General features: G+C 29.9%; 2 protein-coding genes across 22 annotated transcripts; one reads left to right on the plus strand and one right to left on the minus strand.

Annotated features, from left to right (window-relative positions):
• The first annotated feature begins 28,022 nt into the window (after positions 1 to 28,022).
• Positions 28,023 to 40,102, plus strand: LOC111291766 (uncharacterized). Of its 20 annotated transcripts, none has more exons than XM_022883749.2 (8): positions 28,023 to 28,262; positions 29,066 to 29,111; positions 29,458 to 29,632; positions 30,108 to 30,762; positions 30,838 to 30,951; positions 31,504 to 31,524; positions 39,416 to 39,594; positions 39,694 to 40,102. In XM_022883749.2, the coding sequence occupies exons 3-8, from the start codon at positions 29,546 to 29,548 to the stop codon at positions 39,892 to 39,894; spliced, it is 1,257 nt and encodes a 418-aa protein (XP_022739484.2). In that variant the 5' UTR covers positions 28,023 to 28,262; positions 29,066 to 29,111; positions 29,458 to 29,545; the 3' UTR covers positions 39,895 to 40,102. The 20 variants fall into 20 exon arrangements, with proteins under 20 accessions (XP_022739484.2, XP_022739486.2, XP_022739482.2 ...); XM_022883751.2 differs by having other exon boundaries at positions 28,023 to 28,215; XM_089766834.1 differs by having other exon boundaries at positions 28,024 to 28,262; positions 30,847 to 30,951.
• A 16,374-nt stretch (positions 40,103 to 56,476) lies between these two features.
• Positions 56,477 to 58,743, minus strand: LOC111292721 (protein trichome birefringence-like 42). Of its 2 annotated transcripts, none has more exons than XM_089767291.1 (4): positions 57,809 to 58,743; positions 57,554 to 57,716; positions 57,177 to 57,352; positions 56,477 to 57,101 (listed from the first exon to the last, which is right to left on the minus strand). In XM_089767291.1, exons 1-4 carry the CDS (start codon positions 58,528 to 58,530, stop codon positions 56,603 to 56,605), a joined length of 1,560 nt encoding a protein of 519 aa, XP_089623417.1. In that variant the 5' UTR covers positions 58,531 to 58,743; the 3' UTR covers positions 56,477 to 56,602. The 2 variants fall into 2 exon arrangements, with proteins under 2 accessions (XP_089623417.1, XP_022740971.2); XM_022885236.2 differs by having other exon boundaries at positions 56,477 to 57,074; positions 57,809 to 58,736.
• Between the last annotated feature and the right edge of the window lie 13,346 nt (positions 58,744 to 72,089).

Below are 72,089 nucleotides of genomic sequence, written 5' to 3' on the forward strand. Positions count from 1 at the left end.
AACCTTAAGTACCCCAACTTTTAAACTAGGATGTGTATGCTTATGCTATGAAAAATGTAAAAAAAAATTATAAAATATCTAAATATGTAACCACCAAACTTCACAAGTTGGCGCAAAATGACATGAACGAAATGCATAAATTAGATGGATGTAAAAAATTCTTGCACCTTAATAAAGCTAAAAGATGAAATTAAATTAGCACACATTTCATGAAAATTCATTATTTGTTTCATGTAATATGATATGTTAAGAAAAGGCTAATTAACACATAATATCAAAAGAAATCAATCAATTTACAACATATGTAAAAATGTGTAACTTAAATTTTGGGTTACTTTTATAAAAGGGAAGACAAGGTTCTACATACATGTTAGGTCCCTTAGGGATCATCATATGTGGTTTGGATTTTCAATTTAAAGGTTCCTAGATTGTTCTTCATGTCATTGTCCATTATAGACTAGTAAGATACTCTAATTATCACTTATCATAGGTTACAAGTAAAAAAAGTTCAATTTGAGTTGGAGAACTTCACTCACCCATGCGAAAACATGAAATCTCACAAAAATATAGATACTCTACTTCCTCCTAAGGGATGGAGTCCGACTATAAAGCTCATGTTATGAAATGCACATGTATGACAGAATATTACATGCTTGAAAATAAATAAAAATCTTTAAAAAACCTTAAATTTATTAAGTTAGGCTTGGATAACATAAATTTATTTACTAGCTTAACTTTTGATTATCCCTAGTGGATATGCCAAACTATCATAACGTATAAGTCCGAAAACCAATTAGTAGACATAAAAAAATGAGTTGCCACCAATCTTTTTTTCTTAGTGTGATTTGTCACCTAACTAAATTTGTCTCCTTTTTAAAAACAAAAAAAGAAATCATAAGCTTGACTCAAGTTTTTAAAAGTGTAGATTCTAATCTACGAAACTAGATAAGGTCCAAAAGTATGATTACGTGTAGAGAAAGTTATAGCACTCATACAATGCCCATCCAAAAGATTAGACTAATTGATTTCATGTTATCCAAAGCCTTAAAAAACTTTAGAAAATCTTATTGACTATTTTAATATAAAAAATTGTTCTTAAATTATTCTAAAATATTGATAATAATTTGAGAATATTTTTTCACCTTAGGAGCATCCAAGGAGACTATTTGTCACGCTTAAAGTAGCTCCATCATTGGATTCATTTAATTTTTATATAAAAGAATTTTACAAGTGAAATATTAGAATCTTGGTACTAAAAATCACAAAATCCTCCAATACATTGGCAAGGTTTTATTTTTGTCTTTGTTAAATTTTTTTTTGAAATTTAAAACCCTCAAATATGTTGATAAGGTTTTACTTTTTCTAAATTTTTTTTTCAAATTCAAAACCTTCCTATATATTAGCAAAGTTTTCATATTTATTGAAAAAATTAAAAGTTTTTCAATAAAATCCTTTAATATGTTGTAAGATTTATCTCAAAATTAATTTCCAAAAATTAAATTTCAAACCATTTTTAATTTTATTTATTTTTAAATAATCAAACTTCTTTAAAATATTTCTAATCTAAAAAGGAATTAAAAATAACCAAATCAAACAAATAAAAAAGGAAAAAAAAAACAAAATCTAAAAAGTCAATAGTAAGTGAAAGGCTAGTCAACTTTGGTCAACATGGTCAACAACTCCTAGCAATTCATCTAGAGTTAGTTGAATCGATTTGGTTTTTAGGCTATTTAGGCTATTCAATTCGATTTAACCCTTTTATCAAAATGACATAGTTGTGATCGATCTATATATGGGTAGAAATCAAAATTTTTCTTTTTTTAATCTTTTTTCTCTCTCTTTTTTCTCTTCTTCCATAGCTTCTCTTTCTTCTATAATTTTTGTTCACCACTATTGGTTAATGTGCCACCATTGACCTTCGTACTATGCTATCATTTAACCATCATTGAAGCCCAAAATTCACCTAAAATCCCCTTGTAACTTCTTTTTTAATGTAGTGCCACTAGCTTTCTATAAAAACATCTCTAACTCTATAGATTGGGTTTTGAAAGCCATAGATTTAATCTCCAAGGTCATTTCCTCTACTGTTCTTATGGCTAGCGCTCCAAGGTATGTGGCTATTCTTTCTCTTGGTTATTTTCTCACTTAATTTAAATATCCAAAACCCGTAGATGAGGACTAAACCAAAACCCAATAAAATATTTTTTTGTTTCTAGTTTTCTTTTTTTGTTTCTTATTATTTCTTTCTTTCTTTCTTGGACTTATGATGGTCATGATGACAACGGTTCTGATTTAGGTTATGCTATAATGGTTATAAAAGATTAAGGAAGGCTCTACTGGTGAGGATTGGTCTCAGCTAGTGGTGTTTTAGGTTTCATTTTAAAGCTACCTAGCTTTATCTGAGGCTTTTTCTACCATTTAATTTTTGGTCTAGATTTACTTGATATTGTATATGATTGTTTGGTTGATGATAAAGCAACTGTAATGGTGTGTGAGGTTATTAAAGAGATTTAGGTGGTGAGAGTTCAGATACTAGTCATTTAGGTAGAAATGGTCTGTATGGAGAGGTCTTAGTAGTTGAGTTTGAGGGGTAATGCTTATCGAGTCTTAATCTAGCTTCTCTGTGTTAGTCTCTATTTGGTGATTATGGCCTAAAAGGTGAACTGTTTGGTGGTGTAATGGTAGCTTAAGGGGCTGGGGTAGAACTTATGATTGTGGTGGTAGGTTTTTGTTAATGGTGGTCATTTTAATGTAGTGATTGGGGATTTCTACAAGTGTACAAGCTATACAAGTAATAATAGTAATCTTTTGGTCAAGATATCGTTTTTTCAAGGATTAAGTAAAGAACTCCTTGGCCTAAGTATCTATTATCACCTCACACTTACTAAAGTTGGCTCAGTCACTAATTGAACATGAAATCAAACTAGTTACGAAAATAAAATCAAATAAAGCATCAATATGTAAACTAAGCAAAATAAGAGAACGAACAAAAACAATAGGTAAAATAAATGCTATGAACTAAAATTGAATTGACATATAATACTTATCTAAGAATGAAAAATAGCAAGTATTATGAACAAGGAAAATAGTAGCTAAAACAAACACAACTGAATTAACTAATTGTAACTAACTTTAATTACCTTCTCACTAACTTCAACTAACAAATTAAAAATTGCTAAAAACATTGTAAAAGATGAATCAAATATGTTGTAATTTGTAAAATACAGTGACTAAATCAAAGTAAAAACAAGTTTGAATTAAGAATGAAGTGTCGAAAATGCAAAATGCAACTAAACTTGCAAAACTGCAAATACAAAGCTATTATAGACTAAATGTGACTTCAAGAATGTAACCTAGATCCAAATGACAACAAAATACATGAAATCAAACATAGATTTGCAAAATCAAGTAAAGAACTAAAGTCAAAACAAGTTTGAACTACAAATGTGAAGTAAAAAATGCAAAAACTCAAAGTGCTAGTTGAAATTGAAAGTGAAAAGAAAATTCAAAAATTGAATTTGAAGCTACTAATCTAGATCTAAATGATGCAAAATTAATGGAGCATGAGCTGGAAATTAAAAGAGCATGTAATGAACTATAATAGAAACTACTTTGAAGATAAAAAACTAAAGAGAAATCATAAGAATTACTAAAACAAATCAAAATAGAAACTAAGTTGCATTAGAATTTTAATAATTTAAGAAGAGAAAAAGCTAGATCTAGAAACTGCTAAATAGAATGAATTAGAACTAAGATAAGGCAAGATTCATCAACAAGTTTACCATAAAATTCAACAAGGAAATTGCATCAAATATGAAGAAATCCAGTTTATTGAACTAGCAACTCTAACATACACAAATCTAGAAAAAATAGAGCATGTTCAAAGAATCCAAACAGCAGGTAAATTCATGAAAATAAATGCAATCAATTGAAAACTAACAAGTAAACATGTAAATCAAAGAGTGTGAAGTGAAAAAGAAGCAAACAAAATGCCAAGGAGAGTAGATCCTTGCTATGCTATCACTCGTGTAAAGAACGAATCCGTCAACTAAGTTTAGATGTGACTGTGGAGAATTTTCTGTACCTATGTTGATGGAATTTGACGCCAATATTTTTTAGAACTAAAGATCTATGAGTTAGAATCTAAGAAAAAATTTTGGCTCAAAACAAGCTAGAATTCATCAAGAATAGGTCTAAAACCACAAAGAGGTCAAAACCACAAATTTCAAATAGATTTGAAGAACACATGAATTCAATTGAAATTGAATACAAAAACATGAGAAACTTGAAATTTCATTAAGAAAATCTGAAAGAACATTGAAAATTGATGTAAGAAATGTAAATTTGGATGGAAAATAAAAGAAAATTAGCTACCAACAACTTTATTTTGAAGAATAAGAAAATAAAAATGCAGAGAAAAGTAAATGCAAAAATTTAAACCTAAAATCTAAAAATCTATCTAAATCTAAAAATTTAAACCTTTGGGCTGGCCACTCTCCCCTTTTATAAAAAAATGGGAGATCCTTCAACCCCTAAAATATCTTGCAAAATATCTAGATATGATTGTTTTCTAGATCCTTCTTCCTCCCTTCCTTCATGGCTTGTGCATACTTATTTGGCTTTTTGTGCTCCTTATTATTTTCAAGCCTTCATTTCATGCACCTTTGCACTCGAATAAGTCAAAATAATGAACAATAAGAAGCTTTCATTTAGCTAACTCAGCAGCTCCTAACGGCCTTCTTTGAATTGCCAAAAATGGTGCCAAAGCATGTGAGCACATGAACCTTACTTTTAATGTGCAAGCTTAGATTTTCTCCCTTCTCTTTTAACGCTAAGTACACACACTTCCTTTTCAATTTTCTACCATAATTTCAAGCCATAAAATGAACCAATTTGACATTATAGTGGTTAAAAAAATTCTGGAAATTAATCAACTAAAAATTTACTTCCAACTACAAAATGCATACATTACATTTCAACCATGTATAAAGATACTATAAAGGTAATAATACAAAATTGAGCTAAGGAAAATATTCCAAATGAAAATTATAAGATTTGGGACTTAAAATAAGATTTCATAAAGTTCATTTGAGCTCAAGAAATCATAGAAACAGAGGGTAAGAAGAACTCCTTTAATAGGCAATGAAACACAATTACTCTATTTGTGACCTTTGCTAGCTTTCACCACCATAATCCTCTAAATTAAGCTGTCCAAAATTCCTCATTTTTTTATATTTTTACCTACACATTTAATATTTATGCATTTAAGAGTATTTTTGCTAAAATTCTCAAAGATCATGTTAAGATTCAAGGGAAATTGTAATAAAAATGAGTAAAAAAATACTAAAATTTTAGTGAAATAAAGTAGTAAAGGAGGTTATGGTCAATGAAGGTTATGAAGTGTGTTTTCGGTTGGGGTTCAAATTATGGTCTCACTATATTGCAATGGTGGCAATGGTTGGAGTATTGGTGGTAGAGATAGCTAGCAATGGTGTGAAAAAGGTTAGTTTCGCCCCAATGTTTTCTATGTTACTGACTTAAGCTTTTCTATGAATGTGGCTAATTGTCAGTTAATTGCTACTACTCATTTTTGTGTGTAATGTGATGGATTTTAAAAGGAATTGGTCCTAATTATGCAACTATTCTAAATCAAAGATGACTTTCGGTTCTTGGAAATTTTGGCTTAATCTAATCCCTCTAGAATTCAATCTAAAGAAACTTAATCCTCAAAAACAATTTCATCCAAATCATTTGTTGGTTTTTAGAAATAATGTAACATAAATACAAAAATAAAATATATAAAAGATAAATGATAAAACAAAATAAATAAATACATAGAAATTAAAGAAAGTCAAATTCATTAAAGAAAAGAAAAGGAAATAAATAAAACAAAACAAAAAATAAGAAAAAAAAAACGTAATTTAGACAAAGCCCAATTAATAAATTCAGGCTTAAAGCATTTGTGGCCTAAAGTTAAATACCAACTCAAATCAAATGGGCTATATTTCAAACTCAATGAATTTTGAAGTTTGAAAGATCCTGGGCAAAATATGATTTCTACATATACAATAGAAAATTTCAATAAAATCAATAGTACAGTGACCAATTTTAATAAAATTAAAAGTAAACAGAAAAATTCAATAAATTTAAAGTTTAATGACAAAATTCAATACTAACTCATCGTATGTTAACAAAATTTCCATTGTCCCATATTTATTTAACTAAGTGAAAAAGAATTTAAACCCAACTCCTGTAATGAAAATATATATTATATATATCGTTAAACCTAGATTTGTATGAGGGTTGGACTATTTATTTAGCATGATTCGAGTTAGGTTTTGATAAGATATTTGAGCTTGAGTTTGGCTAACTTAATATATTATTTAATTAATAAAAAATAATTTTTATTTAATTTTAATTCAAAAATATATTTAAATTGTTAAAATATTGATATTTTAATATTTTAATTATTTTAAAGAAAAATTCAGTCCTCGTAAACCCATTGTACCAAGTGGGTCAGTGCCTTGAACAAAAATTTTGGAAGGCCAATTGGACGGGATAGATAATTTAGCCAAATGCTTAATCAACTTATTAAATAAAAAGATAAATTTTCACCTTAATAGGCAACGATAATAATTGTTTTGATTAGATTTGATTTTCAAATAATATATAATATTATGAATTTTTAAAATTCGATTTCAATTTGAATCAATCTTCTCTTGAAATCAATTCAATCGAATTGAATTTTATCGATTTAGTTCGGTTCATCAGTTTTTAAATTTTAATTTTTTTATTATTTTTAATAGTATTTTAATATAATTTTTAATATATCTAAATACATTTTTATATAAATTATTTTTATTTTATAAAAATTTAAATATATATAAAAACTAATAAAAATTTATAATTCTTTAACTTATTTTTTTTATTTTTTGATTTAAAATTTAATCTGAACCTAATAAAAATATTTAATATCTAAACTTAAACTAAAACAAAAAAAAAAAAAATCGATTTGAATTAAACATAAAAATTTCAAATCAATTTTTTTTTTCATCTCTATCAGTGAGAGAGTTTTCTAGTATTAATTTGCATTTGTATGTGTCCATAAATTTGTCAACATTGATATTTAAAAGTCTGAAATATACTGTATTAATTTCACCTTTTTTTTTCTTTTTCAAAATTATATTCATGGAAGTGATGCGCAGGTAACCAAAATGAATTGCTTTAAAAAAAAAGTAGAGGGAAATTGCAAAAAGTTATGAGGAAAGCATATTTATTGCTTTATTGCTGGAAGATGACATGAAAATGAAGTAATGCACGAAGAAACGCTGGCGTTTTGATGCTATCAAGTTTCAATGGAGCAAATAATAAAAAATTAGTCCATTAATGCAGCAATTGCATTTCAATGTCATGAAATTAATTAAGTTGAAAGTAGCATTAAATTAAAGGGTATTTTAATTTAAATTTTTAATTCTGGAATTGAGCAAAACGGATAGCTGTTCCTCCATACCTACACATCTCTTGTCTAATCAATCAAAAATAAAAATGATAACAATTTGGATCGAATTTGATTTATTTTTTTAGATAATATATATAATTATAAATTTTTAAAATTTAATTTTAATTCAAATCGAATTTTCATATGATTTAATCTTAACCAAATTCTATTAATTTAGTTCAGTTCATCTATTTTTAAATTTTATTTATTTTATTTTTATATATTTTTTAATATATTTAAATAGATTTAGGTATAAATAATTATTTTTATTTTATAAAAATTTAAAATATACATAAAAATTAATAAAAATATATAATTTAGTTTGGTTCAATTTTTTTTTATTATTCAATTCTCGATCCACAATTCAATTTGAACCTAATATATACATTTAATATCTAAATTTAATCTAAATCAAATAAAAAAAATGATCCAAATCAAACCAAATGTTATAGTTATTTTTAGGATTTTTTTTCTTACCCTTAATTGAAGAATAGTTGTTTGTGGCCCCCTTTACTCCTTTGTTTCAAGTTGTTTATGAAATTTTTTCTTCTTTATGTTTATAATAATATATTTGTATAACTCAATTTATACCTTTTTCCCATGGTTAAAAAAAAAAACTCGAGAAAATTTTGATTTGAAGTTGTGATGTTCGATTTGCTTTGGATCAAATTTTTTTTGTTTAGTTCGATTTAAATTCAAATGTTACATGTTTTTGTTTAGATTAGTTCAATTTTCATATCGAGAAGTGAAAAAATATTTAAACCGAACTAAATTATATATTTTTATTAGTTTTTATATATTTTTTAAATTTTATAAAATAAAATAATTATTTTATATCAAATATATTTAATTATTGTTACCTTGAATTGATAATTATTTTGAAATGACAAAACATTAAAGTTAAAATTTTGAATAAATTGCTTTGAACTTAACAAGAAAATTTTGCTAATAATTTTTTTTGTGAAAAATGACTTGAGACCAAAATAAATTTCTTTCTTTATTAAAAACATTCTTATACAAAATTAAGAAAGAGGGATCGATCCCCTTATGGACAAGATCAATCATCCCTGCATAGAAATTGAAAATTTTGTTTAAAACCCCCTAAGTAATCAATCCATTTAAAAGGTCTCGAACTTGAAAATTGTAAAACTGGATCAATCCAATATAAAATGGATTGATCAGTTTTTCTTACAAAAAGAGTCCTAATTTTGAAATTAGACTAGATCATCAGTTTTTCTTATAGAAACTTTACTAATTCAAAATTGGCTAAAATGGATTAATCCACTTCTAAAATGGATCGATCGGTTATTCTTTTGTATAAACATGATTTGGCTCGAAAGGCCAAAACTAATCAATCTCTCCTAAAAATGGATCAATTGGTTTGGCCTTAACAGCTAGAAATTGTCATATTTTCTTGTTTTTTGTAGAGCATTTAAGGCATTAAATGAAGGTAACAACTATTTTCTCCTTTATATATATATATATATATATAAAGAGGTCGTCCATCATATCATGAACTATTAAGAGTTCAGAGAATTTATTGTTTTCTATTCTTCATATTCTTCAAGCACTAAAGAACAAATTGAAGTATGAAATAGCATAATTATCCATCTTGTATTCAAATTTTCTTGTTATTTTCATAACTTTTATTTGTACTTTAAATTAGCAAACACTTAGTCTTAGAGAGGTTTTTAAGTTTGCAAAAGCAATTGTTTCTAGCATTGAAATTGTATGCTTAAAGGGGAGTATAACCCTTAAATGGTTCTTTGAGAAACTTGGAAAACCCATTGAGAGGTTTATTGGTTGATTGTATTAATAGCTTTGGAATGGCTTGTTATAACATTCAACATATATAGTGGATTGAGCTACTTGGCAAGTGAGGTTAAGGGAGAAGATGTAGGTATCCTGTGGAAAGACCAAACCTCTATAATTTTTGTTGTTTGACTCTCTATGTCAACTTTTTTATTTTTCAAGTTATTTTGCTATACATATAGATTGTATTTATTTGCTTAGAAATTTTTATTTGTAATTACTATTGAATTTGATATTCAAATTGTCAAAATTTCTAATTAACCAATTCACCCCCTCTTGGTTTATTCAATTCTTTGAGGTAATAATTAGTATTAGAGCTAGTACTCTATTTTGTAAGTCTATAAGAATGATCCAAATGGCTCAAAGCAATGTTGTAATGAATTGAAAGAAATCATCAACCAACTTCAATCAAAATCAATAAGAAGTATGTCTCATGACAATTGAAACGGTTGCCACATCTTTCGGTAAGGAAAGACATTATATTGTGAGACCTCTTTTTTTGGTTAGTGAAAACTATTCATATTGAAAATCTAGGATGAGACTATTCATTCAAGTTAATGACTATGAAGTATAGAGGGTAATTATAAATATCCTTCTCAATCCAAAGAAAAAGGTGGAAAATAGAAAAGTCATCAAAAAAGAAAGTGAATAGAATGCAAATGATTTCAAGATAGCTTACCTCAACGCTAAAGCAATATATACACTCTTTTATGCATTAGGTCCTAATGAATATAATAGAGTTTACTTGAGAGACAATGTAAAAAAAAAAATTGGGACAAATTGGCTATCATTCATGAAAGTACAAATCAAATGAAAGAAATCAAGATTGGCATATGTACTTATGACTATGAACTCTTTAAGATAAGATCAAAAGAGACTATTGGTGAAATGTCAAATTGCTTTATCGATATCATAAATGGATTGAAAGCTCTTAGAAAGACATATTCCAATTTGTAAATGGTGAAAAAAAATCCTAAATAGTCTACTAAAAAGTGATAACCATGGAAGAGTAAAAATATCCTTATACATTCTCATTGGATGAACTCTTTAGTTTTCTTCTAATCTATGAGATGAAGATCAAACATGGATAAGAATCAGCTAAGAATGTTAGAATAGCCCTCAAATCAACCATTCAAGAAGAAGAAAAAAAAGAGATCGAATAAGATGAAGTTGATAAGGATAAAGAAATGGCCATGTTTGCAAAAAGGTTCAAGAAATTCATGAAGATAAACAAGTCTCAAATAAAAGAAAACCACAAAGGGAAATGATTAAGGAAGAATCTAGTAAAAGGGAAAATGATCAAATTGCTAGCTATGAGCATAAGAAACCAGGTCATATCAAGCCAAAAAAGCAAGCAATGATTGTAATATGAAGTGATGGTAACCTTTTGGTGATCAATCAAATGAAGAAAAGGTGGCCAACCTATGTCTTTTGGCTCTTAATAAGCCCAAGGTAACTTCAAATTTCAATAATTTAAATTAATAGACATGTTTATGAATTGCAAGATGTTTTTTTATAACTTAGCCATGTAATTTGAAACTAAGAATATGAATTATAGGAAAATGATTTTCAAATTGAAAGTAGAAAATAAGTTATTAACTAAGGCAAAGAATGAATTCAAAAAGGAAATTGAGGTTTTGAAATTCAATGTTAATGATTTGACTAAGAAAAATGTGAATTTACGAAACTCTTTTTCTTTGAAAAGTGACATGTTTGAAACTTAAAAAGCCATTTCTTGAAAAAGATGGATTAGGATATAATGGTAGTGATAAAGAAACTCACTTAAAGAATATTTTTGTTAAATTAAATGATTCAATTGAAGTATCTAGTGCATGTACATATTTTCATAAATTAGCTTATTTTATGCAGTATTATTCCTTGAAAAAAGTCATTCATTGAGTTAAACTAATTAAAAGTGTGTGGATTTCAAAAGAAGTTAGCACTTCTCAAGATGAGATTACCAAAATGAAGTAGATTCCAAAAGGTGCAAGAATTGTGAGTATTAATATTCAAGGACCCAAGAAAATTTGGATACCTAAAATAAAGGTTTAATTGTGTATTTATAGGTGGATGAGCATTGCTATAAGGCAAACTCAAGCAAGAACAATCCATAATATCTGTTAGCCTTGAATTGATCCTTATTTTGAAATGAAAAAACATTAAAACTAAATAAACTTGATCAAGATTTTGAAAAAGATTTATTTAGTACATGTTCTTAAGTTTTATAGTTTGGTACTAAATAAATAATATGATTTTCAAAGCTTAAACAAACCTTTCTTTGTTTTCATATTTCTCAAACCAAATCTACCTTTAAAGATTATTTATTTAAGCTTAAATTAAAGTCCAATTGTTGTTTTTAAAGTGAACTTATTCATTTTAGACTTCATATAATTTTGACAATATTGGTTTTCAAAAATAGATTAACTTAAGAAAGTTGTTTTACAAGAACAAAGTTTTCCAACATTGAATTTATTTTATTTTTTTGTATTAATTCACAAAGTCTTAATATTTGAATTTTATATGGTTGGACATTTCTTTGAGTTTATTTTCTAATGGATTAAACAAAATCAAAATCTAAATTTTCTAAGAAAAGTTTTTGAAGTTATACTAGACACGCTGCAATTGTCAGAAAAATTGCACAAGGCCTAAGTTTGAAAATTCACTATAATTCATACACAGTGAATTAAGTGATTAATTTGATAGAAATCCCTTTAAGTCTAGTTTCTAAATCTTCAAACGTGATTTGGATTTGTATAACTCAAGTTATGATCAAATTAGTAAGTAGAGTGCAAAACGTGAAACTACCACCCAGCATGGATAGGATCGATCCCTTCTAGAAGGGATAGATTGGTTTTCAAACAGAATGCTCCCATGATCGAAAATCTAGAAAAGGGATCAATACCCTACAAAAGGGATCGATCAGTTAGGCTATTTTCAAAGGGAAATTGGTTCAAAACATGAACCAATCAATCTCCTAAGAGAGGGGATCGATCCTCTAAAGGCCAAAATCACTCCAACAGCTATTTTATCAAGGATTCAATGGCTACTTTAACTTCCCAAACACTTCCAATGGAAACTTCTTCAATTTCTCTATAAATTGGGCACTCTAACACACTAAAAAGATTAATGAATCAAGAGAGTAAGAGCCAATAAGTAATATTTTCATTCTCTTAAATAATCAAGACTTTTTAGAGCTTCAAAGTCTATATCTTTGCATTTATTGTATCCAAATTATTTTTGTTGTTCATTCATCATTTTCTTGTCTATACCATTGTATAGTTCAAATTAGAAAACACCCAACCTTTGAGAGGTTCTTAGAGTTTGCAAAACACTTCAAAAAATTTGTATTGTGTGCTTGTAAGCTTAAAGGGGAGGATAACCCTTAAGAGTGTGTAGTGTTGAGTTTGCAAAGCTTTGAGAAGTTTGTTTGTAATCTTCAACACATAGTTGATTAGAGCCTTGGTGTGGACAACCAAGAGAGAGGATGTAAGTGCCTTGTAGAAAAGGACCAAACCTCTATAAATCTTTGTGTTTGATTTCTCTATCCCTATCTTCTTATAATTTATTATTGTTCATATTTGATTTTAAGTTCATTAATTGTTATTGTTTTCATTATATTTTCATCAAAAGGGCTTATTGTCTTAATTTCCATTCAACTATATTAAAATCATTATTTGGGAAGAATTTGGAGAGATCCAATTCACCCCCTATTGGATCACCATTTAACCTATAAAGCTAACAATTGGTATCAAATCTTTGGTCTCTTTTTGTAGGTTTAACCACCTTGAGAAAAGATCCTATGGCTCAATTTGGTTCCAAGATGGTGAGAAAGTCCTCAAAGCTCCTATGGTTGTTAAATTTGAATTTTGTGAACGGAGAAGAAGGATGAAGGTGTTCATTATGGCCCAAGATTTTAGAGCTTGGAATGTGATTGAAAAAGGGCTTGAAACTCCTTCAAATGATGAAAAATACATGAGGCAAGCAATGAATGATGCTAAAGCCAAGTGCTTACTATATGGAGCTCTTGGCTCCCACAAATTCAACTTGGTATCAAAGTGTCCAACCTCAAATGAGATATGCGAAAAGTTAGATGAAATACATGAAAGACAACAATCCAACCGAAATGCATCATGTCTTATGGCTCTTGAAGATCCGAAGGTAACCTCTAATTTTATTGATTCAAATTCATATGCTTCTAATGAAGCGAAAGATGCTTATAATAAGCTATATGTTGAATGTAAATCAATGAAGAGGAAACATAAGAAAATGATTTCAAAATTAAAAGTTGAAAATGAATTTTTAATGAATTCAAAGAATGATTTGGAAAAGAAAATTGATAAATTGAAAATGAATTTTGAAGCTTGTCGAAAGAGAAATGAAATGCTGGAAAAAGAGAATTTAGAATTGACAAAGAAATTTGAAGTTTTGATGAATGAAAGACAAGAGCTTTTAAATAAGAGTTTAAGTAGTAAAATGATTAAATGTAATTTTTGTAATTTTTATGGTCATACTATACATACTTGTCCTATTAGAAGAAAAGTTCTATTTAGAATTAAGCAAGTATGAGTTCCTAAAGGAATAAGAGACTTGGCAACTAACTCTTAAAGACTCAAAGCAATTTGGATACCAAAAATCAAATGAGATTAAATACTCTAGACACACAATGGATATGAGTAACCTCTAAACTTTTATTTGAAGAAGATTTGAATTTGGTTACCTATTTTTGATGAAATTTGGATGCTTGATTGATTATGAAAAATTTGGTTGCCTATTCTTATTGGACATAGGATGCTTAATGGATATTGGTATATGCTTTATTGATATATCTTGAATATACCGATTCTACTTGAGAAAATGTGAGCTTGAATTAAACATTTGCTTAAATGATTTTGGCATAATGGAAATAATTGTGTTTTTTCTTTATACATATTGATTTGTAATTGTTGAATATGCCTATATGACCATGTTGATTAAAATTACTCAATTTATTCTTAATGCTTGGATAGTGTGAAATATTTTTTTTAACATGATTGTTATATTCTAAATTGTTTTAACTCTTGATTTGTGATTTTTAGAAAAAAAAAATTGATGATCATCTTGTGCTTAAATCATATATATTGATGTTTGATTGTTCATTTCTTAACTTTTTATGAAATAATCTTGAAATATGATTTAATTCTTTATCCTTATTAATGCAAGATTTATTTCTTCTCTTAGGTTGATGAATTGATGAACACCTCGTGCTTAAGTGATATATATTGATTCTTTGTTCATCTATGTTTTTGGTCAAGATATGTGCTCATATGATGATTGGTTCAACTTGACCTTAATGCTTATGATTTGAAAATACTTAAATTTTTTATCTCTTGATTTTTAAAATATTTTTAAATATACTTGCTCTTGTGCTAAATTAATTCATTAATTTTATGAAATATTTTGGAACTTGTGCTTAATTGACTTATCTTTTGGTTTGGGATTAATTATTCATGAACTAATTGTGTTTAATGATAAATGTTGTTAGTTCATTTATTGTTCTTGTCAAGTGTGTGCATATATGGTAAATATAATTTATCTTTACTTGACATGCTTGCAACATAACTTAAGTGAGTGATTTTCTTATGATGTTTATTTTTAGCTTAAGTCATTGTTAATTATGGCCTATAATTTGTGTAGATATATTTATGCTTTTGTGCTGAAATTTTCTTAAATATGTTTTTGATGATAAGTATGTCTTCCTTGAGTTTTTTGTTTTTATATAGCCTAAATTTTATTTTGACATATTCTTTGGTGAGTTCTTGAATATACATGAATATTGAATATGTCTATTTTTTGTTCATGATTGATCTAAAAGGTTTGATTTTTGCACATTACATGAGAATTTTTGCTTTAGTGCCATTCTTGTGCTATTTGATGTTTAAATTGATATATGGCCTCTATCTTAAGTATATATCTCCCTTGCAATTGGCAACTTATGCTTAGTGAATAAATTTTTTTTTGTCTATAATGACTTAGAATATGGAATTACTTTCTAACAATTGGTATAATTTTGATCAATTGATTTTCTTGATGCTTCTAATGAAAATCTTTTGTCAAGAAATTTTTTTAAGTCTATGTTAGGAGAACTCGAAATGAGCATGGATGAGCTTACATTTTTGGAATTTCAAGTATAGCAAGCAAAGCATGTCATCCTCATCAATCAAGCCTAAGTACATAAAAGACTAGCTCAAATGATGTGGATTGGAGGATTCAAAGCCTCACTCAACTACAATAAGCATAACAACATAGCTTGATAATGATGGAGGTAATTGTATTGAATCTATGCTATGTGCTTATGATTTATAATGTTTAATGCATGATTTGATAAATGCTTGCTTTATAAGGTGCAAAAATGAGATATTGTGTTTGAATTTGTGAACACTTTGCACAAATCAATCACTAAGCTACTTTATAGAACATGTCTTAAATTTGTTAAATGCTTAGATTCATTAATATTCATGCTTAGTTTTTGATTGCTTTGATTAATAATTTTAATTGCACGAATATTCGTTTGAATCTTTGGACATGGACATGAGTTAAATAGATTGATTTCTTTGAACATGTTCATTGATTGAGTCTATTGAGATAGCATGTACCATATTATGTCTAAAGGTTTACATTTTTTTTTTGGTATATTGCTATACATGTTATGAAATGTTCTTGCATATGCTTGTGTGATTTTGTTTTAAATAAATATATGTTTGATTACTTGCATATGTTTAGATTAATTACATTGTTATGCATTGAAATAATTTGGATTATAATTGAATAATCATGCTTTCATTATTTCTTTGCTATAGCATATGTGCTCATCATGTATGGAGAATCATGCTTATATAATCTTTGTTATGACATGATGATAATTGAACCTCATTACTTATTAGTACTTATGATTTATTATATATATATGAGCTTTTGGTTTTTGTTTCGATAAGATAGCTTATGAAAGATTACTACTATCATTTATGCATATATTGAATGAATCTTTCATATGCTTGAAGTATGTTTATTCTATGAAAGTCATTGAATAAAATTGCTAACAATTGGTAACAATTGATATCAAAATTGCTAAATTTTTTTTTTTACCTTTTATAGACACTTGTTTATTTGCTATCCTTGATATAGCTTGTACCTTTCATGCAAATTTGTGTGTGCCTTAAATTGATTAATCCTTATTTTGAAAATGAGGTGAAATTTTATAATACAATTTTGCTTGATTTGTTTTGTGATAACAATTAGTATACTTTATCATTACACATCTTTAACAATTGGTATCCATAATAATTGGTATGAGCTTGTATGCATGTACTTGAATTTATGCTTAAATGCTATTGATGTTTTAGGTTCTAAGCACATCTTATCCTAACATGATTTATGAGTAGATTGCATATCATTCATTATCCTTTGCTCATAAATTTCATGTTGTAAATTTGATGACTTATGCTAAAATGCCAAATTTGGATATACTTATACTTTTGTGCTTAAATACATGTATGTGAACTTCATTGTGCATATTACACTTGATTACATGCATTCAAAATACTCTTGATATTATTGGCATTAAGCATTTTGTCTTATGCCTTGAATTGATCTCTCTTCTTTTGAAATGACAAAAAGGGGGAGAGAGTTTAGAGAAATTTCTCATTGTATGCTTATTGCAATTGATATAGGAGTTTAAACATTTGGTATAAAGAGCATAAACAAAAAGGAGGAGAAATGTTCCATGAATATATTTGTTAATGATGCCTCTTTGTGTTTATTTGCTCATTAATATGCTCATGCCTTTTTGCTATGACAAAAAGGGGGAGAAATATCATATGGATAAATTTACTTATGCTTGACATGCATATGTTTGATTGTGCTTATTTCATCTATTTGACTGGCATATGTTTGTTAAGTTGTGTTAGATTAGGATGCATAAATTGAGGGGGAGTTTTGCAATGCATTGTTTAAGGGGGAGTTTTCCAAAATGTTTTTCAAAATCTTAAATGTTTCAAAGAAAGTTTTTCATCAAGCAAATTTCTCTTTAAGTTTTGTCATATCAAAAAGGGGGATATTGTTAGCCTTGAATTGATCCTTATTTTGAAATGACAAAACATTCAAGCTAAATAAACTTGACCAAGATTTTGAAAAAGATTTATTTAGTACATGTTTTTAAGTTTAATAGTTTGGTACTAAATAAATAATATGATTTTCAAAGCTTAAACAAACCTTTCTTTGTTTTCATATTTCTCAAACCAAATCTATCTTTAAAGATTATCTATTTGAGCTTAAATGAAAGTCCAATTGTTTTTTTTAAAGTGAACTTATTCATTTTGGACTTAATACAATTTTGACAATATTGGTTTTCAGAAATAGATTAACTTAAGAAAGTTGTTTTACAAGAACAAAGTTTTCCAACATTGAAATTATTGTATTTTTTTGTATCAATTCATAAAGTCTTAATATTTGAATTTTATATGGTTGGAAAGCTATTTGAGTCTATTTTCTAATGGATTAAACAAAATCAAAATCCAAATTTTCTATGAAAACATTTTGAATTTTTACTAGACACACTACAGTTGTTAGAAAAATTGCACAAGGTGTAAGTTTGAAAATTCACTATAATTCGTACACAGTGAATTAGGTGATGAACGCTTGGATAGAAAGCCTTTTAAGTTTAGTTTCTAAATCTTTAAACGGTTTGTGATTTGGATTTGTATAACTCAAGTTATGATCAAATTAGTAAGTAGAGTGCAAAACGCAAAACTACCACCCAGCATGGACATGATCGATGCCCTCTAGAAGGGATCGATTGGTTTTCAAACAGAATGCTCCTAGGATCGAAAATCCAAAAAAAGGATCGATCCCCTACAAAAAAGTTCGATCGGTTAGGCTATTTTCAAAGGAAAATTGGTTCAAAGCATGAATCTATCGATCCCCTAAGGGAGAGGATCGATCCCCTGAAGGTCAAAATCACTCCAATGGCTATTTTATCAAGGATTCAATGGCTATTTTATCAAAGATTCAACGGATACTTTCACTTCCCAAACGCTTGTAATGGCTACTTCTTCAATTTCTCTATAAATTGGGCACTCCAACACACCAAGAAGATTGATGAATCAAGAGAGCAAGAGCCAACAAGCAATATTTTCATTCTCTCAAATAATCAAGAGTTTTTAGAGCTTCAAAGTCTATATCTTTGCATTTATTGTATCCAAATTATTTTTGTTGTTCATTCATCATTTTCTTGTCTATACCATTGTATACTTCAAATTAACAAACACCCAACCTTTGAGAGGTTCTTAGAGTTTGCAAAACACTTTAAAAATTTTGTATTGTGTGCTTGTAAGCTTAAGGGGGAGGATAACCCTTAAGAGTGTATAGTGTTGAGTTTGTAAAGTTTTGAGAAGCTGGTTTGTAATCTTTAACACATAGTGGATTGGAGCCTTGGTGTGGACAACCAAGAGAGAAGACATAGGTGCCTTGTGGAAAATGATCGAACCCCTATAAATCTTTGTATTTGGTTTCTCTATCCCTATATCCTTATAATTTATTATTGTTCATATTTGATTTTAAGTTCATTCATTGTTATTATTTTCATTATATTTTCATCAAAAGGGCTTATTGTCTTAATTTCCATTCAACTATATTGAAATCATTATTTGGGAAGAATTTGGAGAGATTCAATTCACCCTTCCTCTTGGATCACCATTTAACCTATAAAGCTAATAGTATCTTGATAATGGATGCTTAAAATATATGACTGGAGATAAGAGTCAATTCAAGGACTTAAGCCTAAGGGTGAATGAGAAGTTATATTTGGGGAGAACTCCAAAGATCAAATTGAAGGAATCGGTTGTATTAGTAACAATTCTTCCACTAATATTAAGAATGTCTTACTTGTTCAAGGACTCAAATAAAACTTACTTAGTATTAGTCAATTGTGTGATAAAGGTCTTAATGTTATTTTAAAATCTATGTGTTGTCAAAAGGTTGATGTCAAAACTAACAAACTTATTTTTATTAGACATCACCAAGAAAATGTTTATGTAATTCACGTAGATGACTTATCCTTTAGAAATGTTTGTTTTATGGCTTAAAAAGAAAATAAAAGTTGGATATGGGATAAGAGACTTAGACATTCAAGCATGTATGTGATTTCAAAACTTTCTCAAAATGATTTAGTAGTTGGCTTATCAAAATTAAAATTTGAAAATGATAAAATTTGTGATGCATTTGCTCAAGGAAAACATAGAAAAGTTTCTTTTAAACATAAGAATTGTATTTTAATTACTAAACCACTTCCAATACTTTATATTGACTTTTTTAGTCCTACTAGGACAATGAGCCTTAGTGTTAAACAATATGAGTTTGTTATTGTTGATGATTTCACTATATATACATGGGTTCTTTTCTTGCATTATAAGAATGAAGCTTTAGAGAATTCATCACTTTTGGCAAACAAATACAAAATGAAAAAGGATATTCAATTTCTAGAATTAAAAGTGGTCATGGAAAAGAATTTGAAAATCTTGGTTTTAATGAGTTTTGTAGTGAAAATTGTATTAACCATAATTTTTCAGCTTTTAAAACTCCTTCACAAAATGGGATAGTAGAAAAAAGAAATAGAACTTTGGAACAAATGGCTAGAACCATACTTTATAAAAATAATTTACCTAGATATATTTGGGCAGAAGCTATAAATTATTTTTGTTATATTATAAATAAAGCTATGATTAAGTTAATTTTGATGAAAACTCCATACGAACTTTGTAAAGGTAAAAGGCTTAACATAAGTGACTTTCACCCTTTTTGTTGGAAATGATTTGTTTTGAATAATGAAAAAGACAATCTTGGAAATTTTGATGCAAAAAGTAATGAAAGTATTTTTTTTTAGGGTATTCTTTGAATTCAAAAGCTTTTAAAGTCTTTAATAAAAGAATTTTGGTTGTTAAGGAATCTATATATGTCATTTTTTTATGAATCTAATCTTCCTCCAGATAAGTCTCTTTTAATGATGATGATATAGGTATACTTCATGAAAATCTTAATGATACATCTCATAACATTAAAAAGAACAATAAAAATGGAGATTTTGAGTTCCTAGAGTAGTAACAAATTGAACAAAAACCTAATCTTCCTAAAGAAATAAAGTATGTTAAAGATAGTGAGATTATTGGTAATCCATCTCCAAGGTTAAGAAATAGATCTTCTTATGATGTATGTAATTATGTAGCTTTTCTCTCACAAGTTGAACCTAAGAACATAGATGAAGCCTTAAGAGATGATCATTAGACATTAGCTATACAAGATGAATTGAACCAATTTGAAAGAAGCCAAGTATGGAACCTAATACCAAAACCTAGTTTTACTATCCCATTATAGACGTTAAATGGGTTTTTAAAAATAAAATGGATGAAAGTAGCAATGTTGTTAGAAATAAAACTAAATTAATAGCTTAAGGATATAACCAAGAAAAATAAATAGATTATGATGAGACCTATGCCTAGGTTGCTAGATTATAAGCCATTAGAATGCTACTAGCATTTGAAATTTTCAAAAATTTTAAACTTTTTTTAAATGGATGTCAAGAGAGCATTTCTAAATGCTTCATAAATAAAGAGGGATATGTAAAGCAACCTCCTAGGTTTGAAAATCCACACTTTTCAAATCATGTGTTTAAATTAACAAAAGCTTTACCTAGTTTAAAACAAGCTTCTAGAGCTTGGTATGAAAGATTTTCAAAATTTTTTATTGAGAATGGTTTAAATAGGGGAGGGTTGATACTACTTTCTTTATTAAAATGAAAGGTAAAGATATTCTTATAGTACAAGCATATGTTGATGATATTTATTTTTGGTGCAACTAATAAATTTCTTTGTTAAGAATTTTCTAAGATCATACAAAGTGAATTTAAAATTAGCATGATAGGAGAACTCACATTTTTCTTAAGGTTACAAGTGAAGTAAACAAAAGATAGCACCTTCATCAATTAAGCCAAATATATCAAAAACTTATTAAAAAGGTTTGGAATGGAGAACTTAAAGTCATATTCAACTCTTATGAGCACTTTAACAAAGCTCGAAAAAGATTAAGGAAGTAAATATGTTGATTCCAAATTATATAGGTCTATGATAGGCTCATTGTTTTATCTTACTACAAGTAGACTTGATATAATGTTTAGTGTGTGCTTGTGTGCTAGATTTCAATCATTTCTTAGAAAATCACACTTACTTGCTAATAAACGCATATTTAGATACCCAAAGGGCACCATAATCTAGGTTTACGGTATCTAAAATGATCATTTTTTGCTTTATATGCTTATTCTGATGTGAACGCACTTCTGGTATATGTCAATTATTTGGGAATATGCTTATATCACGGTTTTTCAAGAATCAAAATAATGTTGTTCAATCCATAACTAAAGCCAAGTACGTAGCTGCCGATAATTGTTATGCTTAAATATTGTGCATTAAACAACAATTGGAGGATTTTAAAATAACCATGGATCACATTCCCATTAAATGTGACAATACTAGTGCCACAAATCTAACCAAAAATCCTATTCAACACTCAAAACCAAACATATTGAAATAAGGCATTACTTCATCAGAGATCATGTTTAAAAAAGTGACATTATGCTTAAATATATTGATATCTTGTATCAAGTAATTGATATTTTCACTAAGCCTTTTGATAAAGATAGATTTTGCATAATTAAAGGTAAATTAGGCTTAATGAATGCTCCCTAAAATACGTATATAATGATTTCCTTGATTGTATACACTTATAACTTGAACAAGTTTGTTCATTTTTGAATATTTTTATTAGCTTGTTCAAATAAAGATAGAATGAAAATCAATTCATAAGTATTTGATGATGTCATGAATTATGGTCATGTTTGTGTGCTTATTTGAAACTTGTTGGAAGTGGTCATATTGCATAAAAAATGTTTCTATTCACTTTTGTGTCAAAAATTATATATATATACACTTTTATTTGTTAAAAAATTACTTTAATTCTATAGCGGCAAAATTGATTAATCTAGTATTTCACCCAATCGATCTAGTTCGTTGGTAAAAGCAAATTAATGGAACAAAACCCAAAATTGATCGATCCCCTATAGGACTCGATCGATCAATTTTTGCTAGGTAATAAGTCAAGCGGCTTTTGAAAGCAAAAAACTCTTATTCCCTCTATTTATCTCAATCGACCTCTTTTTCCTTTTCTTTTTCCTCATCTCATTCTCCCAAACCCTAAAACTTCAGCCCATCATTCCTTTCAAGTTCATCCTCTTCCATTTAAATTTCTTGCAAATTTCTTCTTGCCCACTTGATTTCTTGCAATTTCATCGTTAATTTTTTTCAAAACACCATAAAAATCCATCAATCTCTCTTATCTTTCAAAAAAATGATCCCTTTTATGCCATCACCCATATATCTTCCTTTATTCATTATTTTTAGCTCTCTTCAACATATATTCTCCATTATCACTCATATCTATTAATTTTCTCATCAATTTAATAAAATCATACCTCTATCTCTTTATATATATTCTTTAAAGTTCTCTTATGGCACTTAAAACTAGATCACATATTACTTCATTATCTAGACATAGAAATCCTTTTAGGGAAGCTTCTAGCAAGCCTTCAAAACCCTTATTCAACCAAAATTTCAAGAACCCTGCAGCTAAAGATCGTTGTAAAATGAATTTTTCTCATCTAGACATCAAGACAAGAAAGGTAATTAATCTTAACTTTTTACATTCAATTGAATTCCCATATATTAGTGCCTTTGAGAAATTTTGATGAATTGATTATTTGAGCATGAAGGTAGTGTATTTGAGAACCTAGTTAGTGTATTTTATAACAATGCTACCTGTATTAAGATTGATGGGCAAGGAAATAGATTTTATGCTAATAGATTTAAAACTTATGTGATGGAAAGAGAAATTATTGTGAATATATAACTTTTGGATGAAGCTTTCATGCTAGAGGTTAAGAGAGACACAAATACTAGATGTAATATAGTTGGCCTAGCAAAAGATCTTTTTGAATATAATTTCATGATGGTTGCCCCCATTCAAGCCTTTAGGTTGTCAAAGCAAAATAGGTTGTTACAAATCATTGTTACTCATGTGTTAACACCCTTTGAAACCCAATACTCTACTATTAGGAAATAAGATTATTGGTGAATGTATAAAACCAAATATAGAGCACTACCTAACATTGTGCACTTTATATTCAATGATATGATAAGGGTTATTCAACATATATGGGATAATAATTACTAACCTATTTAAAAAATTGGGTATTAATACTATAAGTGATCATGAGATTATTTCAAATGATTCTTGTAGTGTTCTAGGGATACAAACACTTAATAATATAGGATATATAAAAAAATGCAAATAATATATGGATTAAAAAGTATGAGGCTGCATTTGAGCAAGAAGATGAACATAAGGATAATGTTGATTATCAAGAAGATCCCTCTAGTCCACCTTTTAATATTTAATTAGCTTTACAAGTTCTTATGACATAAATGAATAGCATACATTCAATGAGTGGAAACATGAACACTAGGTTTGGGAATATGGCATTGATCAAATCTACAACGTGAGGATTGCTCAATATAACATGAAGCAATGCTTTCAACATTTTCACCTTTTCCTCTTCCATTATAACCTACTTTTGTTGCTTGGCTACCTTAGGTTTCTTAAATATAAACTCTTTTTAAGCATTTAACTTTTCCATTTGGACATTGATTTTGTAACTCTTACTTTTGTACCTTGCATACTTTATAATCAATAGCATAGCTTTCACTTTTTTGTAACTTAATTTATGTTTGGTTATGTGATATTGTACTAAATTGTTGCTTTATTGCCTTAAATGTCATGAATTTTGATATATGCTAGTTGTTTGCCTGAAATTGATCTTTTTTTTTATTACAAAAAAGGAAGGGATTGCTTAGCCTTATATATTGCATGCTTTTGAAATTGTGATGGACTTGTTAAAATGGACAAAATTTGCTTGATTAAGTGATTATTGTGTTAAAAATGTGATGGATTTGCTAAGTATGCTTGTGTTGGAAATATGGTGAAATTTGTTAAAATGGCTTTAATGAAATTTCAATTGTGCTAATGTTTAAGGGGAGTTTATATTGAAAATTTGGCTTGAAAATAGGAGAAAATTTTTCAAATGAAGCTTTTCAAAGCAAATTTATCTTAAGTTTTGTTATATCAAAAAGAGAAAATTGTTAGCCTTGAATTGATACTTATTTTGAAATGATAAAATACTAAAGTTAAAACTTTAGATAAATTGTTTTAAAACCAAAAAGAAAATTTTGATTGTAATTTTTTTTATAAAAAATGACTTGAAACTAAAACAAACTTTTTTCTTTATTAAAAAACATGTACAAAATTAGGAAAAAGAAATCGATTTTCCTATGGATAGGACTGATCCTCTATACACAAAAACTAAAAATTTTGTTTAAAACCCTAAAACATTCAATCCATTCAAAAGTGGATTGATTGTTTTTATTATTGAAAGGTTTCAAACTTGAAAATTTAAAAAATGGATCAATCGATTTTTCTTATAGAAGAAGTTTTGATTTTGAAACTGCAAAATGGATTGATTTATTCTTAGAATAGATCGATTGATTTTTCTTATAGAAACTTCATTGATTCAAAATTAGCTAAAATGGATCGATCCCCTTCTAAAATGGATCAATTCGTTATTCTTTTGTAAGGATACATTTTAGCTCTAAAGGCTAAAACCAATTAATCCCTTCCAAAAATGGATTGATTGGTTTACCCTTGACGGCCTCAAATAGTCATTTTTTTTTCAGAGCATTTAAGGTAGTAAATGAAGGCAATGGCTTTTTTTTTTTCTACATATGTAAAGTGGTCTCCCACTATATCATGAACTATTAAGAGTCAAGAGAATTTGTGGCCATACATTCTTCATCTTTTTCAAGCAGTAAAGAGCAAATTGAAGTGTGAAAGAGCATAATTTCTTATTTTGTATTCAAATCTTCTTGCTATTATTCATATCTTTTATTTGTACTTCAAAATAGCAAATATCCAACCTTAGAGAGGTTTTTAAGTTTACAAAAATACTTGTGTCAGGCCTTGAGATTGTAAGCTTGAATAGGAGTATAACCTTTGATGGTTCTTTAAGAAAGTTAGAAAATCCATTGAGAGGTTTATTGGTTCATTGTATCAATAGCTTTGGAAGGGTTGGTTGTAGCATTTAGGGCTGAACAAATGGTCGGTTTGATTAATTCGAATGTAAAAACTGAATAATCGACTTAATTGATTTGGTTTATTATAAAACCAAATCGATTGATATATATAAGGAAAACTAAAAAAATCAAACCAAATTAAAGTGATCAGTTTTTGTTGGTTTTCTTGAGTTAGTCAATTATAGTTTTTGTTTCATGTATTAAATATACCTATACCATGTTATTGGGTATACCTATATTATATATTTTTTTAATTGTTTATCTTGTGTTAAATCAGATATTTTGGTTTATTTAGTTTAGGTATTTTAAAATTAAAAACTGATCGTTTTAACTATTTAAATCGAAAAAATAATGGAAATACCTATATAACCTGAATTACCTTACCCCTTGAAAATTCGATTTTTTTTTTTTGCTTTTTTTAGTTTTAATCAAATTTTGCTCAGCCTTCAGAACATTCAACATATATAGTAGATTGAACTTTTTGACAAGCAAGGTTTAAGAAGAAGACGTAAGTGCTTTGTGGAATGAATGAACCTCTATAATTTTCATTGTTTGGCTTTCCATCTCTACTCCATCATTTTTCAAGTTATGTTGTTGTACATATATATATTGTTTTTATTTAGTTAGAAATTTTTATTTGATATTATTGTTTAATTTGGTATTCATATTGTCAAATTTTCTAATTAACCAATTCATTCCCCCTTTTGCTTTGTTCAATACTTTGAGCTAACAATTATATTAAAAGTTATATTGAAATAATAACAAAAAATTTAAAATTTTAAAATCCAATGAATAGTTTTTAACTGATAGAATTTGACCAAGATCAAATCGATTTTAAAAAAAGTCGGTTCGAATTGGTTTTTAAAATCCATAATATTATGCATTAATTGAATTAACTAAATCAAAACTGAATTTAGACCTAGCAATTTGTATATTCATGTTGTGTTAAATGCTAATAATTTGTGTATTTGTATAATATTGTATACAAAAATTGTGTGTTTAATTCATATCAACACAAAAATACAAAATATTTTTTATATTTTGTTAAACCTATATTTTTTTTTGCTAAAATTTTAAACCATGTCACCTTTATATTTCTTTTTCATATCATTTTCATATATGGTATCATATTTTAGATTATTATATTTAACCGAAATGAACCATTATCATATTTTCATTTTGCATCCCTAAAGTTTTTAACATTAGCTTTCCCTATCATTAATTTAGGACCAATTTGGTACATGATGAGAATGATCCTCATCGTATTAGAGCCATTCACCTAGTGTGACCTTAAATTTCTTATTCATTCTTATAATTCAAAACATTACTACCTTATATATCATAGATAGTTGATTCATATAATTGTGTAACATTAAGTAGGTTTGAAATTTGAATCCTAACATTTATAACATCTTTTTTTATTTTTAGAATGCAATTTTTTATGAAAAAAATAATTTTTTTTCAACATTAAAATTTAATCAATCAATTTTGAAAGTATGAATTAGAAACTTTTGAGGGACTTATGATTTTGGTTTTAGCTAGGAAATTAAGTAAAATTTAAAAATGTATGACTTATTAACAAATTAAAATTATCATATATAAAATTCAAAACAAATTAACAACATACTAATTACTTATCTTTAGTTTTACCAATATTTTAATTCTTATCATCCAATCCAAAAAAAAAAGGTTTTTATTGTATCACTATATCGAACTAAATTATCTAATAAATATATAAAAAGTACTTTTATCACTAATTTTACTATACTATCACAACAACAAGGCAAAGCAAAGTAAATAAAGACCTAACATTATTTTACTTTATCATCAATTCAATAAAAAAAAAAATGGGAGCTTCTATTTGCATCCTATTTTTTCATACATTTTTTAAAATATTCCTAAATGTAATTATTTAAGTATTTTTTCAAACTCATTCCACTTTTAAGTTTTTAAATTTATAAATTCAAAAATTTTAAAACATTTTTAGGTTTCGTAAATTCAAAAAATTTTAAAGTTTTTCACAAACCATTTAAATTAAGAAAAAAGAAAAACCTATATACATAATTTTTTCTATTAATTTGTAAATAATCTTATAATTATTTAAAATAAAATCATATTTTTTAAAATTAAAAAATTATTTTAAGATATGAGATTTTTTTAATTAATTATTTTTCTTAAATCTTAAATGTAACTCATCGAATATAAAATTTTAATAAATTATATAATCTATTGAATATATATAATAATAAATTACGACACACGTGTGTGTATATATATATATATAAACTTTAAAATTAAAATAAAAATTTTTATCTAAAGATAATAATAATAATAATAAAAAAAAGGTGAGCAGAAAAAACTGAGAGCAACAAACGAAAAATCCTTTGATGCTGTGTTGTTGGAGAACACAACACGTGTCTACGAAATACCAACAGCGTCTATAAAGTGATCAAACTCCCTCCCTGAACTAGAACCCTGTTCTGCCTTTTCTGTCGATTTCTATTCAAACCAAAGCTACAAATAATTTAAAAAAAAAAAGAAAAATTATAATTTGGGCATTCACAATCTCTGAGCACACAACATAATCCAAGAGTTTTTCTAACAAAGTTTCAGCTTCTGATCTTGCTTCATCTTTCACAACACGTAAGTTATCCAGCTTCAATCAGTTTTTGAAGAGGAAAAGGAAAGGGGTAATTTCCTCTTTTTCTCAACATCTGTTTAAACAAAACTCTCTGCCGCCTTTAATTTCTAAAAAATAAATTCTTCTTTTTGGATTGCTTGTTTTGGTGGGTAATATCTTTTCATATGAAATTTTGATGTGGTTTGTATCTGCAAACTTTGCTTATGATCATTCTGGATTAATTTGTTCTTTTATTTAGTTTTTGGTATGTGGTTGGAAATTATGTAATATTAGCTGAAGCTGTTAATGCTTTAATGGATACTAAATAATTTAGCTTTTTAATTATTGTTTTCTTTTAAAGCTAGGGTTTTCTCTCATTTCCTATATTCTTCTAAATAAAATACATTCAAGCATCCCTGGTGATATTTGCATCATCAAAGTCTTCCATAGAGTAGCTATCTGGAAGCTAGGTCTTTGGGAACAGTTGTCATAAGAAAATTAAGCTATGATCCTTTACAATTTATTTATAGTAGTTAAGATTTGAAAGTATGGTTTTGTCTTTTAATTTATGATAATTGGAAACTTTTATGCATGGTATACTATTGATTGCATATGTAGAATTAATGTCTTCTTTGATATATTTTAATCATGTGTTCACCGTGATTATTCTACTATTTCATTTGCTTGCTGTTTTGTGTCATATGGTTAAAAGTTTATATTATCTAACAGAAGTTTGGTATAATGAAGACTGGAAATTAAGAAAAAATAGAGTATTGATCAAGATTCCATGATTTTTGCTGCTTTCTTTACTTTTTAAGTGCTTTTTATCTGCTCAATAATCTTTTGGCTCCTGCTTTGGCATTATTTGAACAGGAGAGCAGACCACAGAGTGGCCTCCAAAGGGACTAATGTCATTTGTGTAAGAGCAATGTACAGATTAGGATGATGACTTTTAGTAATACATGATTTATGGTTTTCGACTATGAAGTAGTATAAGGCCTTATTCATTCAAATTGGTAATCTTGGCCAGCATTCCTTTTATTCCTAGATCAAGGGTTTCTTTTCCATATAACTCCTTTTTTTATTTGTCTTTTTGGTCAGGGTTGGCACAATGTTAATGTGATTGCCAAATCTAATTATACTTGATTCCAGTTATTTGGCATATTCCTCTCAGGCTATGATATATGTGTCTCAACTGAACCTCCTGACACATTCATTCTGTGTTCTTTGAAGACTGTACTGAATTTAAATCTACTTACCTGCAGATAAGTGCTTGAAATTTAAAGGTAATTGCAAACAGAAGATAGTGGAAGAAATCCAACAACTCTTCTAGTGAGGTTGATTGATGATCCTATGGATTTAAAAGGTATAACCTGGGTGGGACAGGTATATCAGAAATTTGAAGCCATGTGCCTAGAGGTGGAAGAAGTTATGTACCAGGTATGCCCCCTTCGATAAACTTCTCTTGGATCTTCACCATCCTTTGTTCAAGTCCAAATGAGGTTTCATGGACTCAATTCATGAGAACCCTGAAGGTGGTCACACCTTCTTAACATCCTGCTGCTCTCTTGTTTTTGTTGTGTTCCATACGAATAACTGTCTACAGCACAGTTTCTTGCAAAATTATGTATTACTATGTTTTGGGCTTCTTATTTGAGGTGACTTGTATCTATATTGGAGCTGTCATTGTTGTGCCATGTGGATGTGTTTTATATTCAGATGTAGCCTTTTATTTTTTTCAGTCCAGTGAATTCCCATGGAGGATTTTTTTTTTTTTTTAATACTTGAGGCTGCCGGGATTTGATTCTGATCATTGGAACTAAGAGTCCAGCACTCTACCAACAAACTACATGGCTGTTGGCACTCTCACGTAAATTGGTATTAAAATACCATTAACTTTTATCTTTGTGAACAGGACACAGTTAAATACGTGGAGGATCAGGTGCAGACTGTAGGTGCTAGTGTCAAAAAGTTCTACTCAGATGTGATGCAAGACGTGATGCAGGATTTGCTTCTTCCATCTTCATCGGAGCCCATGAAAGCAGTGGCTGCATCTGACACGCAAGTAGAGAAATTTGCTGAGACATTAAAAAAGCCTAATGTAGGTTTAAAGGAGGCTACCATAAAGGGTGAGGCCGAGCAGTTATCTGAAGATTCAGAAGTGATTGCTGATGATAATGAAAATGCTGTCAACATGCCTTTGTCCTGCCGGCTTCACATGGTTGATAACATATTTGAATCATGCCCTCAGAGATTTGTGGAAAGAGCATCCTCTAACTTGCTTTCTGGGGAGCATAGCTACAATACACTTGATAAGTCAAATGTTGAGAATTTACCTCTGGCTGCAAATTACAAAGTGTCATGTTGGCAGATGCCCACAACATTAACCCAAGTTTTGGCTGAAGAAGATAATTGTGACTCCATAGAACAAAGCTGTAAAGAAATTGAAAGTGCAAGTGAGTCTATAACTGAAACTCTAAATGATGATTTACAGTTGGTTGAGTCAATTGGGAAAAATGAAATGGAAATGAGATGTTCATCCTCTGTTATAGGATTGGCAGAATTTAATGGTGAGAATTCCTTGACTCTATTGTTTTAAATTTTCCTCACTTGTTTTACTGTTGCTATTACTGATTTTGATTTAGTTTCTGCAGACAGTTGTTCAAATGCTGGAATGGTTTCTTTAATAGGATGCTCCATCAATGGTGACATTCAACACAATGAATTTTCTGATAAAATTGCTTTTGCGTCCTCTCCAGGTATCTATATATCATTTAGCTGCAGTTTATAAACTTTCTTGTAAATAAGATTAGGGAAGTCTTTTTGTTGGCATTGGAAATTATGATTTTAGTGAAGTTCTGAAAAATGGTTTAGCAATTCTGTTGGTAGTATTTCTTTTTTGGAACATGACCATCAGTGAATAATTGAATAGTCACCTTAGTTTGATCTGAAGCTGTGTGTATTTCCTTTTCAATAACAGCTTTTTTGTGTTAACCCGATCGGGGATAATGTCTTTTGACAATTCCAGGATATAGTTTTCCTTCATGACTTGCTTTATTTTCCTTATTTTATTTATGCTGAAGTCACTCTGCTGTAGTCATTAAAGTTTATTTCAATCCCAACTTGCTTACATCTCCATTTCTAAAGAAATCCTAATTGTGCATCGTTGCCTTTGACTTGGAGCTTGTAAGATTGCTTCAAAACCTGTATTATTATTTTTTAATGATTTAGATGATTTAATATTAGATATGGTGCATGTTATATCTAACAAGCTTTAGCTAAAATAGTTTGGCAACTCCTTTCTTAAATAGGTCCTGTTGAAGAACATCCAGGTTGGTTCTTGTTTTCGTAAGTCATCCTCTCCTCTTCAAAAAATAAATAAATAAATGAAAAAAATTTTGTATCAAATCCTTAAAATAGGTTTTTCTTTTTCCATTTTCCTTGAATGACTTTTGCTATTGGTCCGGTACTTTTTGTTTTGGTCACAATTGAAGCTTTTTGTGTGCTAGTTGCTGTCAACCATCTCTTTTTTTATGATTGTGATCATTTTATTTATCAATGACGCTAAGAATTTGTAGGTTGGAATTCATATAAAGACAAGGGCTTCATTTTATTACTTTTTTTTTTGTTTGAATAGAACCACCTAGTACTGGTTTTGCAGATGTAAATTGTGATTGTTGCATTGCATCTTGGTGAATACTGTATACTGAACTTTGGTTATGCTAGGTGAATTTTGTTCTTGTGGCTGGCTGAAGTTTTTTCTGTGTGTACCATATGCTGTTGGTTTTTTATTTTTATTGTGGAAACTAAATGTATATTGAAAACTGCTTATCAACAATTATACAAGAATCTTAGGTTTATATACAACTAACTAGGGGTTAAACTAGGAAACTAAATCTTCCTTAATTCTAGGGATACAAATACTTAATTCTAGAGATACAAATATAAATATACAGATTACAAGATTACAACCAGCTGTAAATAAGTGTTTTCCCACACTCCCCCTCAAGTTGGTGAATAGGTGTTTTCCATTTCCAGCTTGAAAATAATTTCTTGAAATGTTGCACTGCTGAGACCTTTAGTCAACACATCTGCAAGTTGACCTTTGGTTGATACATAAGGTGTACAAATCAACCCACTGCCTAGTTTCTCCTTTATGAAATGCCGGTCTACTTCAATGTGTTTTGTTCTGTCATGTTGTACAGGATTGTGTGCAATGCTTATTGCAAACTTGTTATCACAGTAGAGCCTCATTGGGCCATCCCCCTTGATCTTCAAGTCTTCTAGGATAATCTTTAACCATAGTAGTTCACAAATTCCTTGAGCCATTGCTCTGAACTCTGCCTTAGCACTTGATCTTGCCACCACATTCTGTTTTTTACTCCTCCAAGTCACAAGATTACCACCTAAGAAAGTGCAGTAGCCTGAGGTAGATCTTCTATCAGTTACTGAACCTGCATAATCAACATCTGTATATGCTTCTAGAACTAACCCCGAATCTCTTTTGAATAAGATACCTCTCCCAGGATTGGCCTTCAAATAGTGCAATATACGGTAGACAGCCTGTAGGTGCACTTCTTTAGGACTATGCATAAATTGACTTACCACACTCATAGCATATGCTATATCAGGTCTAGTATGTGAGAGATAAATGAGTCTTCCAACTAATCTTTGGTACATCTCTCTATTTACAGCAGCATCTTCATTAGCTTCTCCAATTTTATGATTAGGATCTATAGGGGTATTTGTAGGTTTACATGCAAGCTTCCCAGTTTCCTTCAGAAGATCCATCACATATTTCTGTTGTGAGATAAAAATACCATGCCGTGAGTGAGCTACTTCAATTCCTAGGAAGTACTTCAATCTCCCTAGCTCTTTTATCTCAAATTCTCTAGCCAAACACTGTTTTAGAGATTCTCTCTCTTTTTCATCATCTCCAGTTACAATTATATCATCAACATACACTAATAGAACTGTGACTCTCCCTGAATCAGAGTGCTTGATAAACAATGTGTGATCTCCTTGACTTTGTTTATATCTCATTGCTAGCATCACTTTGGCAAATCTCCCGAACCAAGCTCTAGGAGACTGTTTAAGGCCATATAAAGCCTTTTTTAACCTGCATACTTTGTTTGCTTCTAGATGACCTCCAAATCCCGGTGGAACCTTCATATATATTTCTTCTTCCAAATCACCATGTAAAAAAGCATTCTTTACATCAAATTGTTGAAGTTGCCAATTGTAATTTGCAGCTAATGATAACAAAATCCTAACTGTATTCATCCTGGCAACTGGAGCAAAGGTTTCCTGGTAATCCACTCCATAGGTTTGAGTGTAGCCCTTAGCCACTAACCTGGCTTTATATCTTTCAACAGTACCATCTGCCTTGTATTTTACAGTGAAAACCCATTTACACCCCATTGGATTTTTTCCTTTAGGCAACTCTATCAGTTCCCATGTCTGATTTTTCTCTAAGGCTTCCATTTCTATTTTCATGGCTTGCCTCCATTTCTCACTGGATAATGCCTCGGATAATGTAGTTGGAACAGAAATAGTGTTTAGGCTCACAAGAAAATTTTTGTGGGATGGTGAGAATTTTTCAAATGACACAAAATTAGATATTGGGTATAGTGGATGCTTGGTACATTCTCTGGTTCCTTTCCTAATGGCAATAGGCAAATCATAATCACTAGTTATAGTTTTAGGAGATTCATGCTCATTTTGAGAAACAGAGCCAAAAACTGTAGTTATCTCATTTCCAGAGTTAGGATCAAGTTCTTGGACTGACACTGGTTCAGGATCTGGAACTTTCCTTCTTGAGTACACCTGTAATTCCTTCATAGAATCAAGAACAATATTATCCTTTGTCACATCTTCCGTATTTGGAATGGGTTCAGACTCAAATTCAATGTTTGACTTGGGCTCAACAGAAATAGGTTTCGACTCATAAGAATTAATGGGTGTAAATGTTGAAGAAGGGGGCAAATCAAGCAAAAAGAAGTCTTTATCCTTATCTTCCATGAATGAAGTCTCCCCCTGAAGATAAGGTTGAGTAAAAAATGGTTTATTTTCTTCAAAAGTGACATCTGCAGACACATAAAATTTTTTGGTAGGAGGATGATAGCACTTATATCATTTTTGAGTTGAAGAATACCCCACAAAAATACACTTAATTGCTCTTGGATCCAACTTTCCCCTGTTATGACTGTGAACATGAACAAATGATGTACAACCAAATATCCTAGGTGTGAGATTGTTTGTGGTATTGAGGTTGGGATAAAATTGTGAGAGTAGTTCCATAGGAGTTTTAAATCCCAAAACTCTTGAAGGTAACCTATTTATAATGTGTGTGGCAGTGAGAACAGCTTCCCCCTAATAAGATTTAGGTACATTTGCTTGAAAAAGAAAGGCTCTGGTTGTGGCTAATAAATGGCTGTTTTTTCTCTCTGCCACTCCATTTTGCTGTGGAGTATTAACACAAGATGACTCATGGATAATCCCCTCTTTTTGAAAATAGGTGGATAGACTCTGGTTGAAGTAATCTTTTGCATTATCAGAGCTAAATCTCTTGATTCTTACTCCAAATTGATTTTGGATCATGTTTTGGAAGCTTAAAAACACACTATTCACATCTGATTTGGATTTAAGTAAAAAAACCCAAGAGACCTTAGTACAATCATCTATGAATGAAACAAACCATCTCGCACCAGAAATATTAAGAATTGTAGAGGGACCCCAAATGTCACTATGAATCAAGTAAAAAGGAGTAGAACTTCTTTTGTTACTGATTGGAAAAGACACACGTCTATGTTTTGCAAATTCGCAAATATCACAATGAAAATCTTCAACATTTAATTCTTTGAACAAAGAAGGAAACATGTTTCTCAAGGTTCCAAAAAAAGGATATCCAAGATGAAAATGATAAAGCCAGATTTTGTCTTTATTGGAAGATTTTTCAGAAAGAAATGACAAAGGTAAACTATTTTTGATACTACTTGTGTTATTTGATGTCTCAAGATAGTATAGTCCATCCTTCTCCTTAGCAAGTCCAATCATCTTCCCCGAATTCTGGTCCTGAAATTCACAATAAGAGGGATAAAAATTTACTTTGCAATTCATATCTCTGGTAAGTTTTTGTATAGATATCAGATTAGTAGACAATCCAGGAACATGAAGAACATTTTTGAGAACAAACGAGGGATTAACTTGAACATCTCCTAATCCTGCCACTGTGGTAAGTGAACCATCAGCAACAACAATTTTCTTATTACTAGGACACAGGTTATATGTACTAAACTTTTGTGGAGAATGTGTCATGTGGTCTGTGGCTCCTGAGTCAATGACCCAAGAACTCGTAATAGGCTTAGCCGAGACATTTAATCCATGAGAACCGGAAGCTTTACCTGAACTAGAAACTTTACCCAAAGAACATACCATAGTAGGCTTTTCAAGGATTTTCAATAAGTTTCTCAGCTTTTCAATCTCTTCCCTGTTGAACTTTCCTTGTTTCTGAGACATCTGTAGTACTCCAGTGATTTTTCCAGTTAACATTTCCTCAAATTGGGTGATAGTGATATCTTTCTTTGAAAGGGTTCGGCAATGAAGGCCTAAACAGGATTCGGCAATGAAGGCCTAAAAAAGTCGGCAATGAAGGCTGAAAATTTTTCTTCCCAAGAAGAGCCTAAAGCTCTGATACCATGTGGAAACTAAATGTATATTGAAAACTGCTTGTCAACAATTATACAAGAATCTTAGGTTTATATACAACTAACTAGGGGTTAAACTAGGAAACTAAATCTTCCTTAATTCTAGGGATACAAATACTTAATTCTAGAGATACAAATATAAATATACAGATTACACGGTTACAACCAGCTGTAAATAAGTGTTTTCCCACATTTATACTTTTGATGAGAGTTTACGCTATGTTTATTTTTAATTGTTTTCCAATTTTGTCCAGAAGCCAAAACATTCTTTGTTAAATCATTTCTTTCAGTTATTCAATCTATGTTAAAATTCAGTAGTGTGAATCGTACTTGTTTCTAGTTCAGTGTTGGAAGTCGAGCAGTCTTCTCAGTTGATTAGGTCCTGAAAATGTCTCCAAAGAACAAATCTCTTCTTTTATATATTTATTTATTTATAAATTAAAGTCATGTTGAGGTTCGCTTAAACAAAATTCAGTTGTTCTCTTTTCGGTATCAAGGAGAAACAAAAATTATTTTCCTTAGTCTGCAATGAAACATCCCCCCTTAATTATCAGAACATTCCTCATTACCACCTGATCATACATTTAGGGTTTAGCATGTTGCATGATTAAACTTTGCAACGATGCCATTCTTTCCCTCCCTTTCTTATCATTTCACTTATTTGATCTCCTATCAGTTTCAAAGTTCTAGAGGAAAGTACACCTGAAGCTGGTACTATTTTGGGATTCATGTGATTATGTGGTTCCACTTGGCAAAAGAGAATTATCAGAATCATCTAAAGATTGCTGATGGTTTTTAGGGTTGAAAACACTACTTGTACTGAAACAAATCTTTGCTTTTAATGAGCATCTTGTTGATTCCATCCCATTCAATCTGATGTAAGCCTTGAATTATGCATCTAACATTCTCCTTGACAGTTGGTACTAGCCTTTTAACCATGAAGTCTACTATTTCTCTCCATCCAAACAAAGTAGAGATAAGCACTCAAAGCTAGCTTTAACACAACTGCAATTAAAGGTTTCCCCCTAAGATTCTGCTGCACAATTCACTTGATAAATCTCTAACTTGTTTGAAGAAACCTGCTCAGTGAAATCACAATGAATGAATAAATGATCTTTGGTCTCCATGTTCTCATTATTCAAAACACTTCTGTTAGAAGAAGGAATCCCCCAAGAGCTGATTCTTTGCTTTGTAGGAAGGCTGTCAAGAATAATCATCCAACCAATAATGGAATACTTAGGCATATAATGCTTAAACCATATAACTGTATGTCATTCTGCTTTCTCTAGCTTATGCCTGATTTCTTCGCAAGTTCTATCTGCACTGTACTTACAAGCAGAGTTAACCAAGCAGTCTCGCCATTCTGCTATTTGACAAAGGAAAGGGCAGGTTCCTCGGTTTAAGCAGTTTCTCTCATCCCCAGCTGTGGTTCTGAGAAGGTTGAATTTTCTGCAAGGTCTTAACCTTTAGAATATTGGATTTTGTCCTAGCTATCTAGATAGAACTCGACTGAGTGAGCAGGGTGCAGGGATTCCTCAAAATTCATGCGGTATTCCAAGCAAGGTTGTTAATTTTGCTTGGCTACGTGCTGGATGTGCCAATTAGGACTAAAGCTGGTATAATTATGGGCATTTTTCATACCGCCTTTGGTACCAGACAATACAGGCTAATTTTCGCGTGTTTCTGTGAAATATGAAGTTTCAGGCAGTATATGAAATAGGATGTTTTTGGTTCTTTTAAGCTTGTTGACTATTTGACCTAAAAAGATAAAAGACCTCTAAAGTCTAAACCTAATATTCAGTGAGCCTTGTCTCCTCTTTCTATTTGCTCTTCAGCATTCACTTTTTTTGTTCCCAAACCAAGATCCTAAATCTCTTTTAGTCTCTTCAATGGAACCATTGGTACTCTCAGTTTGAAGTTTACCAGTCAGCTTAAAGCCAATGTTAGTCACTCTTATTTTTTCCTCTTTGTTTTAAAACATTAGCATACAAATTGTTGACTTTTTATTTGACTTTTTTTTATGTAAACATATTTCCTTGTATGATTTTCTGAGATGATGTCACTTAAATTTGTGTTTTACATTGAAGATTTTGCAAATTTAGCGATGCTGTTGGAGCCTGTTTAGGTTAAATGTGAATTATTGTTCTTTCCTTTAGTGCGATTATCCTTTATCTAAGTGAAGTATTTGGTCATACAAAGATTCTAGAGTCCCATTGCGAATACATTTTAGTCCATTTAGTCATGGTTTTTTAATTTTCTGGTGCCCTCTATTGTTATTAAAAGGAGAAAAGTTCCTTGTTTTTGTGTGTGTTGGATATAAAGTTACATATATTCAGTGCAATGTGTACAAATATGGTGCTCTTTTTTCATCAGTTATTGAGTTCTCTTCGCGATGAAGGAAATGAATGAGGATGGAATAGAGTTTTGTATTGAATTGTGAAGTTGTGATGTCTTTGTTAGAGCCCAAGTGTAAAACTTCTTAATCTTTGTTAGTGTCAAAGTGTCTAGCTCCATCCATAATAAAAACTGAATTATGTCTAGCCAAGGAGTTGCATTTATTATTTTTAGGTGTTTTCAATGTTAAATTTTCTATATATTTATTTCGTAAATTATTAATAGTAATATTTGATACAGGTCTATATATTTTTATAAATATTTTTATTGAATCGAAAACCAGAAGTGATATGTTGAAACAACAGATACCAATGCATACCTACTTTAGTAAACCAAAAGATTACTCATTTCGGTATTAACAACCTTGATTCCAAGCTTTGAGGTCCTTGATCTCTAATCCTTCTTCAGTCTTAGGATGGCATATTTGCTTTTAGCTAACCTTGCACCAGTGGGCTACTTATCCTTCCTTCCAGAAAAGGGCTGCACATATTTGATTCAATTGTTGGATAATTTGTTGTGCAAGGATAAAATAAATTTCTGGAAGCTAAATAATACAGATTGTACTAGTTGTAGTCTTCCTCATATGAAAGGTTCTTTACAGCCCACTCATTAATCTTATTCGATATCTTTCTTTGAGAGAGTGCCGCAATCCTTGGCAATTGATTTCCTTGTGGTTAAGGGAACTCCCAGATACCTCACTGGGAGAGTCCTTAATCTAAAATCGGTAACAGACTACATTTTCAAAAGCATCCTCAAAGCAAAAATGAGTAAGTTACCTGATCTAGCATTTTGGACAAAACCTCCATTGCTATAGCAAAGAGTTGAGGTAAGGGATCACCTTGTCTAACTGTTGCTCCAGAAGAATGTCCAAATAGTCCCACCATTATAGCCAGGGAAAACTTGGGGGAAGAGAGACAACATTTGATCTCTGAAATAAAATGACCAGTTAAGTAAAAGTTTAAGGAATCTTGTGATCATCTAAATTCCTCTCTGAACTTCAGTTGTTTTCTTAATTGCCATCATTTATCTTACTGGAAAACACCTCTTCCCCTTCTGCCCTCTCTTCCCCATTTTGTTTTTTCCTCATTTTATATGCAAGTTAATTGGTTCATGAACTTTGCAGGACAATCAAATAACTGGACCATGGATACCTCAGGGAGCAGGAGCAGTAATGTTGGTAGAAAGGAAATTGAAACTGTTTTACCATTAGATAAGACACGAGTTGATGAAAGTTGTATCATGGTGAATGGAGCTGAACTTCATTTTCATCATCAGAGGGAAGGCAAACACAAGCCTTACCAGGTGCTTTTACATTCCCATTTTATTTTATTTTTTTCTCATACTGCGCCTGCCCTTCTTTCTCTCTCGTGATATTTGGTTGGCCATTTTATCTTCTTCCAGAAAAAGATTCGTGATGCGATATCTTCAAGAATGAGGTCGACAAGGAAAAAGGAATACAAACAACTTGCACTATGGTATGGAGATGATGTAAAATCTGAGCAAGACTGTGAGGGGAGTTCAATGTTAGCTCTAAAAGGAGGAGAGGATATGAGGAGATCACTAACTCATGATGTCTTGGATTCAGAGTGGGAGCTTCTTTGAGTGCAGGATGGCAGCTGTGCATGCATAATTTAGTTAAACTCGCTCCCTCCCAGCTGAAATGCTGATGAAAGGAAGTGAGATGCTGGACTTTGCATTAGTAATTGTACTCCCAACTTACTGAACTAAAAACGGATTTATATATCATCATTTGGCTAGAGGGCAGCAAAGTGAAGTGGAAAGGAAGTACCTTTTGCTGTCATGATGGAAATACTATAATTCTACAATAGTTAGTAGCGTACACAAATTTTTCCAAAAAGAAAAAAATTGACAATAGGAGAGATAAAAATACACTCATAATTAAACTTGAAATTGAATAAAGGGGAAGGTATAGAAGAGTCGAATACAAGAATTTATGTAAGTTTGATCTTTCAAGGCATTTACGTTTTTCTCGTTGAGCTTGCCTACCCGGCTTCCTTCGCCAAGAAGTCCAATTCATTATATTTTTAGCTCTACATCTACCTTTCGAGGTTAAATTTTAACCTTTGTAACTCCACTCAAACCCTTGAAAGGTTATATAAAATTAAAAGACAAATGAATATGAAATAAGTTTTGGATATAAGAATTACAAAAGAATATAGAAATAAAGCTCTACAACACTTAAAAAGTTCTTGAATGCTAGAAGAGTTTGATATCTCTTGCAAGTAATGTCTGTTAATGATGAACAGTGTAGGAGGATTCCTTTCATGGGTAAGAAGCCTTAGTAGCCTTTGGTTGCTATCAGGCGTGAGGGGATTGATCATATGCTAGAAAGGATTGATCCTCTAAGTTGTAAAATTTAAAAATCCAACCCTTATGCTTTGTAGGCAAAAGGAGTTAATTAACTTTTAAAGGTTTGATCCTTAGACATAAAGCAACAGTCCCTATGCTTGCTGGGCCATGTTATGCCCTTCAAAAAGGTCAGGAGATCGATTCTAGAGCTTGGCAGCCCTTCGAGACCATTCTGTGTAAGAATGGATAGCTCTTTTGTTAAGGGATCGATCCCTTCTTAACAAAATCAATTTTACGGGCATTTTGACTTTGAAGAAGTATGAACTTTTTTCAAAAAATTATTTTGACCAAGATTGTGAAATTGCATTTTGAGAAAGGACTAAGTTCAAAATATTAAAATAATTTTCAAAGTAAATTTTGAATCCAAAAATAAATATGACATGAAAAATAGTTGGACTTCATTCGAAAGACAATTTTATTTAAAAGCATAAACAGTATAACCAGAACTTGAATTAAATAAAACTTTGTCAAAATACTTAATCAAGCTATTTTTTGAGCTCAATGCATTTTTATTTTCTAGTACAAAAACTCTAGTCAAGTACAATGAAAATTTCCATTTCTTGAAATCAATAGTGTAAATTATATTAAGTTCAAGCAAAAAATTTTTTCTTTGAATATCAATTGAACTTGTATTTTTAAGTTAAAGTACATAAAAATTGCATTTCTCTATATCATTCTCTATATCAATAGTATTACAACTATATTGAGTCTAAAGAAAATAATATGTTTTTTAAATAGCAATTGGACTTATATTTAGATTTAAATAAATAATTTTTAAAAATACTTTTACTTTGAGGAGCAAAAACAAATTTAAATAAATTTAATTTGAAGAACACATTTGTTTTTTTCCATTTCAAAACAATGATAAATTTAAGACTAATAAAATAGTTAATGCATTGCATGTTCTCTTGAATTTGGTGTAAGGAATAATATTAAACGAAAAAAAAAATTCAATTAGCATTTGAACTATAAATATATCCTTTGAATATCATTCATTGCTAAGCTTGCAAGGAAAAATACTACTCCCCTCTTCATAAATAGTATCTAACCTTGACTTCTTTGTATCAAACTTTTTAAATTTTGATTATTAATATTTTTCAATATTTTATTAAACCAAAATTTTCTTCAAGGTCATTAAAGAGTTTTTTTTTTTCTTTTTTTTTTTGTATTTTTTGAAATGTATTTAAAATGAAATAAAGTTAAAGTTGAAAATAATTACTAATTAAAAGTTTGCTATCTGGTGACTTGGTAGACTTGGGTTTCTACTAACTATCATATAGGCTTAAAAGCCCTATTGTGAGTCAAGATCAAGTTTAGTGTTGTTGACTAAGCTTTCTCTTGATGAAGTAGCCTATTGTCATGAACTAAGTTTTCTCTCTATGAAGCAATAACCCATACAACACTTGAATGGATGCTTTAAACTTTCTCTTAATGAAGTAATAGCCCATTTGACACTTGAATGGATGCTTTCCACACAAATCAGTTGTAATAGCTTGAAATCTAAACAAGCAACAAATAAGTCACAAGTTAATCTCAATAATACACAATGATATATTGGGACATAATAGATGCACATTAGCTTGACCCTTGGTGCCTTGAAAGAAAAAATGTTTTATTAATATCCACAGGGTTACAATGATTACAAAATGAGTATTGAGTTTTCCACCATTATTGATGCTAGAAGGATAGCTCTAGATGGGTAGATGGACACGTACTTTAACCAGTGAAACAGCCTAACAATTTGTCAACTACTCAACCATTCTAAAAAGCTAAAGAGCTTAAGAGCTTTTACCATTATGCTACAAAAAATCATTGCATTATTTGAAATGGGGACACTTTTTCCTACTACCCAAGATATAGCTTTCCTTTTGGCACTTTTATTTGGTCATAACCTTATACAAGGGTGGCTCATAACATCTTATGCCAGGTCATGGCCCTATACAAGGTTGGCTTACGACATCCTCCTTCACTTAATCTATTAACATCCTCGTCAACTTGCTGGACTAGAATTCTTTAATTGTCTACTTAAAGAGAGGTCATGATCTTTCTTCTGACTAATCTTTTCTAGTCATAAGCCTTTTTCATTTCATTAAGTACTTTTTGATGGGGCTTCGAGACATTATGGTTAGCCAATCTACTAAAATTTCCTTCACTTGACATTCTGATGGTGGATTTATATTAATTATAGCCCTAGTTACTTTATTACAACTTGTATCTATGGGATCTACATGGTAAAGCTTAGGTTGCTCATATGATGCACCTTCATCTATTTAGACAGATCAATCTTGTAAGAAGCATCCCCACCTTAAAAAAGATTGTCACTAGACCTTTATACTTATGCACTAACCTACGATCATGTTTTTTTAAGAATCTGAGTTGCTTAAGTACTAGCTGAAAAGTACAAGGTTACCAACCTTGAAGTGTTGTGCCTATGACTTTATTTGCCCATTTCTTCATGTGTTTCAATATTTTTTTTAGATATGCTTACGCAATCTCTATATTTTGTTTCTATTCCTTGATGAGGTTAAATGCTCAAGAATTTTTTCCTCAATAAAGCTTTAGAAAGGTGTGGGATAGCCTTTATTATTGCCTAGTTACCACTTCAAAGGGATTTTTATTGATAGAAAAGTTCTTATTGGAATGAAAACAAACTTAAGCCACATCTAACAAATGAGGTTGGTTCTTCTGATTAGCTTGCACAAATACTTTAAGTATTCCTTCAATAAACCATTGAATCTCTTGGCTTGACCATCTATTTATAGGTGATAACTTGAATAGATATTGAGTTGAGATCCCAATGGATTGAAAAGTTCTCTAAAAAATGACCTAATGAATCTCAGATCTCTGTCACTGACAATAATATGTGGAATGCCCAATTCTTGACAACATTTTAAAATATGAAACGAGTCATGCCTTTCGTAGTACAATACCTTTGGGTAGGGATGAATGTGCCATACTTCAAGAAATGCTCAATTACCACCAAAACAAACCCAAAATCAATGGCTTGAGGGAGGCTTGATATAAAGTTAAGAGAGATGGCTTCCAAGGTCTAGTGGGCATGGGTAAAGGTTCAAGCATACCTATCGATTTCTTCATTTTTGATTGGTTTTATTGGCAAATTAGGCAAGCTTCGGTGTAATCCATTAAATCTTATTGCATATAAAGACAGTAATAGACTTGTTTGAATAAGGCAAAGATGCGTTGCCAACAAAGATGACTAGCCTAAGGTGTGTCATGACATTCTCTCATTAGCATTTGTCTTAAGCATTTTTTTCTTGGCACAAATAGTTGTAGCTCTTTTATTAATAAAGCTCCATTTTCCACCCAAAAATTTTTAGACATCCCTTCTTTTACCAACTTCACGATAGAGTTAGCCTAAGGGTTATTTTTTAGATTCTCTTTATTTAACTTTTAGATGTTAATGGTCACCTTACTAGAAGACAATGGAGTAATCCTTTTAAGGGTTGCCAACTTTGCACATCTACTTAATGCATTGGCCACTTGGTTAGTCTTTCTAACTTTGTGTTCAAAACAAAAATCAAATTTAATAAAGAACTCTTGCCATCTTGCTTGTTTGCCTAAAAGTCATGGTTGGGTGAGGAAATGCTAACCATTGTATTATCAGTCTTGACAACAAATTAAGAACCAAACAAATAATGCCACCATGCCTTTAAATAATGGATCACAGCTAAAAGTTCTTTCTCTTAAGGCTAACCATTGTATTATCAGTCTTGACAACAAATTAAGAGCCAAACAAATAATGCCACCATGCCTTTAAATAATGGATCACAGCTAAAAGTTCTTTCTCTTAAGATGTATATCTATTTTTTATTTTGCTTAACTTTTGGCCCTCAAATGCTATCGAGTGCCATGCTTGCAAAAATATGCACCCAATAGCAAAATCAAATGCATCACTTTGTATTTCAAAGGGCTTTCGAAGGCTAGAGGTAGACAAGACAAGGTATTTCAACATAACATCCTTTAGACCCTGAAATGTTTTACGGCATTCAATTGTCCAACACCATTTATGCCCTTTTTTTAATAACTCGGTGAGCATTGTTATTTTGTGAGACTACCTTTTCACAAGTCTCTAATAATAGTTGGATAGTCTCAAAAATGATCAAAGTTCACTGACATTCCTCGATATTGCCCACTGCTTGATAGTCTTGACTTTTTCCATGTCTATTCAACAATGTGGCCCAAGAAATGGATTTATGTTTGTGCAAACACATATTTCTTCCTTTTCACATACAACTGATTATCTCGATGCTTTTGAAACACAAGACTCAAGTGTTCTTAGTGCTTTTCCAACGTAAAGCTAAAGTTTATAATGTCATCCAAGTATATGACCACAAACTTCTCAAATAGTCATGGAATGCATGATTCACTAGGGTACAAAATGTGGCAAGGGAATTAGTCAATCCAAAAGGCATAACAAGAAATTCAAATGCACTAGACTTTGTTACACAAGTAGTTTTTGGCTCATCACCATCCATAATTTTGACTTGATGGCAACCACACTTGAGATCAAGCTTCGAAAAGTACTTGGTATGGTTTAACTGATCAAATAGGTTTGCTATAAGAAAGATTAGGTACTTGTTATCATAAAACCTTATTCAAAGCCCTCTAGTCTAGACATAGCCACAAATTGCTGTCATGCCTTTTTTAAAACAACATTTGAGCCTTAAAAAATGTTTTGGATGGTTTAATAAACCCAACTTGCAATGGCTCATCTAATTATTTTCTTAGTTCAGCCAACTCAAGTGGAGCCATTCAATAAGGACCATTCACAAAGGGTTTTACTCTTAAGAAAAGTTCAATCTTGTGGTCCACTGATCTTCGAAGTCATAAAACCTTAGACAATTGTTCTAGCATCACATTCTTAAACTCTTTCAATACCCTCTTTATCCCATCGAGCATAGGCTTTGATCTTACCTCATCATTTTAAATTAGTATAACCCCGTAAGGAGATTCTTTTTCTTCACCCATTTATTAAATTGTAACATTAAGATGATTTTCTTCCCACTCCTAAGAAGGATCATGGTTGACATTATAGACGAATGTTCTTTTAAGAACAAAAAAAAACTGATAGCAAGAATAGGGATTGCCTAAGTCAGCATCATAAAGTCCAATTCTAAGACAACATCAAAGTTATCTATATAGAAAACTATGAAGTTTATGCCTCCTTCCTATGGCACAAGCTTGGTCATTAGATTCTTAGAGCTTCCATTAATTGTAAAGGCTAGTGAGTTCACTATTTTTATTTGCTCATAGTTTTTAGTGACCTTAAGATTACACTTTTTGGCTTTCTCTAGTGTAATAATGGTATTAGTTGCATTTATGTCTACCATGACCTTTGTTGTATTATCATTAAGCACCACATCTATATACATGAGTGCCATCTTAGGCTCTTTTATTCATTATGTTTAGTTCGGATCGAAGGATAATGAAGAATCTCATATATCCTAACCTGGTCGGCTTCTCTCAATTTCCTCAATGGTTTGGCATGCTTAGGATAACTTTTGAGAAGAGGCTTTTAAAGCATGAAAGGCACATCTATATGGGTATTTGACCACTTATTACAATTCCTAACATAGGACGTAAGCTAATGGTTGCTTTAACTTAAAAATTGATACATTGTTTTATCTTGGATTGATAAGTGTTCTTGCCAAAAGGACTTCTATTTGCTCCTTACTTAAGGGTTTGCCTAACTTGGCTTTTTTTCCCCTATTCCAAAAATTGGAGTTACTAACACCTGATGAAATGGTTTTTTCGCTTCAATGGGCCATCATTATTATCATTAAGACATTTGATGATAGCCAAGGTAATTGCTATATATTGCATTTTTTGTCATTAAAGCTCTATTCTAGCTTAAGATTTAAAACCTTAAAGGAAATAAAACATTTTATCCTTTTTCGACATGTCCCTAATATCCAACATTAAGGTAGAAAGCTCCTTACAAATTTCCATATCGTTCTTGTTTGCAATAGTTCACAAGCTTCTATTGGACCATGCGTTCCACATTTTTAAGAAATAATTGGTTTTTCAACTCTTGCTTCAAGTCCACCCAAGTTTCGATAGAGCATTGATTGGACAATTCTGCAAGTGCATAGGCTGTACAAGTAATAATAGTAACCAAAAGGTAAAGATGTCGATGCCATGAGAATTAGCTAAAGAAATTTCTAGACTAAGTATATGCCTTTTTAAAGTTGGTTCAATAAAAATTGAACATGAATTTAACTAACTACAAAAGCAAAACTAAAGAAAGCATCAAAATGTGAACTAGGTAAAATGAAAGAATGAACAAAAACAACATATAAAATAATGTGATGAACTAATCATGAATTGAGATGTAATCCTAAAATAAGAATGAAAAATAACAAGTATTATCATCAAGGAAAAACATAAACTAAAACAAAGACAACCTAATTAATTAACTAACAACTAACCTTAACTACCTTGCTAACTTTACTTTGAATTAACAAAACATAAACTACTAAAACATGTAAAATATGAATAAAAAATTTTGGAAATTTATAAAACATAGTAGCTAAATTGAAGTAAAAACAAGCTTGAAGTTTGTATGTGAAGTAAAAGTTGCAAGACTCCAAGTGTAAGTTGAAATCGAAAATGAAAGAAAACAATATCTGAAAATTTGAAATTTGTCGTTGGAAAATTGATTTAATTCAAGTGCAACTAAATGAACATGAAATGAACATGGATAGGACAATAAAAAAACTTCATTTAAACATGAATTGCAATACAAAAACTAAAAATAAAGTGCAAGAAAAAGCTAGAAGTATGAAAATTGATTTTGTTGGCAAATTTGGAAATCATATTTTGAGCTAAAAATTTGAATCTAATTTGTGTAAGATCGTATGAACATGAGCTAAAATTTTGAAAATCAACTAAAGAACAATATGAGACATCAAAGAAAAGATCAAAAACATAAAATAAATTGCAATAAATCACTTGATCAAACCAAAATAGACCATAACTTGCATTAAAACTTTGCTAGTTTGTGAGCAAAAAAATAAAGATCTAAAAAGTTTTAGAGGACATCAACTAAAACTAAGCTAAAGCATGAATCATCAACCAGTTTACTACATAATTCTATAAGAAAATTGCAATAATTAACTAGAAAAGTAGCTTAAAGATCTAACAACTTCAATAGTATGCAAAACTAGAGAAAACATAACATTATCAAAAGAAATTAACCAAACAACAACTAAAACCATGAAATAAATTGCACAAAATTAAACTAAGCAAAGTAACTCATAGAACTAAAGACATAAAAAAGAAAGAAAGCCAAACAAATCACCAAGAATGAAAAAGAATCCATGCCAAAGTTAGTATCCACACTTGGCCTGCACTTGTCACGTGCATCCATGCATGATTTCCAACCTTGATCTGTTACTTGTTTGAAGTTGAATTTTAACTATGTTGTAGCGCTATGAATTATGAAACTATGAAAACAAAATTGAGCAAAAACAAGAAAGATTTGATGGAGATATGATCTAAAAAGCATAGGTAGGTCAAAACAAGCAGATTCGAAAGTAGATTTGCATAACAATGAGAAATTTAAAAGAAATAGAACATCTTATCCTTCTCCGACATGTACCTAATATCCAACATTAATGACAGAAATAAACATGAATGTAAACAATGCTTTTTTTTTTTTTGCAAAATTTTTCTTGCTTTTCATTTTTCTTGCAATTTAAAAAAAAATGAAATGAGAATTACTATTAAATATCAATTAAAACCACTAAATCAAAACTTAAGATAACACATAATTTCTTTTGGTTCAACTTTAAAAAAATGAGTCCTCGGAAGTCATCAAGCTATCATAACGATTTTAAAGACCATTAAATAAAAAATTTCAAAATTTCAAAATAAATGGAATTGCCACCAATTTTTTTATTAGGCATGATTGATCATCTAAAAAGTTTATCCTTTTAATAAAATCTTAAAGTTAATTAAAACTTATTAAAAGCACAAATTTGGTTTACAAAAAACAAAAGTTCGATTTGAGAGTACGATTATGTGTGGGAAATGATTAGCACACTCACGACGTCCATTTTAGAAAACGGTACTAGTTAATGATGTATTATCTTTTTACTTCGATAAAAATGGTCTTAATTCTAATATTTAAAATAATCCCCATAATTTTTTATTTTTTACAAAAATCTTTTTAAAACTTTTTGTTTAAGAATAAGATAAAAATTTTTAATTTTGAAACATTTTCTAAATTTCCCAATATTTAGGTGACATTTTGAAAAATAGTTCTCCACTTGGAATTCTCATAATAATGCTTAAATCTGGTTTAATATTTCTTTATAAAAAGTAATTATTGAAAAGCTCTCCAATATCTAAGCACGATCCTAAAAATAATTTTTATTTAAGAATATTACTTTTTTATTTAAAAATAATTTTTCAAAATCACCATTTATTAATTTATATTTTTAAAAATAATGAAATTCAAATGAAGTCATGAAGCAGATGGACGATACAAGTACATATTAAAATGCAGATGACTAATTTGATTTATCTTATATAATTTAATTTTATTTCCTTTTTCATTATTACTTTTGAAAAACGTTTAATGATATAAATTTTTTTTGAAATTTTTTTTAATTCTCTAATATCTAGGAAGAATTTAAGAAAATTAATATTTCATTTTAAAAGTTCTCATAATTATTTTTTGATAAAAATTAAAATGATGTCTCTTAATAAGATATGATTTGAATTCCCTCCAATATTTAAACAAAGTATTCAAAATCATTTTTTGAAATATTATTTTATTTTTCCCAAAATAATTTTTTTGCAATTGTTACCTTACTATTTCACATTTACTATTAACGCATGAAATGTCTATGTGATCACATAAATTAAATGATGCATGTAATTATAGTTTTTCTTAAATAGATTTGATTCATGATGGCAATGGCATTTTTGATGTTTAAAAAAATCTTTATTTTTATTTTCTATTTATATTTTTTCAATTCTTCAATATTTAAGTGGAATTAAAAAATAATTCTTTATTAGAGAAATTCACATATATATTCATTTAAAACTAGGATAATTTTTTTTGCAAAAATAATTATTTGAATTTTCTCCAATATCTAGATGTTATTTTATTTTATTTTTTGAAAACCATCTTTTAACAATTATCACAAAATTACAATTCTTTTTATTTTCTTATAAAAAAGTTTGATCACTCCAAAAATAAATTTATTTTCAAGAACATTCAACACTAAATAAACATAAAAAAATACAATAAAATAACTACAATAATGTAGTGAAATAAAAAGGAAAGAGATTATACCAAACTACATTTTTGGGCTTGAACCCAAAATTGTTAAACTAGACACCCTATGAAAGTGGTCTTAGGTCAAATCCAACAAGTCCAACCCACAAACAGTGGATTAGGATGAATAGGGGGTGCAGTAGGTAAGGCTTATCACAAGTCATTGAATTCAGTCAGTTTGACTCATGTCTTTCTTTTTTGGTTTTTTCTAATATTGCCCGTTTAAGCCTTTTTTTTCCTTTGTTTTCAACTAACTAATGTTTGATTTTTCAAACTTTTCATTTTTTTTCCTTATTTCTTATTTCTTATTTCTTTTTCTTCTTCCCCTTTTTTTTCTTTTTCTTTTTTCTACTTCTTCCTTTCCTTTTCCTTGTCGATGCCGAGATTTTCTTTTTTTTTTTCTTTTCTTCTTATTTCTTCTTTCTTTTTTTTTCTTCTTTTCTTTTTGCTAGTCCCAACCAAACTCGCCTGTGTCTTCTTTTTTTTATTTTTTTCCTTCATTTCCTTTCCTTTTATCTTTTATTTTATTTTATTTTATTGTAGTTCATTTTTGCTCTTAAAAAATGCTTTTGGGTTTTGGGCTTTAAAATTTGAATGTGGGCCTTTATTAGCTTTTGGGCTTCTAGGCCCATATAATGAATTTAACCCAATATTGAATTAGGCTTCAAATTGAATTTGGGCATATAATTGAACTTTAGGCTTGAAAATTTGACTTGGACTCCTATTGGGCCTTCAAGCCCAATTGGCCTAAAATTGAATTAAATCAAGCATTAGCCTATGTAAAATAATCCCAAATATTTAATATGAAATCAAAATAAACCTAGTCAAATTAAAACATTTGAATCACTTAAAATTGATACATCCGAAATAAAATCAAAATCAAACACGATCAATTTGTCCCAAACAAAATTAGGTGTTTATACTATTCACCCCTTTTAAAGAGCCAAAGAACTTTACTATTTTGCTACCAAGAAGCATTATATTGTTTGAAAGGAGGGACACTTTTTCCTATTACACATGATCTACCCTCTCTTTGGCACCTCTACTCGGTCATGACCCTATCAAAGGTGGCTCATGACATCTTATGCTTGATCATGGCTCTATACAAGGTTGGTTCATGACACCTACCTTGTTTGATTAATTTTGTTTAGGGAAAGTCTATTTGCATAGCTAAGTATGTCATATCTATACCCCTTGTCATGCCTTTATAGGCATAAGTGTGTGTTTAGAGTTATGAAAATAACAAAGTTCTTTTGTTTGTGTCGTGACGTGGCAAGCACGGGTGGACCTGACCACCGAACTGGGGGAATGAAAAAAATGAGCAGGGTGCTAAAAAGCATATTCAATAAAAACCAAAAATGGGGAGTCACCGTCAATCTTTTTTAGGATGTGATTGGCCACCCAAAAATTTTATCCTTTTGATAAAAAATTTAAAATAGGTTTAAAGTTTTATAAAAAAAAAATTGTAGTCTATAAAAACAAAGTTTGAGTCCAAAAGTTGGTTACGTGTAGAAAAGGATTAGCACTCCTATAACACTCATTGAAGACGGTATTACTTGATTGCACATTATCCTTAGATTTTTATAAAAATGGTCATATTCTAATGTTTAGAAGTTAATTCCTTTCTTTTGCAAAACTTGAATTTTTTCTTTTCTTTTGAAAACAAATCAACTTTTTCTTTTGAAAAAAAAAAGCATTTTATTGTTTGATCAAGATAGAAGTGTCTCAAGTATCGAGATAACTTTTCACTCTTTTATATTTAGGTAGAGCTTCAAAGGTATTACTAACTTAAAGGTTTTAAATTATTTCACAAAATCAAGATAACACATCGTATAAATGCTAACTATCAAGAGTTTTCCTATATTGAGGTCAGATCTCAAAGTCTATTTTTAATTAAGATATAATCTTATTTGAAAATATTTTTTTCTTTGAAAACTCATTTTGGAAAACATACGCATAACATGTGTAGATACTTAATTTTGTCTGGAACACTTTTTTATGTGATCCGGGCTTACTTTTGTGATTGGGCTTGATCTTCATTTTTCGAGCCTATTGTACGACCCACTTTTGATGTTTCGTACAAGGCCCAATCTTAAAAGCCCATTAATGGCCATAATAATAATAATAATAATAATAATAATAATAATAATAATAATAATAATATTATTATTATTATATAAAAATGTAAAAATTTAAAAAATAAAAAATAAAATGAAAAAAATAAAGTAAAATTTTGGCCCAAAATGAATTAAAAAGCCCAAGCAATCTAAATGCCCAAAAACATCAATGAAAACAAGGTATGAAAGCCACCCAAAATATGGCCAACAAATAGGCGAATCGGTTAAGCCATTAGGAAGTGAAACCATGAAAAATGAAGGCCAACATGCATGAAGGAGTGGCGGCATATGAGGGTAATTCTAAAAATACAAAAGCAAATTGAAAAGAAGTGAGGCATGACGTGGGGCTTGCGGAGGTGTGAAGACAAGCTAAGAAACCGATAGAGAAGACGTGGGGCATTCATGGGACGTTGGAGGAACTGCATGAAGAAGGGGCTGAAAAATAAACCTGCAGCAAACAGAAAGGGCAATTAAAAAAGAAAAAAGGAGCAGAAGAGAAAAGAAAAAAAATCGAACGGAAGAAAAAGAGAGAAGGCAGGAGAAAGAAAGAAAACTAAAAAGATAAAACCACCAGAAACAAGAACGGAAGAGGAAAAGTGAACAAGAAAGAGGCAGCAAGCAAATGCAAAAAAAAAAAAACAAAGAAAAAAAAAAGGGTAATGAATAGCAGTGGCAAGAGGAATAAGCAGAATGCCAAACCTGCACGAAACACGAAGCAGAAACAGAAAATTGCAAGCAGGTGTTCAAGGTGTGAGCAGAATGCAGTGAAAAGACAAGTGTTTGTAGAACCAGTAGCCAAGAAAGAAGCAGATGAGAAATAAGTAAAAAAACTGGCAATAAAGGTGGAGACGCAGCAGAAAACATAAGCAAGATACAGCAGCAGCCAAAAAAGAACAAAAAGGAGAAGAAAGCTAAAACACGGGGCCAGAAAGCAATAAGAGGCGTGGCCAAGCAACCAGAGGAAGAAGAGGCTGGAACAGAATTGAAGGCAGGCAGTAGCGTTAGGAGAAGTACGCTACAAAGCAAAACATAAAAACTAAGAACTGAAACCAGAGGTAATCTTTTGTTTTCTTGTTGTCCTTGTACGAATATAGGTGATTATGTTTGACTTGGCATATTAAACTTAAATAAAAAATAATAAAAAGCATGTTAAGTTGACTAGTGTTTCTTTTTGTTTTTTTCCTCTCCTTTTCTTTCTTCTAGCATAAAGCTCTTTGTCATTTTGCAAGATATATTGCTTAGTTTGTAAAAAGCTCTAGGTTTTTTATGATTTCTTAGACATGTTGGCTGCATGCTAGATTGCTGCCATGTAGAATTTCCTCTTTAGATGCGTGAGGGCTGTTAATAAAAAGAAATATAAAGCTTTGCTTTTCATGATAATTGTTTGTTAAAGGGCTTGAAGCTTTGCTTTTCATGGTGATTACTAGTTAGTTGATCTAATGTTCTTTTATTCTATTGTCTAGCTTGTAGTTGTTGTATGAACTCGATTAGGATATTGTGAACATAATAATATTAATAAGAATGAATGCTTACAAGTAAGCAAGAAAAATAATAATAGTAAATAAGAAAAATAAAAAATAATGTAGACAATAATGGAAAACTTAGATCATATTGTCTTCAATTATATTGATTCATTTTTATTACTAGTTACATTTTAAAGTCTATTAATAATATAAAAAATAAAAAAATCTTAAAATCTTTGCCTAGATGTTGGAGGGTTTCAAAATCGAATTGAAAAATAATAATAATTTTGCCTAGATATAGGAGAATTATTATAATAAAATAAAAATAATAATAAATTTTTAATGAAAAAGAAAAAATAAATAAAATATATAAAAATATATTTTTTAGAAAAAACTTATAAAAAATGAGCTTGTACCCAAAAATTATATAAGAATTAATTTTTGAAAATTACAAAATAAGAACTTACTCCAAAAATCTACCCCATATATTGAAGATTTTTAGAGAGATTTGTAAAATCCCAAAATCGAAACCCTAAATGAAACCTTACATCAACCCTAAAGGAACTTGAAATCTTAAATCTTAGGTGGAACCCGAATCACCATGCCTTAGTGGAACTCCTAAATTAAACTTTACCATCCTAAGCCTACCTAAAACCCTAAACTTATTTTAAATTTTCAAGGGATTTATATGAAAACCTTTTTATGAAATAATTAATTCCTGAGTGATGCCTAAATGATGGGGAATTTAAGAAATTTTATTTCATAATTTTCATATATGTTCATAACTTAAAATAAAAAATTTTTAATAAAGAATAAATAATAAAAAAATAATAAAAAGATATTTTAAATATAAATAATCGCACCCAAACTCTGCCTAAAGGTTGAAAAGTCCAAGTGGTTTCTTTACATTTGAAAATCCAATTTTAAAATTCTCATTTTATCTTCATTTGCATATGTTTCGTTTTTGAATTAATGTGTTCATTTGTAATGCATATGTATGTTTGTTCTAATTACGGATGTACAATATTAATTATATTATTTCTTGTTTTACCATATAAAAAGTTTGTAAAAATTAGTTTTAAACAAATAAAATTAAAATAGTATTCCCTGAAATATAAGTGTTGGTACTCTGCTTAGATATTGAAGCGTTGTCGATAATTATCATTTATGGAGAATGTTATTTTATTATTTTTAAAAGAAATGTTATGATGAATTTTAGTTAAAAAGATTATCTTTTAATTCTGCCTTTATGTTAGAAAATTTGAAGGTATTTTTGTAATCTAAAATTTTCATAATATTCTAAATAAAGATTTCTTTAAATTAATTTTCTTTCTAAAAGTAAAGGGAATTATAATTAAATTTCGTATAAAAACTTTTTTTATCCAAAATTATTAATAATGCACAATTAATTAGTATCAATTTTGTAGGCGTTATCGGGTGCTAATCTTTCCCTGCACATAACCAACTCTCAAACCCAATCTTATTTTCATAAACCAAAACTATCTTTTTAATTGTTAAAAAGATAAATTTTAGGTGGCCAATCACACTCTTAAAAAATATTGGTGGTGACTCTCCGTGTTTTTCATGATTTTTAACTTTTTATGTCTAGCGATTGAGTCTCCGGACTGATACGTTATAACATATATGTACATAACAATATTATGAATGCATGACAATTGAATATGAATGACAAAATATAAATGTATGACAATTTAAAAATGCATGTAACAACAAAGTAAAATGAAATGTAAATGCAAGAATAAGGTCAAGGGTTGAATTTTAGGTTTGAAGGTTGCTTCGGGTTTGAAGAAATCATCCAATGGCTATCTTTCTCTCTTGTTTTTCTTGCAAAGAGCCAACTTTCACCACTGGATCCAGCCCTCTAAGATCATCTCATGGTTAAGAATCTTCATGGCCAAAGGTTGCATTTTAATGTTATTGGAACTAACTGAAAATACCATTTTATCTTTTGTTAGAAAGTTTTCAATTTCAAAGTAATTATGTTGGCAAAATATGATCCCTTCTTCATTTTTATGATTTTAAAGCACCAAAATCCTGAAATAATATGAAATTATGATATGAAAGTTTTCGTAGCAAACCAACATCGGAAAGATCAAATTATAAAAATACCCTTAAGATGGTATTTTGGTAATTTCAATCTTTCAAGATGCGATTAATGTTTTTAATGCACCAAAAATCATGAAATATTATAAAATCATAATCTAAAAGTTTTCATGAAAAATTGATCTTAGGATGGTCAAATGACAAAAACACCCCTAAAGGGTAGTTTGGTAATTTCAACCTTCTAAGATGCAATCAAGGTTTTTAATGCACAAAAAATCATGAAATAATATTAAATTATGATTTGAAGCTTTTCATGAAAATCCAACTTCGAAAATATCAAATTATGAAAATATCCTAAAGGGTATTATAGTAATTTTTCACCTTTTATGGTGCGATAAAAATGTTTAATGCATAAAAAATCATGAAATATTATTAAATTATTATTTGAAAGTTTCCATGAAAATCTAAATTTGAGAAAGTCAAATTATGGTAATTCTCTTAAAGGGCATTTCGATAATTTTGCTTTTCCAAAAGTGTGATTAAGGTTTTTAGTGCAGTAAAATCACAAAAATCATTTCTAAGACCTCCTGGTCTCATTTTGTTGTGAATTTTGAAGATTGACCTAAGTTTAATCTAGTTTGATTGGTTTTGACCAAGTTTGACTATATTTGACCAAGTTTGACCATGGAGAATTTAGATCAAATTGATCTCAAATTTGATTTTAAAACTTGTCAAAATTAAAATATATATATATATATATATATTTATTGGATTTGAACTAGATCGGACTTTAATAGCTTTAAGTTGGCCAAATTCTACCTAGATAAAATTAGGTATCTATAGTTTGAAACCAAATTAAGTAACAAAATAAATAGAGCATATGGTGTTTCTCTTAATTCTTATTACATCTTACCAAACAAAACACATTTGCAAGATGAAGCTTAAACAGTTTTTGTTAAAAGAAAATAAATATATAAATCATCCAGTTTTCAAGAATTAGAAATGCCCCTAGAAGTATCAAAGACCATGGTTGCGTATAGTAGGTGGTTCCATGTATCAGGCACACCAGGCAAACACCAGTGACTGCAATCAGGGCCAGGCTTGAATTGCTTTTTCATCCAATAAATTGAAGAATGTGCATCTTTTCTGTACTCTGTTAGCTTAGTGATGTTCAAGTACTTCACTGGTGTCCTCATGCCTTGGACCCTTCTCTCGACAATATCTTTGATCAGTGATTCACTATGTTTCAATTTGAAAGGCTTATCCTTGGTTGGTTGTGTTGCTTTGTGGCACTTGTGTCTCCCAGAATGAGCCGGAGACATGCCCCTGAAGAACACTGTTGTTTTGCCTGTGTCCACATTTTTTTCGATCCATCGAGCCCATGTCTGCATAGCAAGCTTAAATGCTCTTTCAAGCTTCATATCTGTATACAATTTCTGTTTGAACAGAAACCAGTCCCACCTGCAATGAAATAATCGATCCATCTGACTGCAAAGTCTGTTTTACAATTTAGATATGCACAATTGTACATCCCCTTTATGAATTATTACAATTTACAGTTACCTTTGGCGGCTCATCCACCAGTGACCAGTGTTGAACACCATAATATCTGCACCTTTCCATTTCCATGCAGTGGAGGAAAGAGAGTCGAGCTTCAATATCTTTTTCCCGCTAGTCTTGTTCACGATTACCTCGACCAGAAATTCGGCCCAGTGAGACTCAACAATCAAGTTATATGACTGTAACATCCAATATGACTTTTCGTTAAGAAAGTTATGAATCATGATCACGAATTAATAATGGATAATGTTGAAGATCAAGTACGTATAAAAACAAGCATGTTGAATTTCTCATCCAGAAGTTGGGAGGAAGGCAATCAATAGCACATGTGAAATTGAGAGTTGAACAAAAGAAACACGATGGGAATACTGTTCTCTGACCTTTGCTGTGAAGACCCGATTTCGAGCATCAACGTGGGATTTATCAGGTATGGCAGAATATAGAAGACAAGCCAGAGATTCCCATTGGCCAAAGCCAATGGAATCTCCCACTATTACAACTCTCTTGCCTCTAAGTCTCTCTAACAAGTCCATGGCGTCAAACCTTAACAGCAAAGTGGAAGGACCTGTTTACACTTCTATAGTAGAGAAATGCAAAAGGAAAGCATTTATGCGGCAGAGCAGAGCACTGCTTACCTAGGAATCTTACATTCATTGGCTTCCCACCTCCATTTTTCATATTCCTTGTCTGGCCGTCCATTCGTTTGGCAGCTTGCTCTATCACTAAAAAATGGACACATGGCTGAATCATAAAGAGGACTCTCCTCTGGATCATAAACCCATTTTCCTTCAAAGATATTGCATCTTTCTATTTTCTTCTCCATTGTATTTGGCTTTTCATCATGAAAAATCTTTGATGGTTTTGGATTTTTCAAGCCTGCAGATAAAGGATCCGGAGAAGAAGATGTTCCTGGTTCAATTTTACCTGCTGTGAAATTTGATGGTCTTGAATTTTGAAAATCTAAAGAGGGAACATGAGAAGGCACTACCGGTTTTACATTCTCAAAGATGTCTGACGGTTCCGAATTTTGCAAGCCTGAGAAAGGAACCTGAGAAGAAGATGTTGCTGGTTTCTCACTATAAGTAAAGTTCAATGGCGTACAAGATTGCAACTCCAACATTGGAGACTGATCAGGAGATTTCGGTGGCTCCTTATCATCAATGTAATTTAGAGACATTGGAGACTGCATATCCGGCATGGTATCCAGAGTAGAAGCTGGTTTTGGCACTCTATGGTTCTGAAGCACTGTTATGCTGTAATCATTGCGCCTGTGACTGACGAAAAAGAGAAGGACGAGTATGGAGCTTGCAAAGGTGATCAGCCACCATCTGTCAATGATGGTCGGATAGGAGCCCATGATTGATACTGAAGAACTTGACCGGCTGCTCGTTTCCTAAGATGTTTCTAATTACTGAGGCTAGGCTTATCATAAATAAGCCAAAACGTCATAACTCTCTCAAGTCGGGTAAATTAAGATTCAATTCCGTTGCAAAATTTACTAAAACGAGTGTTTTTATGCAGCTATGGCTTGTTGAATTCAAGGGATAGATAAGATACACGTGGTGCGATGTGGTCGAGGCTATACATCGGCGTAGCTGTGGTCCTAAGAAAGTGAGCAGGGTTGGATGCAGATATTTATAGGACAGTGGTACATGCACTCTTTTCATGCCCTTATTTCACACATCTACTTTTTTCTTTTCGACTTAAGTGAAAGTAATAAAATTTGTATAAATTATAATAAAATTTTGAAAATTCATATATTATATAAATAAAGAATGTATTAGATAAATGTATATAGCTTTTTTCTTTGTTTATCATAATGTTACACAAATCATCTTTAACTCTCATATGAGGATGGCATACATCATACCAAACAAGAAATAGTTGAAATCGTGTGACCCCATCTTTGTCTTCCTATGGAATTTGCTTTCAATAATTTCTACAGTCTCTTTGAGAAATAATAGAGATAGAACATTACAAATAAGGAAGCACTGGAGCAGCTTGCCAATTGCTCCTTTCACCTCTCTCTTGTCTCTTTTATTTAAATTCGTTTCTATTACACGAGTTATGCATGAAAGATTAAAGGCATTGTCATAATACCTAAGTGAGAGAATTCAATTATTAGACATTAAATGTGATTGATCATCTAAATAAATTCATTAATTTTTAAGATATCTTAATTAAGGATGTCAATGGATAAAGTACTTGCTATTTTTTAAATAATCATAGTCTTACTTGTCATATATTTCATAATACATGAATCTTATAAATATTCGATTTTTTTTTTTAAATTACTACTTATACCTACCCTAATAATTTTAATAATACCCATTTATTATCTAAACTCATTTAACTACCCTATTATTAAATCAGCTATGTTTAAAAAACTTTTTACTTAAACAAATAATAAAAGTAAAAAAAAAGAAGAAAGACTAATAGAACAAAGTTTAAACTTTAAATCTCAAGGAAGGATTTATGGTCAATGGCCACTTAAAGCCTTTGCCACGTGGCCAAAGGCAATTGGCTTCCTAGAGTTCTATTTTTGGTTGAGTAGGGCACATGGACATGGACATTTATAAACTCCTCCCCTTTTTATCTTCATTATAAAGTGCTGATTTGGATAAGTGCAAACTTTTTTATTCTTCAAGTTCTTATTTTTAAACTCATTGAGTATTCATTTTTAAGTATATAAAAAATTATTTATACTAATATTTTTTAAAAAATTTAAAGATAATTTTTATTCTATGTCATATTTAATTTATAATGATATAAATTTTATATGATAATTTATAAATTGCTAACTAATATTAAAGTTTAAAATAGTCAACTTCTAATGATTTAAACAAGTTATAATCAAACTTGTTCATGAATGTTAAACGAATTTGTCAGTGAATATAAATGAATTGAATACACACTTGTTCATAATTGATTCATTTATCAAACAAATTCTAAAAATTTTGTTCAAAATGATTTGTTTATCTTATATGTTGTTAAAAATAATTGTTAAAAGGTAAAAATAATCTTTTAAATATATTATATATTAATATCTAAAAATTAACATTGATAATTTGACATACATGATTTTTTTAACTGTGTTATCTTTTATTTCTAATATATAATCTCTTATAATGTGATTTAGAATAATTTATATAAAATATAATTCATATATGTATCTTATTTTAATAATTTGTACGTTACATTATAAAGATTTCTTACCGTATAACATAGAATAAATTAAATAACATCTTACCATTATACATGTTGTATAGAATAAACGTATTGTTTTTAATTTTGAATGTATGATAACTTATAATGTGATTTAGAATAATATATATAAAATATGTCATTTACATGTGTATATTATCATAACAAATTGTTTACTATGTTATAACATAGTATAACATTTTATAATAACATATATTATGTTATTATAAAAAACTACAAATAGAATAATATTATATATATGTGTTAAGACTTATAACTTGTATGTTAAAATATCATGTATGTCAATATGTTAAAATTATATCTTCACTTAGTATGAAAGTTTTCTTAATTTAATTTAATAAATTATATTTAAATTTGGAAATATTAAGCATAATTAATTAATTTAATTTTAAAATTAATTTTATTAAAAAATTTATTACATTTAGACAATTATTCTATAGTAAAGAGAGTGACTTGCCAACGTTCAAATCTTTCCCCACATGTAAAATTTTACACTTAAGACTAAACAAGCTTAGGTATTTGTACCATTCGAACCAAATGCTAATCAGGTTCAGGTATAGAGAACACAAGGGGTACTATTTGAATCTTATATGAATTTGTCTAAGGTATTTGTCCTTTTACCCATATCTATTAATTACCATATTATAAGATACTTGAATCTGATATACTTGGTTAGGTAATGTTAGGTAGTCGATTATGAAGTACCTACTTCTAATTTTGATTAAAGATCCTTAAAAAGAATAGATTTTGATATAGAAATGGAATTAAATTCAAAAATAAGATTACATATGAAGAAGGCATTAGCACTTGTACAATGCCAACCCAAAAATGATATCAATTAGTCTTATATTATCTTACATTTGTCCTGATTGAAGGCCTTTCTACTTTAAATTTTATCATTTTTATCATTATATTAAATAAAATCTCTTATATTGATTATTAAATATTTCATGTGGATAAAAATCTTTTTATTATGTTTCTTTTGATTCCATCATTGAAGAACTTTTATTTACTATTAAAAATCATAAATTAATTATTAGATTTATTTTAAGAGAAACTAAATAGAAAATCTTTTTATCGAAAAATTTTCAAAAATCCTTTTAATACTTTTGGTAAGATTTTGAAAAAAAATTCTTCAGCTAGGAGTTTTCAAAAAAAATTGTGACCTGTGTCCTTTCTTAACTCCATCAACAAGGAATTTTTATTTACTATTAAAATTTATAGATTAATTATTAGATTTATTTTATGAGGAAGTAAATATAAATGACTTTTATTGAAAATTTTTCAAAAATCCTCCTAACACTTTTGATAAGATTTTGGAAATATTCCTCATCTAAGAACTTTCAAAAAATCACCACTTGTGTTTCCTCACTAATTCCATCATAGAAGAATTTTACTTCCTTCCTAAAAAATAATTACATAATAATTAAACAAAAAATGATTTACAAAATTTTATTATCTTGTATATTTTATTTTTATGTTACCACATAATTAAAAATATCCCTAATTAATAAATTTAAATATGAAGAAAATAAATAAAAAAAGGATAAAATCAAATAAATTAAAGGATTAATATTATGAATGATCCCTAAATTATAGTGAAATATTCAATATAATACTTGATCTTAAAAAATCTCTAATATGATACTTAAATTATGAATTTATTAACTTATTTGGTACTTAGATGGTCGTATAAGTGCCATGTATCATTATTTTGAGTTGGTCATGTAAGGGGTAAATACCTCATTGGTTAACAAATTTATAATTTAGATACCACATTAAAGATTTTTAAAGTTCAAATACCACATTGAATATCTCACTATAGTTTGAGGACCATTCATAGCATTAACCATAAATCAAATGAAATTAGAAAAATAAAAAAAAATAAAAATTACCAAATTGGTCGAAGTAAATGTGAGGATCCATGGATCATGTCTAAAGTAATGTGTGGGTTAACCTATTTTTTCTTCTTTTCTTTTCTCTTTCTACTTAAGAGCTTTTCTCTCTATCTTTAAAAATTCTTCAATCATTGGACCTTGAACCTTAATCTTGACTGTTCCATACCATGCTATCTGTTAGCCGTCTCCTCCAACCACTACTCACTAAAGTTGGAATTCTATTAAATTTCATCCTTTAACAGTTTAATAGCTTTTTTCTCATCTTTCCTTTATCCAATTAATTTTTGCAAAACAAACCCAAGAAATCCCTAGATCTAAAAGCCAAAATCAAAACTTTCTATCGCCAATAGAGCACTTTTTCGCCACATAAATAACTTAAAAATCAGTTATGTTGCTCTCTTGTTCCACCTCTATACCTTCCAACCTTGTAATACCAAAAAACAGTAAGAAAAATAGCCAGCTTGAAATCTAGCTAGCTTTAAAAGTAAATCTTGCGGCCACTATTTTTACCCTTATCTAAAAGCCTAAAACTAGTAGGAAAATCCTTATTCTTTTCCTTTTCTTCCTAGTCTAGATCCCTGAAAAAACCTTAATTCATTTAAAACTAAAACCCCTAAACAACATTCTAGAAAATTTTTGTTTCATAAAATTTTTTTATTGTTCTAAACACATCAATATATTGTGTATTTTCTTATGATTATTGTGTTAATTGGTTCCCTTTATTATTGTGTATATTGTTTGATTGCATAGAGATTTTTGTACGAAAGATCATGGATTTGTTATTGAATGGAAAAGATTGGATTTGCCTTTTAGCAAATGTAAATTTGATTTTTTTTTCCTTGTCTTGAGCTCTAAGTAAACATCTAAACCTAAACCTAAACCTTTTCCTTTTTTAGATTTTTTTTTTATTTTTTCAAAATTTTCAAAATTTATTAAAAATAGAATAAAAGAAATAAGGAAAAGAAAAGAAAAATGAAAAAGAAAAAGCAAGGAAGAAAAAATTCATTTTGGACAATTAGGTTTTCTTATTAGGCCTAAAGTCCATTTGTATAAGTCTAAAAAAAAAAAAAATACAAAATCCAATTAACAATTTTTGAGATCCAAAAATTAAAAGGCTCAAAACAATTTAAAGATTCAAAAACCCAAAAACAAATTAAAAGTGCAATTAAATTTTAATTTGAATTTAAAAATTTCAAAAGCCAACTTCAATTTAATATCAAATAAGTCCAAATCCAAAACTTACAAGTTAATTGGAAAACAATTAAATTATGTTGAATTGGAATTTTCTCAAAAAATCATTTAGACCCTTTATACAAATAAATATCAAAATTATTATACCAAATTTTTATTTTTTGACAATAAAAATAATGTTGTTACTAACTCTCTCAACTCATTAGAGAATTTACAAGTATTTTCTATTATATATACGTAGTAATTTGAGTTCATATTTGCAAAACATTATTGTATAAATAAAATCGTAAAACATTCAAGTAAATAATATCGCATAAATTTAGGTGTGGATCTCCTTGGTGTATGTACTAAATTTTGCATCCTAATAACCTAGGCTTGCAAACACTTTTAAAGGCTTGAAATCATTTTAGACCCTTGAAATTTTAGACAAATTGAAATTGATGATATAATTATGCTTTAAAACTTCTTTGAAAAATATTTGGAAAATATTTACTTTAATTAATCACATAATGCTATTTGATTCTAACTTCATAACTTTTCAAACATAATTTGACAAGTTCTATATGGTTGAAAAAAGCATTAAATTTTATTTTTACTATATAATTTCAAAATATGATAAGCATTTAACAAGATATAATTGAAATACAAAATATATTTTGAAATTTAATATACTTGAATATTTTATTATATCTTGAAAAATATTTTAAATTTTTGAGTGAAACTAATTTCATTACAAGTATGACTCTCTAATCTTTCCAACTAAAAAAAGAATCATTAAGTTCTAACATAAAGATAGTTATGCCCATTCCTTATTGAATATAAGTTAGAAACTAGAGCACGCATCAGTTAATGCTAAATTGTTTTTTTTTTCCTCAAAAATCATAAATGTTGTATGCAATTCGACTTATTGATTTCAAGATCGCCCACAGTGTTGCTAGAGATAACCATAGCTCTGATACCACTTGTTGGGAAATTAATATGCACACGCAGACCCACACACAAATAGCAAGCTTAAATCAAGAATAAGAACACACAAATATATTTGTTTCAATCCAACTCAAAATGGCCTACTCTAAACCTAATTCACTATCAAATAAATCCTTACAAGTGTGAGACTTTTAGAATGAGAAAAGTCTCCAAAAACTCTTTACTCAAAACTTAACCTAAAACCCAACTACACCTTTTTAATAGCCTACCACCTAGCTATTCTCTTAGTGTCTAACTATCTAGGATTACCAAACCAAAACCAAAAATCTTATTTATAAGGGTAAAACCCCTTATACTTTTTCTAAACTCTCGATGTGGGATACAAGATAAACTCATAACTCTTATAACTTTTAATTTGGGATTCTAAGATTCAAGACAAATCCCAACAAATTCTCCCTTGACTTGAATCTCCAAACACTTCAACAAAATCTGCAAAGCTAACACGCTTGCCCTTCTTCATTTTTTTCATCATAGGGATCCCAGCAACCGAGCCTCCATCAAGCATGTACAAGTAATTTTTGACCCTATTTCCTTGTAGAATCATAATATCATTTTTGTACACTTTCAACCAATCATTACTACCATAATATGTGTACCTCCGAGAAGCCAACTCACCTAAAGCAATCAAATTGTAGCTACAACTCGGTATATACCTTACATGATGAAACATCTTAACAACACCATTGTTAAGATATAAGGCAAACACTCCAAATGCCTTGAATCTGTACTTTTTCATTGTTAGCAACTACAATATCCCTATACTTCTCATTCTCTTCCAACTCTATAAAGCAACCCCTATCATTGCAAACATGAACTATAATAGCAGAATCTAAAACCCAACATTTAGCACCTTTCAAAGTCTGAGTCTCATCAACACAAGTCATCAAAACGACATCATCATCATCAAATATGATGGTAACAGTATCATTCTTTTCTTCATTCAATTTCTTCTCATCATTTGCCCTTTTGAAAAAAGCCATATCCCTTTTCAGTTTCTTATAGTGCACTTGGATATGTCCCTTTTCACCACAATAATAACATTCTATGTCACTGTAATCTCTATCTCTTGACTTGGATCTCTTTCTTGATCCATCAATCTTTTTTTGAGTCCTCCATCGATTAAAACCCTTTACAACTAGTGTACTTACCCTAGGTGATGAGTTTTGTGTTCCCATAGACCTTTTGTTCTCACTTAATAGGGCAGTTACATCATCCAACTTCAAAGTAGATCTACCTACCAACAAAGTTTGAACTAAAGGCCTATAAGACTTGGGCAAAGATGACAATAAAATTAAAGCCTTTTTTTCATATTTTAACTATCAATAGAAATCACTAGCAATTGAGAAACCAATCTATTAAACTCATTCAAGTGATTATGAAGACTCATACCCTCTTTTATCTTCAGATAATATAGATCTATCTTTAAACATAATTTGTTAATTAATGACTTCAAAGCATAAATACCTTTAAGCTTATCTCACAAACTCTTCGAATTACTCTCAGTCAACGCACTATACTTTACCTCTAGCGTCAATCTAATAATACTAACACTTTCTTCTAAATTCTATTTCAATTACCATCAGACATTCCCTTAGGCGTACTATTCTCTAATGTCTGATCCAACCCTTGTACTAACAGATCTTGAATCATACTTTGCCATAATATAAAATTACTCTTTCAATCAAATAATGGAATTTCAAACTTAGGCATAAGCATACTAGACATACCTTCTTCAAATATCTTGAAATACTTCCTTCATGATCTCTTGGGCCTACCACTTCTTCCCACAAACTTCAAACCTTGAACCTTGCCTAATACCACTTGTTAGGGATAACCATAGCTCTGATACCACTTGTTGGGAAATCAACACGGATATGTAGCACCCACGCATAAAATAGCAAGCTTAAATCAAGAATAAGAACACACAAATATATTTGTTTTGGCCCAACTCAAAATAGCCTACTCTAAACCTAATCCACTATCAAATAAATCTTTACAACTGTGAGACTTTTAGAATGAGAAAAGTCTTCAAAAACTCTTTACTCAAAACTTAACCCTAAACCCAATTTCACTCTTTTAATAGCCAACTCACCTAGCAATTTTCTTGGTGACAACTATCTGAAATTACTAAACTAAAACCAAAACATCTTATTTATAAGGGTAAACCCCTTATACTTTTACTAAACTCCTATTGTGAGATACAAGACAAACTCACAACTCTTATAACTTTTGATATGGGATTTTAAGATTTAAGGCAAATCCTAACAAGTGTCAACCTACATTCCAAATTGCTGAGCGATTTAGATCTAGAATTCATGATAAAGATGAATCTATCCTTATTTTTCAAATTGTTTTTAATCTTGAAAAACACAAGAGTGTAGATAAACACAAAAAAATTTGAACCAGCACTCATATATTGAAAATCAAGATAATTCATTTTAATAATCTTAATATTTATTAGTTGAGATATAATTAATTTCAAAAATTATCATTTCCATATCCAATTTATTAGATGTAAAACAACGAACGACATAGAATAGAGATATAATCAAGTTCGCTCTAGTAAAATCCAAAATCTTATTAACATGATAAACATGTGATACAAATTGTCCATGAACATTCATGATGTAGATATAGGTATGTCATATAAAAGTACATGTTATTGGGGTTATGATCTTCATGCCATGTCATATAGAGAAATATGGTGATATTATGACTATAAAATGCCTAATTACACCTCATAGATTTAGAAATCTTTTTGTAATTTGGTATGTCATTTAGAATTAAGCTATAATTAGGATTGTTGAAATCATATAATCACATGCCATGTAGCCATAAGCATATTTATGTCATTTTAACATTTCTTCTCTTGAAATATAGAGTTACAACTAATATTTTCTTACTATACATCACATGAATACTATGGCATGTAGATTAAAGGTATTTATGTCGTTATTAATTTCATATAGAATCCTTTTGCTACTAGGACTTTATCAATAAAAATCCTACTTTAACTAAAACTCTTCATTTCCTAATGGTTGCATTAAATCCTATATTTTAATTTGTCATTCAAGTATGCCATATAGACTATTAACATTTTGGTCATTTTGCACATATTTTCAAGTATTTTTCTCTTACATTTTCAAAATTAATACATTTTATGTGAATATCTTATTTGCATAATTTGAATGATTAAAATGTTGATTACATTGTGTTAATGGTCAATAGACCAACCCTAAGGTACTAGATCAATCACTTGAAACTCTTTAGATACATATATGCGAATAGGAGACATAAAATGTACATAAATGCATGACATATGATATGTAAATGGTGAGATATCGTTGTCCTTGATTTGGAAATTAGATAATCATGAAGTTTGGATATCTTTATTTTTTATGAATTTGAATGATTTGTGTTAAGGACATTTGATGGTCAAAAGGGTATAGTAGTCTTTTTCCCTCTTAAAGCTTTCAACAAACAACTAGGGGTATCTTTGTCATTTGTGCTAACCTGACCTAACGCAATTAGTGCCACCTTAACTTGGCCCTATCCTAATTGTCCCCTTATCATCCCTCTTAGCTTTTTAGCTTACCTACAAATATGAAGACTCAAGCATCATGAAGGCAAGTTTATCCTATTCGCTTCTTTATCTTTTTCCTACTTTCTTGCACACATAATCTTTACTGACTTCTGTGTTGGACTGTAAATGCAAGGAACACCCTCTACCTTTGCCTCTAATGGTCTTTATCTTCTGCATTTATAGGAATACCATTAAGTTGAAGCTCGGCACCAACATTTGGCATGCCAAGTAGGGGATCTCATATTAACCAAGCACAAAACAATGCCACTAAGAAAAAAAACCCTAAAGAAATGAGAGGCATCTAACCCGATTGGAACAAAAACTCACCATAGCTAGCATTCTATCCGCTTAGCTCAACCACAAGCAAGACCAACCATGGAACAATTTCAAGCCCTCATAAAACAAATACAACCTTTCAAGCAGATGTTACAAACTATAACCCCACCATAAGTTTCAAAAGTGTTAGATTTAATCATACCTGATCGAGAAGCCACTGTTAGACAATCGATCTACGAAGAGGCAGAGGCCTTCTTGACCTTAAAAGAAGAAGAACACACAAACCTAACTCATCACTACCTCAGACAAAATTCCACACATGTCATAACCTAAAAATTCAAACAAACACACTATGAATTTTAACTGAATAGAGATTTGAAAGCTTAGATACAAACCATGGAAAAAGAGCTGAAAATAAAATTAGTGGCATTTAAAGATAAGTTCAAGTTCTTAAAGACCTCACCCTTTACTAAAGAAATTGACAAAGCCATGCCTTTCAAAGGATTTAAAATGACAACCTTGGAGACATATGATGGCACTTCTAACCCCTTTGATCATTTGGAACTTTATAGAACTAGCATGATGATGTAGGGTGTAAATAAGGCTCTAATGTGCAAAGGTCTAGCCATTACATTAAAAGGCATAACTCGATCCTAATAGAATAGCCTAAAGCCAAGGTCAATCACTACATTCAAAGAGCTTAGTCATTCGTTCTTGTCTAAATTTATGAATAGCTAAAGAGTAAAAAAAATGACCCTAAGCTTAATGTCAATTCACCAAGGGCGGAATGAAACTTTGAAAACCTAAGTCATGCGTTTTAACATGAAAGCTCTATAGGTTAAAGACTTGGAATAGGTGGTCGCTGTTGCCACACTAATAAGTGGACTCAATGATAAAGAGTACCATTTAAAGCTGATATTGTCACTAGTACCACCTAAAACTATGGTTGACAGCTTATTAATAGTAGAGAAACACATTAATACTGAAGCTACAATAAAAACTACTTGAGGTGAGAGAGGCTCATCCCCCTTCCTCAATCATAGAAAAAGCAGTAATTTCTATGATTTTCTCCCAAGAAAAAGATGACATAGGGCTAGAAATTCCAATAAAAAAAGAAACTACACTACACTAAATACCTTTTGTGAGAGAATTTTGATGCAAATTGAAAAAAATATTGACCTCAGATGGCCTAAGCTACTAAGACAAAACACAAAAAGGGATTAGACAAAAAAATAAGCCTTTCACAAGGATATTGACCATAATACTGAAGATTATGTTAACTTAAAAAATGATATTGAAGCTCTAACAAGACGAGGTCAATTAAAGAGATTTGTGGGACAAAGAAGACAATACAACTTAGAATGGACTACAAATAAGACCATAAAGCATCCATCCAAGGTAGAAAGGGAAAAGCAGAGTAGGGAAGAAGGGATGCCCAAGAAAAATAACCAAATGAAAAAGAGAGCTAAGCTGACAGTAGTATGCCAATTGTTAAGATGATTAACGTGATCATAGGAGGTAGCTCCACCTTAATGAAAAGGAAGTTTAATTGAGCATGGTAATGTTAGTAGGCACCTTGGCAAAAAAAAAAACTGGAGAGATGAGCCGATCTCATTTAACTTGAAAGATTTGTAGGGAATCTAACACCCACATAATGATGCCATAGTGATCACAACCTTAGTGTATAACTATGTGGTCAAAATAATCCTATTTGATAATGAGAATTCGATAGATGTCATGTACTATGGTTGTTTGAAAAAAATAAGGATTGGTGAAGATCAGTTGAAGCTAATCACCACTATATTAATGGAGTTTGAGAATGAGCATGTGCCCATAAGAGGAACTATCAAGCTCTTAATCTCTTTAAGGATTGAATCAAAGATAATTACTTTGGTTATAGAATTCATGGTAGTAGATGTCCCATCTATTTGTAATATGATATTAGGCTAACCTAGCTAGTTTGTTATGTGACTTATAGGCTCATTTTCCTATTTGAAAGTGAAATTCCCAACACTTAAAGGGGTTGAAGAAGTTCGAAGAGACCAGTCCATGACATGATAATGTTATGTCATAATAATGAAGGGTAAGACTAGGAAGCAAACAGGTAGCTCGATTGATATCAATGTCAAAAACAAAGAAAAGCCATCATAAGGAATTACCAAAAAATAAAAAATACCAACAAAAGTACATATGTAAGATTGACCTAGAAGAAACATGCTTTTAAATCACTTTGATCTCTTAAGTTTTGAAAAAGTGTAATTTTGTTCCATTTTAAAATTTTTTGAGATAACAATAGAAATGACCAAGCTCCTAAGCTAGTGTAAAAAATTTAATGTTACTTGGACTGAGCTAACATGCTGGCCAAAACACAACATGAAATAAAGAATATACTTTACATTTAGTAATACGTTCAACAAGTTCTTTAATATACTAATAATTACATCAGAATTTGTTTTCACAAGAAATGATCTCAACCTAATTGAACAAAAAGATATCATTGATCAAAGATTGGACTCGAACACAAACCGACCTGAGCTGACTAAGGATCTTATGATAATTTTGTTTTGGAACAACATTCCTAAAAAAATACATGTAGATCAGAGCCAAGCTCCAATATAAAGACCAATTGATTCAACTCATTAAAAATAATGCTAACCTGTTTGCTTAGACACCATCTGATATGTCCAAAATTGATACTAAAATTATGGTCCATAGACTACACACTAATCTCAAGGTAAAACCAATTTGGAAAAAGAGAAAAAATTTTCCCCTTAAAAGACAACAAGCCATTAAAGAAGAAGTTAACCAATTATTATGTGCTGACTTTGTCAGAGAGGTTTACTACCCCAGTGGATAGCCAACGTAGTCATGGTCAAAAAGTATAATGAAAAATGGAAAATGTATGTGGACTTTATCAACTTAAATAAACCTTGCCTGTAGATGATAATGCCAAGCATGGCCTCATCAACTTCCTAAATGCCTATTCTGACTACAATCAGATCAAAATGTTAAAAGATGAAAAGGATAAAATGACTTTTATTACTAAAAAAGGTTTTTATTATTATAAGGTCATGCCCTTCGGATTTAAGAATATAGGGGTGATCTACTAAAGATTGGTGAGCAAGGTCTTTAAAGACCAGATCAACTTTAATATGGAGGTATATGTAAATGATATGATAGTCAAGAGTAAGAGTTTGATCGAGCATTTAGAAGACCTTAGATAAACTTTCAACACTTTAAGAAAGTATAATATAAGATTTAACCTGAGCAAATGTGTTTTTAAGGTTACATCAGGCAAGTTCTTTGGTTACACGATCAACCAAAGAGGAATAAAAATGAACCCCGAAAAGGTTTAGGCGATTTTAGAAATAAAATTACCAACCTCGATAAAAAAAGTATAAAGGTTAACCAGCAAAATAGTTGTGCTCAGCCAATTCATATTTAGATCGGTAGAACGATGTCTACCATTCTTCAAAATTCTCAAGAATGTCTCTGACTTCAGGTGGACTCCTCAATGCCAAAAAACTTTTGATGAACTCAAAGAGTTTTTATCCTCCCTGTCTATCCTATCTAAACTGAAGACTGACAAAACACTATACATATACTTAATCAGCACATATTAGGCTGTCAACTTGGTGCTAGTCCAAGAAAAAGGAAAGAAACAACAACTAGTCTATTTTGCAAGCAAAGTATTGACAAGGCCTGAAGTTAACTACAGCAGCATAAAAAAATTGGGCTATGCCATTGTCACCTTAA

Source organism: Durio zibethinus, chromosome 10 (genome assembly GCF_047325235.1).
Source record: "Durio zibethinus cultivar Kanyao isolate XHJ-2024 chromosome 10, ASM4732523v1, whole genome shotgun sequence".
Lineage (NCBI taxonomy): Eukaryota > Viridiplantae > Streptophyta > Magnoliopsida > Malvales > Malvaceae > Durio > Durio zibethinus.

Excerpts from the sequence above, each read along its gene's own strand:
- LOC111291766 (XM_022883749.2), top strand. The coding sequence starts at position 29,546 with ATGGATTTAAAAGGTATAACCTGGGTGGGACAGGTATATCAGAAATTT. Across the intron at positions 31,525-39,415 it reads TCCTGTTGAAGAACATCCAG|GACAATCAAATAACTGGACC; the intron begins GTTGGTTCTTGT and ends TGAACTTTGCAG. Across the intron at positions 39,595-39,693 it reads GCAAACACAAGCCTTACCAG|AAAAAGATTCGTGATGCGAT; the intron begins GTGCTTTTACAT and ends ATCTTCTTCCAG.
- LOC111292721 (XM_089767291.1), bottom strand. The coding sequence starts at position 58,530 with ATGGGCTCCTATCCGACCATCATTGACAGATGGTGGCTGATCACCTTT. Across the intron at positions 57,717-57,808 it reads AATGAATGTAAGATTCCTAG|GTTTGACGCCATGGACTTGT; the intron begins GTAAGCAGTGCT and ends TTTGCTGTTAAG. Across the intron at positions 57,353-57,553 it reads ATCGGGTCTTCACAGCAAAG|TCATATAACTTGATTGTTGA; the intron begins GTCAGAGAACAG and ends TGGATGTTACAG.